This window comes from Malaclemys terrapin, chromosome 24 (assembly GCF_027887155.1).
Source record: "Malaclemys terrapin pileata isolate rMalTer1 chromosome 24, rMalTer1.hap1, whole genome shotgun sequence".
Classification (NCBI taxonomy): domain Eukaryota; kingdom Metazoa; phylum Chordata; order Testudines; family Emydidae; genus Malaclemys; species Malaclemys terrapin.
This window is the reverse complement of record NC_071528.1, coordinates 4,346,352-4,408,075: the sequence shown is the minus strand read 5'-3', so window position 1 is coordinate 4,408,075 and position 61,724 is coordinate 4,346,352. Positions and strand designations below refer to the sequence as shown.

At 54.8% G+C, this 61,724-nt stretch overlaps 2 protein-coding genes across 5 annotated transcripts in view; one reads left to right on the top strand and one right to left on the bottom strand.

The window, feature by feature from the left end:
- Positions 1 to 1,993: 1,993 nt before the first annotated feature.
- Positions 1,994 to 55,254, top strand: TJP3 (tight junction protein 3). 4 transcript variants are annotated; one of them, XM_054013839.1, is made up of 20 exons: positions 1,994 to 2,073; positions 31,523 to 31,579; positions 32,031 to 32,155; positions 32,819 to 32,921; positions 34,876 to 35,374; positions 35,874 to 35,977; positions 42,089 to 42,251; positions 42,889 to 42,979; positions 44,623 to 44,687; positions 45,546 to 45,606; positions 46,044 to 46,200; positions 47,214 to 47,322; positions 48,437 to 48,656; positions 49,738 to 49,934; positions 50,779 to 50,874; positions 51,471 to 51,541; positions 51,903 to 52,214; positions 52,657 to 52,914; positions 53,301 to 53,353; positions 54,682 to 55,254. In XM_054013839.1, the coding sequence occupies exons 2-20, from the start codon at positions 31,532 to 31,534 to the stop codon at positions 54,782 to 54,784; spliced, it is 2,835 nt and encodes a 944-aa protein (XP_053869814.1). In that variant the 5' UTR covers positions 1,994 to 2,073; positions 31,523 to 31,531; the 3' UTR covers positions 54,785 to 55,254. The 4 variants fall into 4 exon arrangements, with proteins under 4 accessions (XP_053869814.1, XP_053869813.1, XP_053869815.1 ...); XM_054013838.1 differs by lacking the exon at positions 1,994 to 2,073 and adding an exon at positions 26,583 to 26,761; XM_054013840.1 differs by lacking the exons at positions 1,994 to 2,073; positions 31,523 to 31,579 and having other exon boundaries at positions 32,115 to 32,199.
- A 993-nt stretch (positions 55,255 to 56,247) lies between these two features.
- APBA3 (amyloid beta precursor protein binding family A member 3) overlaps positions 56,248 to 61,724 on the bottom strand; it is a 15,972-nt gene continuing 10,495 nt past the window's right edge. The window contains exons 9-11 of the mRNA XM_054013893.1: positions 61,563 to 61,682; positions 60,725 to 60,865; positions 56,248 to 57,495 (exon numbers count right to left, since the gene is read on the bottom strand). Of these exons, the coding sequence (XP_053869868.1) occupies positions 57,424 to 57,495; positions 60,725 to 60,865; positions 61,563 to 61,682 (333 nt within the window). The 3' untranslated portion in view covers positions 56,248 to 57,423. The remainder of the gene's footprint in view (positions 57,496 to 60,724; positions 60,866 to 61,562; positions 61,683 to 61,724) is intronic.

Here is a 61,724-nt window from a genome sequence, read left to right as displayed (position 1 = left end):
CGAAGCTGATCGCTGCCGACATTAGGGAAGATTTTTTTTCTCCTTGTTCAGTATTGCGCAATCAGGCTGCTGTCTAAGGTAACTTTTATGCCCTCCTCAATAACATCAAACATTGACCACAGCCCTAGGGTCACACAGCAGGACTTGGACTGTTGACCTGCTTGGGGATGGCAAATGGGCCAAATTCCACACTGGTGCAGGCAGGCACTGCTCTATTGAATTCAGTGAAGAAAAACCAGCAGCCCAACCCCATGGCTTGGTGATCCTGTTCTGCATTGGCCCCAGTAGGGCAATTCTTGTTGTTGTTTGTATGATGGTAGCACCTATGCAGCTAAGGATCAGCTGAGGACGGGGCTCCATTGTGCCAGGCACTGGCCAGCCAGAGTACTAGTGAGTCCCTGCCCTGGAGAGTTTCCAGCCGAAACAGACCAGACCCAAGGAGGGAAGGGGGGTAATAGATGAGCAGAGTGACAGGTGTAAATGTCACTTCGTGCTGCGTGTTTTGTTTAATCCTTCAGATGGACTCTCGTGGGTGCAGGGGGATTTCTAGATGAGGAGACAAGGGAGGGAGCGGGGCCATAGAAGAAGGTAGGGGAGATGAGGGATGGAGCATGCAAGGCAGGTGGGGATTGGAGCTAGCAGTCAGTCAGCACAGGAGAGAATGCCCCACTCTTTGCTCCCTGAGGGTGCTGCAGAAGAGAAAGCCCCGGGGATGGGGGCGGGGGGACTCTCATTGCTCAGTAGAGACCCTTCTGGCTGATTGAGATGCATCTTGCCCACCTTGGCCAGAGGCTTGTGGTACTAATGCAGGTGGGAAAGTGCCCTCGAAACCCCAGAGTCATAGCAGGCTAGGGAGGAAAGAGCTGTTTGATCCCCCTTGCAAAAATGCCATGCCAGTTTCCCAGCTCAAGCACCCAGCCCCTCGCCTGTCCTTGCTAGGGAGATGCTAAGGAAGAAATTCCCCTCCCAGGTGAGCGGGGGAGGGTGAGAAAGAAATGTGCAAGGCTGTTTTAGATCAGCCCCATCCCCTTGCAATACAGAGGCTTAGAATCATAGAAGATTAGGGTTGGAAGGGACCTCAGGAGGTCATCTAGTCCAACCCCCTGCTCAAAGCAGGACCAACCCCAACTAAATCATCCCAGCCAGGGCTTTGTCAAGCAGGGCCTCAAAAACCTCTCAGGATGCAGATTCCACCACCTCCCTAGGGAACCCATTCCAGTGCTTCACCACCCACCTAGTGAAATAGTGTTTCCTAATATCCAACCTAGACCTCCCCCACTGCAACTTGAGACCATTGCTCCTTGTTCTGTCATCTGCCACCACTGAGAACAGCCGAGCTCCATCCTCTTTGGAACCCCCCTTCGGGTAGTTGAAGGCTGCTATCAAATCCCCCCTCATTCTTCTCTTCTGCAGACTAAACAATCCCAGTTCCCTCAGCCTCTCCTCATAAGTCATGTGCCCCAGACCCCTGATCATTTTCGTTGCCCTTCGCTGGACTCGCTCCAATTTGTCCACATCCCTTCTGTGGCGGGGGGACCAAAACTGGACGCAATACTCCAGGTGTGGCCTCACCATTGCCGAATAGAGGGGAATGATCACATCCCTCAATCTGCTGGCAATGTTCCTCCTAATGCAGCCCAATATGCCGTTGGCCTTCTTGGCAACAAGTGCACACTGCTGACTCATATCCAGCTTCTCGTCCACTGTAATCCCCAGGTCCTTTGTCTCTCCTCCTCCCCATTAATTTTTTAGGGTTCCCCAGGTATACAGAGTATTTTCTGGCCTGCTCTGTCTTCCTGTGTGTTAAATGCCAGCATAGCTGCCCACGTCCCATTTCCCAAAGGTTACCTTTTCTTTCGCCCTCTGTTTGCCTTCCAGTTTCTGGCCCACAAAGGGTTAAGCGAGCCGCCCTGAACTGAAAGCGGCTGCTGCATATTTCAAGCAGGCTCTACCTGGGGAGTGGAGAGTTGTCTTCTTCCTGGTAGGGGAGCACCAGGGAGTCGGCTCTATGTGTGGCTGAATCCCAGGGAATCTCTCTGTTGTCGAGGAGCAGACACCTCGCACTCCCCCAAGGTGAGTGTTTAATGTGGTGGGAACTGTGGCTTTGATTGAACTGGGCTGTGGGGGAGGGAGAGGGAATTCCTCGATGCTGGCACAGAGCTGAAAAACGACCTCCTTTTTGAGTTGGAAAAGGACAGTCTTCCCCATTTTGTCAGCACACCTCCCTGGAAGCCAGCGGGGGCCATAGACGTGCCTTTCAGACCCTGCTGGAGTGTTTCTAAGGGACGGGTGTGTCCGAAAGTACCCAGAGCTCCCGTGGAATAGGGGGAGCAATGTTCAAAGATTCCTACTGACTTGGAGAGGTGCTTCCCAAAGCATCAGACTTTAAGCGCTAACCGGAGCGAGGGCAGCAGCTCTAGGACTGGGTTTTGCCATGGGAACCCGGCTCCAATGGCAGTTTTGTAAAGGAAACTCACCTTTCACTCTTGTCAGCACCAAATCCTTAGCTACGGCCAGTGACCTGAACACGGGGCTGAGCCCAGGGCCTGGAAGCTGAGACTGAAATGCTGGGGCGTAGAACTGATTTTATTTCAGATCTGAGCTCTGAAGCGTTAGCCTGACTTCCCCAAAGTCTGATTTCACAGGTTCCTCCTTGGTGTGTCTCAGGGGCCTCCCCTGCCCCGGGCAGTGAAGCAAACAGCTCTTTGCTGTAGCCAAAAAACAGCTTGCTGGGATGTAAACAGTCTCGCTGGTGACCCTGAAGCACCAGAGTGAGGCATAAGTAGGTGAGCTGCAGACAGCAAAGGCGCTTTGGCGAAAAACAAGTTTTAAGAAACTATAGGCGGCTTTATGCAGAGAATAATCCAGGAGTTACTCCGGATTTACACAAGCGTAACTTAGAGCCAAATCTGCGTCTGGGACAGGATACACTCTCGGGGCCAAATCTAGGCTGCAAATAAAACTAAATCACAGGATCTGATTAGACCACTGTTGTCATCGGTAGCACTGATGAGACCTGAGCTGAATTCAGGCCCTGGGGAAAAGTGCCTGTTTGTTCAGCCACATCTCTGCTGGGCAGTAGGAAAGGAAAGGAAAAGCCGGCTATTTGTAGTGCGCCCTGTGCTGTATATACAAACCAGGGGCCGAGCTCCCAGCCTAAGGCCCCAGACCAGATCCTCCCCGCCTCTAGTTTCCCCACAACTGTGTTTGTTTGCACTGTGAGCTGTTAGGGTGGGACTGGGTCTGTGCTCAGTCAGTGCTTAAAGCACAGTGACAAAATACTGGGTGGTGCTGTCCCCTCCCTTCTGTAGTAGCCCTGTGCCTTGGGCTGCAGTGGGAGTCAGGCCCCTAGGTGCTGGGGGGGGCTGCCACACCCCCTGACTTGAAGTGGTTCCATCACATACAGGGTTTACAGATCGGTTCAATGGCTCTCAGCCCCCCCACTGTACAAACTGTTCCGGTGCCCCAGTCAGGCCAGGGCTGTGGTCAGTGTTTTCGAGATGCTGCTTGATTTAGCAGGCTGAGAGGGTGGGGGTGGTTTCTGCAATGAAACCTGCCAAACCAGCTTCTCTGGCTGTTTGCTTGGGTGTCTTCTCTCCCTTAGCATGGGCGCACGCACCACACCTAGTTAGTGTTTAAGTGCCCCAAGGGTGGAGCAAAACTCCATCCACCAGGCCAGGGGCGGCTCTATGTATTTTGCCGCCCCAAGCATGGCAGTCAAGCGGCTTTTGGCAGCGCACCTGCAGGTCCGCTGGTAACACGGATTCAGCGGTATGCCTGCAGGTGATCTGCCGGTCCCGCGGCTTCGGTGTACCCGCCGCCGAATTGCCGCTGAATCCGCGGAACCAGCGGACCTCCCGCAGGCATGCCACCGATGGCTCCCTGACTGCCGCCCTCCACGGCTTGCCGCCTTGGTGCGCTGGTGCCTGGAGCCGTCCCTGCACGAGGCTGAAGCAAACCTGTACAGGCACTTGAATTGCTCCTGATCTTGCTCATCAGAGTGTAAAAGTGGGGGGATGAAGGGGAATTCCGGGGGAGGGGCTGCAGATCCTTTCCCAAGTGGGGATGGGGAGGCCAAGGCTGGACTAGCGGAGGGGGGCTGCAGGTCATTAGGAAGGGGTAGTGGTAATGCTTTGAGGTAAACGTGCACTTACTAGAGCTAGCAATCTGACTGTAGCCTCTTCGGAGTCCCTCCCTTGGACACTCCCATGTGCAGTGACAATAGAGAGCCCTTTCCTGGGGACTGCATGCAGGGTCCCCCTGGGCCTCCCTTCCTCGAAACCACTTGGTTTATCTTTGCACTAGGCCTCTCTGAACTCCCTGTGCTTGGCAGCCAACAAAGGCGAGAGCTAGGGCTAGGGACAATAGAAACTGCTCTTGACCTTGGGCAATGTAGCAGGGTGGAGAATTCTCAGACTGCCTCCCTGATGCCTGTTTTAACGCCCACTGTCCCGCCCTGCGGAGGAGTTTCGGGTCAAAGACTGCAGCCAGTTCAGACCTAGGCTAGGCGCCTGTTGATTGCATCGGCTTCAGCAGGTGTCTAAGCAGCTGGGCTCAGTCACTAAGCAATCTTTCTCTGTGCCACTCCCCACGGCGCGTCTTTCTGGTTCCAGTCCACCTCTAGCCACAGCCAGGGAGGGCCCAGTTCCTCATAAGGCTTGGGGATTCAGGGGACTTGCTGCAGTCCTAGCCCAGGAACGTGCTCTGCAACCTCTCTATGGAGTGGAATCCTGGCCCTACGCTGGGGTTAGAACCGAGGCACGCAGGGCCCAGCCTCACAGGATTTGGCCCTGCCTACGCCTTCCTTTTTGTTTTTAAACACAACAGTCTGCTTCTATGGCTCCTCTCTCTGATGATCCAGTGCTTTGCAAAGCCTCCCCGGGGTGGGGGGAGATACTTGCCCACGGTCATGGGCAGAGACGGAACTAGTGCAGGAGTCCTGGCCCCCAGGCTCCTGCTCTAACCACCAGACAATGCTGCCTTTGTGCCTCCGTCTGTGAAAAGATGAATCTGTCGAGAGTGCAGCTGCCCCTGCCCTTAATGTGTCTCTCTCCTTGGCTTTCCAAGCAGTTGCCACCCCACTGAGAAGGCTCGTGGCTATGTGATGGAGAGATCTGCCTGGCTGGGATTCTAGAGTTTTTAGTCCGAACATTCTGGTGTGTGTGTTTCTTTTGAAGTCGGGCTTCTGTATAAATTGGTACCCAAACTGGCTGCTTCACTGTGCATCTCTCCCAAGGTAGACGTGCCATCGCACACACCGTGATGGCTTGCGCAGCAGGGATCTTGCAGCATGGAAATAAAAGGTCTGCTGAAGAGTAGCAACCACAACAAAAATGCCCCTTGCCCCCTGCCGGTTGCCCTAAGCAATGTGGCCGCACAGAACATCAAACACTAGGGAATGTTCCCACTGACAAAATCAGGGAGAAAACTGGCTTTGTGGCTAATGTGCCGGACTGGGTGATCTGGGTTCTAGCTTTGGCTCTGCCATAAACAGGTTGTGAAACCTGCTCTGTGCCTCAATGTCCTTGTCTGTAAAATGGGGATAAAACAATGGCTTACTTCACAAGGATTTAATGAGACTTCATGTATTCATGTTTGTAAAGTGCTGTGAGAGCTGTGGGATGGAATACACTAATAACAGTGAGGCTACATCACTGCCGGTCCTTATCCCTATTGTACAACTGGGCAAAGTAATAATAATACATTACAGTTGTTTGGGTGAAGAGACTGTGTAGGACTGTAAGTGGGGTCTGAAAAGAAAAGATGTTGAGGTCCCTCCCCAAAGAACATCCTGATGATGTCTGGCTTAGGTATGGGTCTGTCACCTTAGTAGAATAGTCTTTTCATTGTAGTATTCCAGCAACTGTGTTTTGTATCTTGTATGCATACCCAACCTGGGGACAGAGCCTTCAAGTAGCTGGAAATTGAAGCTAGACATATTCAGACTGGAAATAAGGCGAAAACAGATAGATGGTGATTAACCATTGGTACAATTTGCCAAGACTCATGGTGGATTCTCCATTACTGAGAATGTTTAAATCAAGATTGGATATTTTTCTTGCTAGGAATTATTTTGTGGCAATTTGCTGGCCTTTGTTATACAGGAGATCAGACTAGATGATCACAATGGTCCATTCTGGCCTTGGATTCTATGAATCTATGAAAAGTCCTTGAAGCAAACAGGGCATCATGTCTTGATGGCAGAGACTAGAATAGAAATGAAATACTTCTGTGTAGGGCCTGAGGAGAAAATCCCCAGGGCTCCCTAGAAATGAAGTGTCTCTGAGATCCTCCTCACTGCTCCATGTGGTGGTCAGATCATGAAAGTTGGTAAGGACTGTGCAGTGCACGTGAGCTCAGAACAGATGCAGGGACTCCAGATAACATTAAACTATCCATAACAGATACAGACAGGACTGACTCCTGTCGGAATAACTGGAGTCCTTTTTGGCAAAGAACTGGTGGTTCATCCTTTTGTTGACCTCTCTGATTGTGTTTCTCACCTTGGCACCACCTGTGACTGATTGCATGCACATCTCATCCATGGCTCTTCTCCCAGGAACCTGCCTGTGGATTTTCATGCAGGCAATGAGAACCATCTTGTTGGTTTGTTTTTATTTATAATTTTGTATTCAGTTTTCCAAATACAATAAATATACCAAAATACCAGATTAATCATAATACAAAAGTAAAGCCAGTTAGGATAAAAGCGGGGAAGTAATATATCTATCTTCAGAGTCTACATTAATCATAGACCTCTTAAAGAGTCATTCCAAATTGCTTTGAATTTTTCGGGCAAACCCTTTCTGCAGAGTGCCAGTTGTTCATTAGCTGTGAGGTCAGCTGTATCACTGAGCCAGGCATCATATTTGATGGGGACTGACCATTTTTGCAGGATTAACTTTTTAGCAATCAGGAACCATGCTGCCTTGTTACCAGGTAATCTCTGTGTATCAGGAATATATACAAGAATGAAACTTAAGGGGGAGGGCTCCAATTTAGCATCCAATATCAAATTGGTCCTTTGACCCACCTCATACCAGAAATTCTTGATATGGGGCACTCCCAAAATATATGAGCTAATGTAACACCAAGGGAGTTACATTTCCAACAGTGGTCAGCATTTATGAGACCCATTAGCCTATGTGAGGAAACTATATTCGAAAAAGGTGTCTTTTGGTGGATAAGCTGTAGTCTCAGGGCTATAGTTGCTTTTTAAACATTAGATAAAATTGTATTCCACTGGGCCAGAGATACTGTGTATCCAAATTTCTGTCCCAAGCAACTCTCAAATTAGCAATCTTTGGCAGAGTTCTTTGGGCCAGACAATCATAAAAGGATACCACTGGCTGAGAAAATCCAGGACGTTTCCTTCAAAATAATAAACGTTCTGGAGCTCTCAATGCATCCAGTGCATATATATGTACAATTCAATGCTTTAACTGAAGAGATTTCCATGCTACAGAGCAAGGCATGCCAAATTGTTGCTGAAGATCTACAAACGGTTTAAATTTATCATTGTCAGTTAGCTGTGACACAGTCATAATTCCTGTGGCCATCCAATCCCTCCACAGCAAAGTTTTGCTGCTGATTTTAAGGCTACGATTGCTCCAGAGTAGATTACTACATCTCCATGGAAAAATGGGTGGAAGTGGAATGTTTTAGCTAAGTTTGACCAAGCTTGCCTCACAAATGCTATTGTGGGAGCTCTGGAGCCATCAAATCTATACCAACTTGATCCTACAATGCATGAAAGTGCGGGACAGTATACCAATTCTTGTTCAGTCTGAACCCGAGGTGGGGTCTGTGGGGTCAAATCTAACAGCCACAAAGATGCCGGGCTTAACAAAAAGGAGATATGATCATTTTCCAAGTTGGGAAAATGAAATCCTCCCAGAGATGGGGGAGCTGTAATTTGTTCAGAGCCAATCTAGGTTTCTTACCTACACCCCAAAGGAACATTCTGAAAATATTATTGAATTTTCTTAAAATGAGTTTGAGGAGTAGAAATAGGGAGCCCCCCATAGGAGATAACAAAATTCTGCGAAGGACGTTCATTGTCAATATATGAATTTTATCCAACAAACAAACTGAGGGTTAACACACTCTATCTCCTCAAATTATCAGCCACTTGGGCATTAATTGGATCTATATTTATCTTAGGGATGTCTGGAATAATTTTGAGAATTGGTATTCTTAAATATTTCATATAAGATGATTGCCCTTGAAATTCCCAATTTGAGGAAAGGCCTTTGTGGGCATATTTGTTAATGCCTAAGATTTCTGATTTTCCCCCAATTCATTTTATATCCTGAGGAATCCAAACTTATTAATAGTGGTAGGACGGTTAGGAATGGTAACCTCAGGCTTAGACACTAATACAAGAGCATCATCCACAACATAGAGCCTAATTTTGTGCTCTTTTCGGCCCACCTTGATGCCGTGAATAGGGTGATTAGATCGGATGGCAATGGCTAAAGGTTTTAGAGCTAAATCAAACAGAAGAGGAAGACGGGGGTAGTCATGCCTCGGCTCACTCTGTAATGGAAATGGGGTGGAAATAATACCATTGGTAACTACCCTGGCAGTCGGGTTAGCGTATAAAAGATTAATCCGCGCAATACATGAGTCACCAAATCCAAATTTTGCTAACACAGGAAAAAGAGAGTCCCAGACTATGCAGGCAAAGGCCTTTTTGGTGTGTAAAGAAATGACAGCTAAGGGTTTTTAGAATCTCTCAAAGTGGCAATAATATCAATCAGTTGATGCAAATTATCTGAGCCAAGTCTATTATAAAGTAAACTTACCTGATTTATGTGTATAATATGGGATTGGACAAAGTTCTCTCATACAGCAAGAACTTTAGCTAAAATTTTATCATCACAATTGATTAAAGAAATTGGCCTGTAATTACTATATAGTTCAAGGTCTTGCCCAGGTTAGGAATAACAGAAATAACAGCTTCTTTACGAGTAGGTGGGAGGGTTAGCTCATCCTTGGCCTCACTGAACATACTCAATAATCTTGGTCAGGGGTAGGCAACCTATGGCACACCTGCCGAAGGTGGCACGCGAGCCAATTTTCAGTGGCACTCACACTGCTCGGGTCCTGGCCACTGGTCCGGAGGGCTCTGCATTTTAATTTAATTTTAAATGAAGCTTCTTAAACATTTTAAAAACCATATTTACTTTACATACAACAATAGTTTAGTTATATATTATAGACTTAGAGAAAGATCTTCTAAAAACGTTAAAATGTATGACTGGCACGCGAAACCTTAAATCAGAGTGAATAAAGGAAGACTTGGCACAGCACTTCTGAAAGGTTGCCGACCCCTGATCTAGTCAAAAAGAAGAATCCGTTTAAACAGTTCAGAAATATACACTTGGCACCCAGAGTGGATGTCCAGATCAGGTGAGACTTGGAGACCCTCACAGCCCAAACATTACAACTACAAGTATCAGGGGGTAGCCGTGTTAGTCTGTATCTACAAAAACAACAAGGAGTCTGGTGGCATCTTAAAGACTAACAGATTTATTTGGGCATAAGCTTTCGTGGGTAAAAACCTCACTTCTTCGGCTGCATAGAGCTTATTACCACTACAGTAATCACCTATTACCAGGGCTCTGTCTGCAGGGCCGGCTCCAGGGTTTTGGCCGCCCCAAGCAGCCAAACAAACAAACAAACAATAAAAAAAAAAGCTGCGATCGCGATCTGCCGCGGCAATTCGGCGGGAGGTCCTTTGCTCCGAGCAGGAGTGAGGGTCCGTCCACCGAATTGCTGCCAAACAGCTGGACGTGCTGCCCCTCTTCGAAGTGGCCACCCCAGACACCTGCCTGGTAAGCTGGTGCCTGGAGCCAGCCCTGTCTGTCTGTCATGGAGGTCGCAGAACTCACGGATTCCATTACTTTCTGCAACCTCCAGGACTTCTGCAGTGGCCGGTATGGCTGACCCCAGGGCCGCCCAAGCATTTGGCCCCAGGGCCAGCTGCTCAGGTGGCCCTGCAGCCAGCCATACCTGCTGCTGCTTGGATGGCCCCGGGCAGCTGGCTGCAGGGACCACCTGAGCAGTGATCCTGAGGGTGGTGGGAGCAGCTGCAGCACAGTGGCCCCCGGCAGTGGTCCCGGGGGCAGCTGGAAAAGCGGCAGGTGGCCAGCCCCCTGGCAGCAGGTGCCGCTGGTCCTCCCCCCGAGCAGCGTCCCCCACCCCCTTGGGAGCCTCCCAAAGCAGTGGGCTCCCAGCTAAGATTTAGTCAGGGGTATTTATAGTACAAATCATGGACAGGGCACGGGCTGTGAATTTTTTTGTTTATTGCCCGTGACCTGTCCATGACTTGTACTAAAAATACCCATGACTAAATCGTAGCCTTACCTATTACCAATAGAACCTTGGTACACTTAGTCCATAAGGAAGCCCCAGCTAATAAAACAATTAGAGGAGGAGGGATAGCTCAGTGGTTTGAGCATTAGCCTGCCAAACCTAGGGCTATGAGTTCAATCCTTGAGGAGGCAACTTAGGGATCTGGGGCAAAACTGGTCCTACTAGTGAAGGCAGGGGGCTGGACTCAATGACCTTTTGGGGTTCCTTCCAGCTCTATGAGATAGGTATATATCCATTTAGAATATATATATATATATATTTATAATTATTAATCAAAATGATGGATTTTACATTGATGCGCCTTTCCTATGAGTTAAGGCAATAGTAAATTGATGATAACCCTTCAACCCCAATGAGAGAGGGGGAAAAAGGAACTAACATATCACTATGAACTAGCACCCATCAACTTGTTTAGCGCATATTAGTTCTAAGCGAGCAATACATACATTCCATACTGTCTGATCATTCCATAGATGTCTTCTCCTCTTGCAAGGGAGAAGTTTGCAGATTTTTGAGGTATTTTCCTGCCTTCTGCAGGGAATTGATGATACTATCTTCTTGCCATTCTTAATATGGAGCACTGCTGGGAATTTAATAAAATATTTCAAGTCTATCTTCCCGGCCAATAGTTTTGCCTGGTTAAAAGCTGCCCTCATCACAGGCATAATCTTGGAAGAGCAGTATTTTAATTGCTGGTTCTCCCCATAACAGCTCCTTTTTTCCCCTCTGGATTTCTGCAATATAAGCTCCTTGTTGGTGGTAAACATCAGGAACTTCACAATCAATGCTCTAGGCTGACCTTCTGGAGCAGGCTTGAAGGCAAGAGCCTAGTGTGCCTGTTCTGTGTCAAACCAAAAATCTACTGGCAGAACCAACAACTTAGTTAGCAGTTTAAGGAAATGTTCGGAGGGTTTACCTTTCTCTGTTCCCTCAGGGACACCCACAATCTTGCTGTTACGTTGTTTTGAGTGGCTTTCTAGATCCACTAGCTTGGTCTTAATAGTCTTGATATCATGAAAATTCTTCATAACCTGTAACTTGTTCTCCTTGAAATCATCTTCCACTTCAGAAATTCTGTGTTGTCCATCAGCCATTCATCTGGAAGGAGCTTGGAGTGCACTCTGAATCTCAGTCTTGCTGGTTGTAGGGTGGAAACTATAGAGTTAATTTCAATGGTGTCTGCGGCCCCCTGGTGTAGTACAGCCATCAGCTGCATTCCATCAGGCTCAGGCGCCATTTTGTTTGAAGAAGGTGATCAGGCAGATCTCCTGTGGGGTTTTTGTTTGTGTGCTTTCAGATTCAGAGAGGAAAATGCAGAGCTAGAGGGGATCTTGGGGGTTTCAGTAGTCAAGCACAATATTTCTTGGGGTGGGTTGGATGATTGGTTTTAGGGGACAATGTTTAGGGATTCCACGTGGGCTGCTTCCGAGCTCAAGCAACCTGCATCCGCCGAGGTCACATCTCCCTCTGGCGTCCAATGAGAACCATCTTGGATCCATGTCTAAATGAATGGACCATTTCTTGGCAGTTGCTTTTCTGATCTCTGACAATGCTTTTGATCTGGCCCTTCTGTGAGGAATTGTGTTCAGAGGCCTGTCCAGTCCCACCGATTCCCAAGCACTGAAATTGTAGTAGCAGTTCATACCCAGTTCTCCCCTGTACCAATGAGTGCCTCCAGAATCAGATGAACAGAGCTAATCCAGACGCTGCGAGACAGGTAGGGTATCCAGTCATACCAATTTGCTGCACTCTACAATGATTGGCAGCCAATTCCAGGCACATTTCAAGGATCTGGCCCTCAGTGGTCCACACCTGGCTACCTCTGAAACAGTCTCTAGCTGGCTCTGCACTCTACTGCAGCAGCTGTATTCAATGAGCACGCTGCCTGGTGGACACTTTCTTGGGGGCTTTAGCTGTGGAATCAATTCCCACCAGAGATCTGCCTCAAGCCATGTCCTGCCACCTTCAGGGCACACGGTGAAACTCCTCGTTTGTTAGACCTTCTCGGCAAACGAGTGCATCCTCTGCCTTCATATCCTCCGCTGAGGCCACTGCCTGCTGTGTCCTTCCCAGTACAATAGGATCCTGACATCCAACTGGAGCACTGCATTCCACTGTGCCTCATCCATCTTTGCAACATGGGGTAGCAGAGAGGTGACGCACGGGACAGATCAAAGGGAATTCTGGGCCTTTGATCCCATCGTCCCCTATGACACCAGAGCATATCCCTACAATGCATAATGAAAATTTCCCTTCAGGCAGTGTGGAGAACACTGGGACGCCTACCCTCAGTGCACCATGCGTCTAGCAATACAGCATGCTGCTGTGTGGACACAAGCATTGTGACATGCATCAGCACAGTGTGAAGGCACTCCTCTGAAACATGTTTTGTTTTGCTTTGGTAGCACTATGCCACCAAATCTTATTCCGGCCTAGCTGCTGTGTGCAACAAGCCCTTAGGATCACTAATAGGGTTGCCAGGTATCTGGTTTTCAACCAGAACGCCCGGTCGAAAAGAGACCCTGGCGGCTCCGGTCAGCACCACTGACTGGGCAGCTAAAAGTCCAGTCGATGGTGCAGCGGGGCTAAGGCAGGCTCCCTGCCTGCCCTGGCTCCATGCGGCTCCTGGAAGCGGCCGGCATGTCCAGCTCCTAGGTATAGGGGCGGCCAGGGGGCTCCGCGCACTGCTCCCGCCCTAAGCGCCAGCTCCGCAGCTCCCATTGGCCAGAAACTGCAGCCAGTCAGAGCTGCGGGGCGGTGTCTACAGGTGTGGGCAGCACGCGGAGCCCCTGTGCCACTCCGCCTAGGAGCCGGACATGCCAGTTGCTTCTGGGAGCCGCCTGAGGTAAGTGCTGCCCAGCTATAGTCCGTACCTCAACTCCCTGCCACACCCTAACTCCCTCCCAGAGCCCGCACCCCTCACCCCCTCGCACACCACAACCCCCTTCCCCAGGCCTGAACCCCTGCCTGTACCTCAGACCCCCTCCTGGAGCCTGCCCCTCACCCCCTCCCACACCACAACCCCCTTCCCCAGGCCTGAGCCCCTGCCTGTACCTCAGACCCCCTCCTGGAGCCTGCCCCCCAACCCCTTGCCCCAGCCTGGTTAAAGTGAGTGAGGGTGGGGGAGAGCGAGCGACGGTGGGAAGGGAAATGGAGTGAGCGGGAGGCGGTGCCTCAGAGAAGGGGCAGGGCCTCAGGGAAGAGGCGGGGCAAAGGGTGTTCACTTTTGTGCGGTTAGAAAGTTGGCAACCCTAGTCACTAAAGATTCCATGGCCCTCTTTACAGGGGTTGGAGACTAGGCCTGTTGGTTGGACAAATTCCAGTCTCATCCTCCGTTTTTATTGATATGACCGTAGCACCTAGACGCTTTAGCTGTTGTTGAGCCTGTACTGTACTGCCCTGAACAGCTGACAATCCCACCAGATGAGAGAGAGAGAGAGAGCGAAAAAGGAAGTCATGGTCTCCCCATTTTACAGGTGCGGATACCAAGACAGAACAAACTCAGCGAGATCAAGTGACCTGCAACATGCAGGGAGTCTGGCAGAGCAGGGAATTGAACCAGGTCTCTAGAACCTCAGGCCAGAGCCTTAATTACAAGCCTGTTCTCCCTCTTGGAATTTCTGTTATAGGCAGACCCAGTAGTGACGCCTCTGGCTCGGTGGCCCAACACTTTCCATTATAAACCCCTGCTTTAAGCCGCCTATAACTTTGCCAAACTGTACCCACTTGGTCTGAAATTGTCCATGTTTGCTCCCTACCTGTGCAATCTTAATTCAACCCGCTCATGCATAGGCATTATGATCACCTTTCTAATGATTTGATCACTACTTGTCCTACAGGACCTCTGCTTCATTTGCTTTCCGTCCTGGGCACTGATTGAGGTAGAGGGTGGCACAAAAAGAGAAGTTGTTTTGTGTTTAAGGCGCTGGGACTTTAGTAAGGTTGCTAAGACAGTGCCACATGACATTCTCAGAAGCAAACTTGGAAACGTAGTCTTGATGAAATGACTATAAGGTGGGGGCACCACGGGTTGGAAGACCATGCTCAAAGAGTAGTTATCAATGGTTCACTGTCAAACTGGGAAGCTGTATCTAGTGGGGTCCTACAGCACTCTCTCCTGGGTCTAGTACTACTGAATATTTTTATTAATGACTTGGATAATGGAATGGAGAATATGCTTATAAAATTTTTGGGTGACGCCAAGCTAGGGGGTTGCTAACACGTTGGAGTTAGAATTCAAATGACCTTGACAAATTGGAGAATTCATCTGAAATCAACAAAAAGAAAGTCAGTAAAGACAAGTGGAAATGCAAAGTACTTTACTTAAGAGGGAAAAAAGTCAAACGCCCAACTACAAACTGGGGAGTAACTGGCTAGGTGGTCGTACTGCTGAAAAGGATCTAGGGGTTACGGTGGATCAATATGTAATGCAGTTGCAAAACAAGACTTTTCTTTGAGTGATTGCACATGTACATTGCTGCACTCATTCCCTCAATGGTACCCATCAGAGTGGCTTGAGTAGCCCCTGCCTTCACATGCCACTGCGGGCTGGACTAGATGTGGTGGACTTGGCTACCAAGACCATGGCTTCTGTGGCTTCCAGGTACAGGAGGTCTTGGCTGCCATCCTCAGGGCTTCTGCACATGGTCCAACAAACATTACAAGACTTGCACCCCCTTCCCCCCAAAGGTGCTTACTTGCGCCCCCTTCCCCCTTGTTTTTTTGGGAAGCAAATAGAATCCTTCAACCCATGAAGCTTAGAGTCTAGGGTGATTTTATAGTCTTTGGGGTTGTATACTCCTGCCCTGCCCGCAGCAGACCCACCATTACTCTGCTCCTGCTCTTTGTCAGATAGGGACTATAAACGCAAACCACCATCTCCTCCTGCATCTTCATCAGTGCCTGCCCAAGGACCACTCTCACGAGGAGTTCCTCTTCCAGGGGTTCATTCTCTCCTTCAGGTAGGAGCCATAGAGGAGGTAGCTATGTTTCAGAGGGAAGGGGCTCTATTCCCATTATCACCTAACCACAAAAGCAAAAGGAGGTCTCAGATCAGTTTTAGATCTGCACCAGCTCAACAGCTATCTCCAAAAGATAAAGTTCTACATGACCACCCTGGCTTCCATTATCCCTCCCTGGATCCTGGTATGCCGCCCCCAACTCAAGCCACCTATTGTCATGTGGCGAGTTATCAAGGTCACAGCAAGTATCTCAGATTCGTAGAGAAGCACTCTAGTTACCTGTTCACTGCACTGCCTTTCGGCCTGTCAGCAGCTTATTGGGCTTTCACAAAAGGTATGACAGTGGTAGCTGCTTTCCTGAGGAGGCTCCGAGTACAAGTCATGGATGACTGGCTAGTCAAAGACCGATCCAGGGCTCAGGTACTGTCCAATCTCTCTCTCATTCAGTCAACTTTTAAAACCCTGGGTCTGCTGATCAACTTAGAAAAAAATCTCTGGTCCCCGATCCCCTCCCTGCATTTCTGTCATGGAGCTGGATGTCTGGGCGTGATCTGGGTCTGTCTTCTCCGTGGCGTGCCACTTTGGGAAGACTGGTTGCTCTAGGGTTTCGGTGCCCGACTGCAACCTCGTGCACAGGGTGCCCTACTCTAGCCCAGCTATTTTGTTGCCACAAAGCTAGGGGAAAAACAAAAAAAGACTCCCTGACTTTGCAGGCTGAACCCTTTGCGTGCCTGTTCCCCCTCAGGCAGCAAAGGAAAGAAGAAGAAAAAACTCCCGGGCTTTGCAGGCTGCCAAAAGGAAAAATCCCGAGGTCTGTGCTTCTGGTTCAAAATGATCCCACCTCTGCCACCATGTCAGGGCTGATTCCCCACTCTGGCTCTTCGAGTGCAGAAGGTGGGAGCCTGCAAGGATTCTAAAAATTAATACTGGCCACTCCAGGCTTGTATTAAACTCCCAAGGTTACAGCTTCTCTCTGACCTTGGATGGGTAGATGCTGCCACCACCCAAGTGCAGAACCCCTTTGAGAACCCAGGAAGGTCCACTTGGGAATTCCTTCCTGTTGGGTACCCTCAAGCGCGTGCGTGCTCTCTTTCTCTCTCTCTCACACACACACACACACACAGGGAAGAGCTGAGAAAGGGGGGAAAAAAAAAAAAAGGGAAATCAGAATTAAGCATCAAGGATAGCTTTCTTGAGGTTCAGCTTAAAGGTTACAAGCAAAACAAAAGCACCTGGGGTTAGCACAGAGGCGTCCACAAGCCATAACAAAATAAAAGGGATAAACCTAATTGCGTCTTCCTAGACATTTCCTGATCTACTTACATAGCTGGGGTTTTAAATGAGTAGTTTCTAGGCATGATACTGATGATTTTTCATACCTGGCCCAAGCTTCTTACATCATAGCTCTGCCCTGTCCGCCTCTCCCCACGAGAACAACCACAGACAGACAAAAGGAGAGTCTTTTCTCCATTTTAAAAAGTTCTAGCCTTCTCATTGGCTCTTTTGGCCAGGTGTCCACTCACTTCCTTTTACCTATGCATAGCATTGAGACTTTTTAACCCTTTACAGGTAGAGCAATTAGAGAACAGCTACTAAGAGGATTTTATAATTACTGGTTGGCTGGGTGTCCAAAAAAGGGAGCTTTACCCCCCTCCCTAATCACAAAGGCCTGGAAAGGAACCCAGAAATATGGGAACCTGTTCCTCCCTGGGACTTGAACTTAGATTTTTCAAGGCTTATGAGGTCTCTGTTTGAGCCTTTAGCAATCAATGTGCTCCTTACTACAACTATCATTGAAGGTGGCATTTTAGTAGCTCTCGCTTTGGCTAGAAGGGTGGCTGCGCTGCATGCTCTGATGTCTGAACCTCCTTATACTTCGTCCTTAAAGAAACTGTATATCTGCGCACCCCACATCCAAGCTTTTGCTGTAAAGTGGTTATCTACCTTTCCTATTAACCAGTCGGTTTACTTACGTACATTTTGCCTCAAACCACACACCAGTAGAGAGGAGCAATGCCTGCCCAGCCTAGACGTTAGAAGGGCTTTGGCGTTCTATGAACATAGACAGGACTAAATAGTTCCGTTTGTGAGCCCAACTACTCGTGGCCGTCACTGGCAGGATGAGGGGTCTCCCAGTCTCTTTGCAGATAATCTCCTATAGTTATATATGTTATGACCTGGGTGCCATTTCCCTGCTGAGCAAAGAAACTGCGCGTTCGATGAGATCACAAGCGGCCTCAGCAGCATTTCTTGTGCAAATCCCTAACCAGAATATTTGTAGAGCAGCAACCTGGTCTTTAATCCACACCTTCATGTCCCATTATGCCATCACTCAGCACTGTAGAGACAATGGTAAATTTGGGCGAGTTATACTCCAGTCTGTGTGTACATAAACTCCATCCCTCTTCCTACCCCACACTTGTGAGTCACGGAGAGTGGAATGCACATGTGCAATCACTCAGAAACCCCAATTCTGTTACTAACCTTCCGTATCTGTTCTTTGAGATGTGCTGTTGTCACGGACTCAGTGTCATGCCCACTCTCAGTCCTGTGCAGTCCCTGGGGGAACCCCCTTCAGTGCGACAGCCCTTCTCGGGGGTCCACTCTCTCTCGGGGGTTAAGCCCCTCTGCCTCCTGTCTCGTGCCATGGGCCCCCTCAGGGAGTCCACTCGCTCTGGACCCCCGGGGCCTCCACTCCCAGAGGGAATAATGCAACCATGTTCACTAGACCTGAGAGACTCTCAGCATAAAACAGGAGGGTTTATTGAGCATCTGAACACAACACAGGAAACTCTCAGGGCCCTCAGGCCTGGCCTCCCTCAACACAGTACATCTAAGTCTCTCCTACATCCAGTAGGCTCTGCCTGCTCCCCCTCTCCAGTCCCGAGCCCCTGTGCTTTCCAGCTGGGCATCCGATATCACCACCCCCAACAGCTCCTCCCCTGTCCTTGGTCTTCCGTCCCAGGTAAACAGGTCGCTGGGGCCCTCTCTCTTCCGTCCTTTGTTCCCCTCTGGCTGGTCAGGTCACCGAGACCCTCTCTCCTCAGCCCTTTGTCCTCCCACTCATAGGTGCCGACTTCAGCTCCCGCCAGTGGGTGCTCGACCACCCCCAGCCCTGCCCCAACTCCAGCCCTGCCCCGCCTCCTCCCACGCCTGCCTTGCCCCTATTCCAACTCCTTCCCCAAATCCCCGCCCTGGTCCCACCTCCTCCCTCAGCGAGCTGTGTTCCCACTCCTCCCTATCCCTCCCAGCACGCTGCCAAACCGCTGCTTGGCGGTGGCAAGGTGGGAAGCACTGGGAGGTAGGTGGAGGAGCAGGGACATGCATGCTCAGGGGAGGAGGTGGTAGCTGAGGGGGGCTCTGGGTCGGCTGGGTCCTTTATACTGGTGCATGGTGGCATGTGATGGCAGAGAGTGCCTGATGGAAGGAAGGGAGGGAGGGATAGCTCAGTGGTTTGAGCATTGGCCTGCTAAACCCAGGGTTGTGAGTTCAATTCTTCAGGGGGGCATTTAGAGAACTGGGGTAAAAATCTGTCTGGGGATTGGTCCTGCTTTGAGCAGGGGTTTGAACTAGATGATCTCCTGAGGTCCTTTCCAACCCTGATATTCTATGATTGAGCCCCCCTGGCAGGTACCACTGAGGGAAAAAATTCCAATCATGGTATATGGGGTTGTGCACACTCAAGAGTAGAACAGACATGTGCAAAACACATCTCAAAGAGCAAAGTTATAGAAGGGTTAATAACATGTTTATATCATTTTGGGGTGTATTAACAGGAATGTCATAGGTAAGACCCAAGAGGTAACTGTCCCACTCTACTCGGCACTGGTGAGGCTTCAGCAGCAGTATTGTGTCCAGTTCTGGGCACCTCATGTTAGGAAAGATGTGGACAAATCGGGGAGAGTCTAGAGAAGAGCAACCAAAAAGGATAAAAGGTTTAAAAAACCTGATCTCTGAGGAAAAAGTGGGGCTGTTTAGTCTTGAGTAAAGAAGATTGAGGAGGGGAACCTGATAAATCTTCAAATATGTTAAGGGCTGTTGGAGAACAATTGATCACTGTCCTCTTTCTATGTCCACTGAAGGTAGGACAAGAAGTAATGGGCCTAATCTGCAGCTAGGGAGATCTAGGTTACATATTAGGAATTAACTTTCTAACTCTAAGGATAGGTAAGTACTGAAACAGACTGCCAAGGGAGATTGTGGAATCCCCATGACAGGTGGCTTTTAAGAAAAGGTTGAACAAACACCTGTCAGGGGTGGTCTAGGTTTACTTGGTCCTGCCTTGGTGCAGGGGACTGGAGTTGATGGCCTTTTGAGGTCCCTTGCAGTCCTACATTTCTATGATTCTGTGTGACGCAGGGCAAGCCTACCATATTGCACACCAACACCGGTGGGAATTTTAAGGTTGAATGGGTAACCTCGGCTCTGGCACTTCTGAACACTTGTGTGCTTGACTTTGCAACTTTAATGTTCTCTTACCATAGTTGTTTGGGTGTAGTACACATACTACTTCGCTCCCTGCTTCGTAATAGTCTTTTGTGACGTAAAACAGCTGCCACGTTCCACCCAAGAGCTGGCTGCATTTTAGTATAATTCCAACAGTGCCTATCATGTTGGTATGTAAGCCACTTTTGTGTGTGTGTGTGTATCCATTTCCTGTAGATGTGCCGTTTGTGAAGGACACTATGTAAATGTCAAGTGTTACTGCTATTATTGCTATATGGTAATATCAATCTTTTAACTGGCAACCTGCTAGGTACCACAGAAAGTCTGCAAATGGTTGTATTTGTGGATCTAGCAGGGGGGAAATCTTCCCCCATGTTTCCCAAGGCTCCTTAAATACGGTTATCCCTTTCTGACTCGAGAGACTAGACAAAATGTGGGGCCCTTGGGATGTTCCAGCTGGGAGCAGACATTTAACAGTGAGGATAATTAGCCATTGGAAGAATTTACCAAGGGTCGTGGTGGAGTCTTCATCACTGATTATTTTTAAATCAAGATTTGATGTTGTTCTAAAATACCTGGTCTGGGAATTATTTGGGGGACGTTCTCTGGCCTGTATTCTACAGGAGGTCAGACTAGATTAGGGTTACCATATTTCAGCAAGAAAAAAAGAGGACGGGAGGAGCCCCGCCCTAGCCCCGCCCCTGCCCCTCCCACTTCCCGCCCCCCCAGAACCCCCAACCCTCCCCCCGTTCCTTGTCCCCTGACTGCCCCCTCCTGGGACCCCTGCCCCTAACTGCCCCCCAGGACTCCACTCCCTATCTAAGCCTCCCTGCCTCTTGTCCCCTGACTGCCCCAACCCTTATCCACACCCCCACCCCCAGACAGACCCCTGGGACTCCCACGCCCCATCCAACCACTCCCCCCCCCAGAACTCCCAACCCATCTAAACCCCTCTGCTCCCTGTCCCCTGACTGCTCCGATCCATCTCCCCACCCCTGCCACCTGACAGCCCCCCCCCAGAACTCCCAAACACTCCCCCCCTGCTCCTTGTCCCCTGACTGCCCCCTCCTGGGACCCCTGCTCCTAACTGCCCTCCAGAACCCCACCCCCTACCTAAGACTCCCTGTTCCTTGTCCCCTAACTGCCCCCTCCTAAGACCCCCCCCAACTGCCCCCCAGGACCCTACCCCCTACCTGTACCCTGACTGCCCAAAACTTTCTCCACTCCCCCCAAAAAGCCCCCCCCCCGTTTCTTGACTGCCACCTCCAGAACCTTCCTGCCCCCCCTTACCCTGCTGCTCAGAACAGGGTGTTGGGCTCTGTGCAGCCGAGCCGGACACGTGGCTGCGCTCCCCAGCACAACAAAACCCGGTCCCTGGCCCTGCACAACAAAACCCGGTCTGGCCCTGCACAGTGCTGCCGGACTGGGCTGCAAGGGAGCTGCCGGCTCAGAATGCAGGGCGGATCCGGCTCCTCTACAGCTGCTCCAGAGTCCAGCCCGGGACTTCCCTGCAGCCCTCCCAGCCGCTCGCTCTGCTCTGCCGGGGGGAAATCCCGGACATTGTGAGTGCTTTACAAATTCCCCCTGGACGCTATTTTTAGCACAAAAAGGAGGACATGTCCGGGTAAATCCGGACGAATGGTAACCCTAGACTAGATGATCACAATGGTCCCTTGTGGCCTTAACATCTATGAAATTGATGATTGCCTGGTATCTTGTTTATTTACAAGGAATGTACCAAGTCCTGCTTCTCCAACTGCAGGAGGAAGCAAAGGCACAAAGGAGCAGTTTCTTAGCTAACTGCCCTAGGCCTCTCTAGCCAACATCAGAGGCCAAAGCTCTCTCAAAACTTCTCCCAGAGTCACCTTGTGCTTACAGGATCCTGCTTGATTCCTTCAAGCGTGCTTTTGTGCGCGTGCTCTCCCTGGTTCTGTGTTCTGCCTTCCCTCTCGTACACACCCAAACCAGTACTTGGCAAACCCTTCCTCCCAGTCCTGGGGGACTCCTTGCCACAATCCTAGGCCAAGAGCTTAACAAGAGTCAAAGAGAGGCTCAGATATTTTCAACTAGATAATAAAAACACTCACAGTTAAGATAAAAAATGTGTAAGGGATGTAAACCTCCAGCTTCAGGGCGTAAGCCAGCCTCTAGCTGATAGGGGTGCAAGGACCAAGGCCTGGTGGTCAGGCCTACTGGTCAAGAGTCAGGCTTAGTGGTCAGAGCCAAGGGTCACAACAAAGGACAGTGCCAGGGGTCAGGTGTAGGAGCAGGGGCTGGGAGCAGATGGAAGGCAGGAACAGAGGGCTCAGGAGTTGGGTAAGCAGGAGAGGGTCATAGTTGCAGCCAGCCAAGGATTCCTCTAGTTGTTCAGTCGCTGTTATTTCCTGGTTTATATAGAGCTCCTCAGCCAATCAGGGGCACTGGATGTTCCCCCAATCGGGAGCTTTGGGGGCGGGACCCTCTGCTAGCTAGCACTTTGCTGGTTACTCTGGTGAGCTGTTGGGTGGTGGTCATGGTCCGAGTACCCATGGGCATGGATGGAAGATCTGTGATCCCTCACAGGGTGTTAGGGATGAACTTCCCCAAGGGGCCGGGGTTTCTTGCACCTTCCTCTGAAGCCTCCGGTTCTGGCCGCTTTCAGAGACGGGACGCTAGACAAGCAGGCGAATTGGCCATGTTTAAGAGATGGAGCTTAGAGTAATTCTACACAGCAGTGTGAGCCCAGGCTCAAGCTAAACGCACCTTGTGTCCACACTGCAAATGCCCTAACCTAGGGCTCGGAGCCAGGGTCCCAGGAACCTGCAGGGCTGGAGGGCCCACGCCTGTGTTAAGCTGGGTCCTAGGGTCTGAGCCCTATAGCTTTCCTGTGTGCATGCAGCCCCCGCTTGACTCAAGTCCCAGAGTTCCCGGCAGCCAGCGCAGCGGCCACAAGTGCCATTACTGCCTGGCCGAGCACGCTCCCTGCTCCGGCTCCTCCTCGCTGCTGCACAGAGCGTGCCCAGGCAGGGAGCAAAGCTGACAAGTGGGAGGTGGCTCCCAGATGTTGGGGGTCACCCCTCCTCTGGCCATGCTGAGCCAGGAGCCCTGCTGCTCCCGCACCCTGCAGGGCAGCGCTTGGTCCCTGCTCCACTCTGACCCTTATTCCCGGCCCCCCACTGCTGTCCCAGGGGCTGCGTGTGCAGAGGCGCCCAGGCAGCATGTACTGTCAGGGCAGCAAGTGGGAGCCAGCCCCAAAACTTCCCTACAGCCTCCCAGTGCTCCCTTCTCTCTGCCTCCTGGAGTGCGGTAGGAGCAGGGATAAGGGAACGGGGGGCTGGGGGGGGGGGGGCTGGAGCACACTGCAAACTGCACACCAAGCCCTGGAGTCACACTTCACCACTGTGCAGCAGGTTGGGGCGGGGGGGGGGGGGGTCCTCTGAAACCTACATTTTATGTTAAACTTCAAAACAGACACAAATAAATAAAAAAACAACCAAAACCCCTTCGTTGAACAGCCCAGGTTGCAAATGAAGAATTGCAGAGTTTCATTGTAATAGTTTGATGGCCCTGGAGCCTGATATCCTAATTCTCCTCAGAACAGGCCCACATTTTCCTGCCTAGAGTTGGAGAGTCCAGTTCTCAGATTAGATGGCTGTTCACTATAAGTCTTCTCAACCTGCGGAGACAGCCACCAAAGAGTCATTAGGTGGTTTGGGTACTAATGCGCCTCACGGCGCCTGAGTCCCATCCATAGTTAGGAAACAGGGGGCAGTAGAGTTTCCCCCCATGCACCATGTCCTAAGGCTGGAGCAGGGGTGGGCAAACCTTTTGGCCTGAGGGTCACATCTGGGAATAGAAATTGTATGGCAGGCCATGAATGCTCACAAAATTGGGGTTGGGGTGTGGGAGGGGGTGAGGCTCCGGAGTGGGGCCAGAAATGAGGAGTTCAGGGTGTGGGAGGGGGCTCTGGCTGGGGGAGTGGGGCATGGGGGGGGGGGTGAGGGCTTTGGCTGGGGGTGCAGGCTCTGGGGTGGGGTTGGGGATGAGGGATTTGGGGTGAAGGAGAGTGCTCCAGGCTGGGATTGAGGGGTTAGGAGGGCAGGAGGGGGATTAGGGCTGGGGCAGGGGGTTGGGGCAGGGGGAGAGGCTCAGGGGTGCAGGCTCTGGGCTGTGCTTACCTCAAGCTGCTCCTGGAAGCAGCGGCAAGTCCCTTCTCTAGCTCCTACGCAGAGGCGCGGCCAGGCAGCTCTGCATGCTGCCCCGTCTGCAGGCACCGCCCTGCAGCTCCCATTGGCTGCGGTTCCTGGCCAATTGGAGCTGTGGGGGCGGTGCTTAGGGCAGGGGCAGCAAGCAGAGCAGAGTCCCCTGGCTGTCCCTATGTGTAGGAGCTAGAGCAGGGCCATGCCACTGCTTCTGGGAGCCACGTGGAGCAGCCCCTGACCCTGCTCCCCGGCTGGAGCAGGTCTATGCCGCTGCTTCCAGGAGCCGTGTGGAGCAGCCCCTGACTCTGCGCCCCGGCTGGAGCACCAGAGCGGGGCAAGCCCAAGACTCCGCTCCCCAGCGGGAGCTCGAGGGCCAGCTTAAAATGGCTGTTGGGCCAGATCCGGCCCGCAGTTTGCCCACCCCTGGGCTAGAGTGTCAACACTGGTAGAGGGTGGGGGCACTAGGCACTTTGGAATATGTTTTCTTTTACTTGGACCTGTGCACCACAATGTGGATGCCAGAGCACTTGGTTTGACCACAGATTAGACAATCCTTAGCCTAGGATTAAAATGCAGTGTGGACACTCAAGCCCAGGGTTCCCTGACATAGGTGAGCTGACTTGAGTCCCACTACCTCTGGGCTTACGTTGCTGTATAGACATGCAATGAACTCCACCCGGAGCTAATGACTATCACAAACCTCCCCACCTTCTGCACCAAGAGCAGTGTGTGTGTGTGTGTGTGTGTGTGTGTGTGTGTGTGTGTGTGTGTGTGTGTGTGTGTGTGTGTGTGTGTGTGTGTGTGTGTGTGTGTGTGTGTGTGTGTGTGTGTTACCCACAACAAAACACTCCACTGCACACACTTCTGCCCCGGGGAGAGGAGGAGAGAACTAACACATGACAGATGTTAGTCACGTTGCTCAATGCATGACTGGAAGGTGCCCAGATCCTGTGGGGATGAACATGGTATAAGAACCTAAATAGAAGAGAATGGATTAGGCCGGTTCCCTTGTCACTCTGGGCTGGCTGTGGGGCTGTTTGCCATCCTGTGCTCAGTGCCAGGAGTCTCCTATTGCCTTTTCCAAATGTAAATGTTTGTTGCAAAGTTTCAAAAAGATGCAAAGCAAAGAGCAGACTTACTGCAAACAGAGGCAAAAGCCCGAATACCTGCGCTGCCCTCGGCATGCGGCAAACAAGGCGCTGAGTGTAGGATGTCAAACGATGCTGCACACGAGAGAGAGGTGTCCTGCAGCACAGAAAATCACAACCAGCTCCGTTCCTTATGCACCTGGCCATCTTTTGGCCAGCTAAAGCCAGAGCTAAACGAACATCATGGGAGGCTACAGGAGAGGTGAGCTAAACTAGTCACTCCCAAACTGCAGTCTGTAGAGAGGTCCCATGGAACCGGCTTCTCCATGTTTCCAGCCGCTAAAATGCATCAAGAAACCCTAAAATATCCGGAATACTTTCCAAAAGGCTGTCATTTGCCACACAGAAGTGAGGCCACATGCTCACGAATGGCAAGACAGATGGCTCGTGATCATGAATAGGAGGGGAGGTGTCCACCAGCCAAGGTGTTGTCCATGCTGTGAAAGGTGTGAGGATGCAGCGTGGGTTGAGCCACCCGGCCCTCCTCGCCAGAAGGATACTGATGCTTTGTGCTTGGATAGCTCCCTTCAGCTGGGACTTCACAGTAGCGTACTCATGTTAATGAGCATTCATTTGATCCTGGCCGTGCCTCTGGGGGATACTGCAGTACTATGCATAGCATAAGGATTAGGGGTCCCATTTTACAAATGGGGAAACTGAGATGACTTGCCCAAAGCAGTGCGGAGTCAGTGGCTGGAGAAGGAACCCAGGAGTCCTGACTTATGCAGTGAAGGCTGGGCACAGGCTCACCTACGTGAGCTAGCTCGAATTCAGTTAGCTCCAGTAACAAATCAGGAAGTGAGCCCAGTACGGAGCCGGAGCTGGAGCCCGTGCTGGACTTGTACTGCCTGCTCCGGTGCCCAGGCTGTGCTGTCTTCACGACTGCTCCTGGAGTTAGCTGGAGTCAAGCCAGCTGCAGTAGGTGAGCCCAGGCCCAGCTTTCGCTGTGCAGCAAGACCCTCTGGCTTTACCACGGGCTCCCATTACTCTGGGAACCCAGGAGTCCTGGTGCCATTAAATCTCATCTGGCGCAAATCCGTGTAATAGCGACTGGGAACCCTTCTCTTGTGGATACAGCATGAATGTGGTGGTGGGGTGGCAAAAACACTGTGCTTGGCATTCTCCTTCCTCCCAAGAGTGCAGAGAGGCTCCCTGCCCAGGGCAGCTGGAATCTGTGTCAGAGGCCCTTACCTGTGTCATGCCTTCCGTGTTCCCTGCCTGCACCTAACCTCCTGCAGCTCTGTTCTCCTGTAAAACCTGGCCTGGAGGCTTGTGCCAGCTGAGATCGAAGTGCAGGCAGGAGACTGGCTGGGACCCAGGTCAGCTGGCTACCTGCAGAGCACCTGAGTGCACGTCAGCCTGGTCTCTTGGAATAGGTGTGTCAGCAGGAGGCGGGCCGTGGAACAGGGGAGGAGGCGGAGCAGCAGGTGTAAGCCCCCATCTCCCTGGGAGAAGGAAGAGCTGATTGTAAAGTACCTGAACCTTGCAGCTGGCCACAGAATCTCTCGGCCTCTGCACACCTGCTCCGCACAGATCGTCTCCCTTGCTATCGGGAGCTCCTGGATCCTTTCATCCCAGGGCCAGCCCTGCCCATGGGAGCAGCCAGCAGCCTGGGGCTTTGTGGAATATGGCTGTAAGATTTCAGGCAAGTCTCTTTCCCCAGCAGGTGTGTGCGTTCGGTGAAGCAGGTCCTGGGCCAGTAGCTTTGTGAGTGCTGTGCGTGGTAACAGCCGTCGTGAGGCAGGGGAACAATCTGAAGGGAGAAACAGGGTTTATCTTGCTTCAGTTTTGCAGCAGCCTGTTCAAAGGACAGCAATTCTAGGCTAAGAAAACAATCTTCTCCAAGCCAATGGCAGCAGCTTTTGCTCACTCCCAGCCTGGCTCAGATCTGAACCAGCAACTCAAGAGGGAAGGAGATGCAAACATCAGGATGATTCTGAGGAGAGGCTGCCCACAGCCCATCCTGCTCCGGTTAAAGTCAATGGCCAAAAACCCCTTTGACCCCACTGGCCCAGGACTGGCTTTGTGCACGGTGCAGACATGCTCTGCATGGAGCTGCACCGTCCTATCGCGTCTCATGCTGTAACCTGCAGCCATTGGTTTTCAGGCCTATCCGGACTTGGGTGGTGATGTATTTTGCTTTCTTGTCAGATGGTGTTTACTACTTTGATAGGCCAGCTGTTCTGAGAAATCCTGTGCTGGGGGGAATGCTCTGTTTGCTGAACCCAGGGATTCCTCCTGATGCGTGATTTCCCCTGCAGACGGAGGGTTTGGCTAGAGAGGGGCCTGAATCAGATCTCCCTCAGACTTTTGGGGTATTTTAAATATGGCTTGCTCCCTTCGCTAATTGTACCCTGCAATGCAGGGCCTGGTCTGTTCGCTATTGACGGTACTAGCTGTGCAGAGGGAAGCAAGCTGATCCAGGCCTGGAAATCCCTGGTTTGATCAGTCTCTGCAGAGTGTGGATTTCAAACCCTCTCTCCAGTTCCTGGAGTCTCTTGTCCGCCTGGCCTTTTTGTTACACCAGGTTTTGGCTGTTCCCTTCTTTGGGCATCTGCATGTCTTTCCTGGTCAGGATTCCTCCTCTTGGGGTGTGGAATGCCTCTTGTCCTGCCAACAGATACACTTTCCGGGGAGGGATGTTCAGCCCAGCCGACCTGCTTGGGTTGGGGGGTTGTTTGTGAGTGGTTTTCTCGACACTGATAATGGCTTTCGGGCCTGAGCCTCCACTCTTACTCTGGTTCGGTGTTGGTGTCATTCCACTGACGCAGTCCTGGGGCTAGGGTTGCCAATTTTGGTTGAATGTATTCCTGGAGATTTCATCACGTGACATAATCTTTAATTAAAGATTAATCTTTAATTCCTGGTGACTCCAGGCCAATCCTGGAGGGTTGGCAACCCTACCTGGTGGTCACTGAAATGTGCCCAGTCCCAGGTGATGCTGTTGGTGGTTTTTTCACTGAGGGGACAAAGGTGCTGGGAGGGTGGTGCCTGCTGTTCAAAAACTGCTGCTGAGGAGGAGCAGGGACTGGGAGGTCTCTAGATTTCACCCCTTTCTGGGGGTGGCTGGTAATGCTCAAAATCGTGGGGTTGGTGGCGGCTGGAGCTGGCACAATGGGAGAGCATTTTCCACACGGCTCTGCCAATGTACCCCACCCCCGTCCTGACCTGCAGCGCTCCCTGCTTGTCCAGTCCCCAGCCCCCGACAGACAGTCCTACCCTCGGAGGGGTCTGGTCTGGGTTACTTGATCCTTCCCTACCTCTCAGACACCAGGCTGTCCATCAAGATCTGAACTGCACGGTGTTTAGTTCTGGTCGTTTTGAGACTGCAGGTGCCTCATAATGACCTTGGAGCATGGCCTGCTCACTCGAAACCAGGCTGAGAACATGCAGGCTTCTGCTTTTCCCTTTCTTGGATCACAGACCTCACCCTGCTTAATTGTGCATCAGTGCGCTGGGGAGCAGGGGCTAGGGTATGGGACCTGAGTTCTTTCCTGGCTGTGTCACTCCATGTGCTCCGGGATCAGTTACGTCTCTGCTCTGTGCCTCAGTTTCCCCATCTGTAAACGGGTGATATTATTATTATTGAAGTCTATGATTGGAAACTGCTGTATAAGCACTTACTATATGTTGTTAAATGGTAAATTATAGGTTATTAAATGCTGTACCAGTGCTCATTATATGTTGTTGTCCTTTGATAGTCCAACATGCAGTAGGAACTGTCATCGGTCCTTGCAGATTAGCTGACCTGTAGATAAACTTGATTCCCCTCCCTAATTTGCATAGATACTTTAAAGCCATGGACCGGTGTGATGGCTGGTGGGCTGTATCTGGTGTGGTCTGACCCCTGGGCAGGCCAAGGAGGAGGTGAGGCTCATAACATGCAGCGTTTCTAAACTCCGTGGGTTACGGTAACTGCAAGCACAGCATTTGTGGGTCTTTGACTCCTAATCGCTGTCTCTGTGGGAGGCAGGTGTTTAATTTTGGCTAGAAGCCCCTCTGCTTCCCCGTGGACGTGTATTGCAGACGCTTGCACTCGAATCCCTAGAGAGGAAAGGCTGCTGAAGTGACTTACGTGCCGCCCGCCTGGGGCTCTGATGTGGCTGCGTCCACTTGAGCTGGGTTCCTAATTGGGGCAGTTGCGGGGTGTACCGCGTCTTCTCCAGCATTTGGCAGCTGACTGACTCAGAACAAGCTCCTGTCTGTGTCCTGGCCAAGGGCTGAGTTCTCCAGCTCCCCAGAGGTGGTCAGGGTGTGCCCTGCTCTCCGCGCCATGCCAGCCCCACGTGCCTCCTCCAGGGACTCAACTTGCTGGGCTGGAGTGTTTAAGACCCTCTATAGGAACACGAAGGGGAGGCATGAGCAGGGATAGCAAGGAGGGGCACCCACCCTGTGCTCTGCTAGCTAATCCCTAGCATTGCCTCCTCGGAGTGGCACAGCTTAATTCTCAAGTGCCCACGTGAATTGTTTAGCAATAAGTAACCATGCAGCTTCCGCTCTTACCTGTTCTTGGATCACTGGCCTCCTCCCACTGTTCAGCAGGGCCAGGGTATGGGGCTAAGCTCTGTGCCGGGCTCTGTCACTCCACGTGCTCTGGGGTTAGTCACATCTCTGCTCTGCACTTCAGCTTCCCCAGCTGTGAATGGTGATAGTAGTATTAGTAGTAGTGAGCTCTGTGAATGGAAAAGGTGGTATTAGCACTGTCATAAACATACAGTTAAGGGTTAATTCCTCTTTTACCTGTAAAGGGTTAAGTAGCTCCCATAACCTAGCTGACACCTGACCAGAAGGACCAATAAGGGGACAAGATACTTTAAAAATCTGGAAGGGGAAAAAAGTCTTTGGTCTGTGCTGGGTGTGTGCTTTTGCTGGAGGCAGAGAAAGAAGGAGCCAACCCACTCCCATAGGGTTGTGAGTATTTAGAGAAGGAATGGTTAGATTACTTTTATTTTCTATTTGTGAGTTTTGCAAATAAGAGGGAGGGTAAATGTGGGTTCTTTGTGTAACTTTAAAGTTTTGCCCAGAGGGAAACCCTCTGTGTTTTGAATCTGATTGTCTGTGAGATTATCTTTCATTCTAATCTCACAGAGGTACTCCTCTCACCTTTTTTCTTAATTAAAAGTCTTCTTTTAAGAACGTGATTGATTTTTTCATTGTTTTAAGATCCAAGGGTTTGGATCTGTGTTCACCAGGACTAAGTGGTGAGGGATATTCTCAAGCCTTCCCAGGGAAAGGGGTGTAGGGGTTTGGGGAGGATTATTCTCAAGCCTGCCCAGGAAAGGGGGGTTAGGGATTTGGGAGATATTTGGGGGAAGGAAGAGTTCCAAGTGGCTCTCCCTAAATATTTGGTTAACGCTTGGTGGTGGCAGTGTACTGTTAACCTAAGATGGTAAAAATAAGTTTAGGGCTTCTTTCATGCGGGTCCCCACATCTGTACCCTAAAGTTCAGAGTGGGGAGGGAACCTTGACAAGCACTTATTGTTGTCTTTTGATAGGCAAACATCCAGTAGGAACATCCAGAGGGCCAGGCATGTTGGCTGACTTGTAGAAACTAGGTCCTTCTTCCTAATTTGAATAGATCTGTTCAAATCATGGACCCGTGTGTAAGCTAACTGACTGTATCTTGTGCAGCTACTGGCTCTGGGGAGGCAATGCTGATTTTCACAATAAGTAGACACAGTCCTGGTGAAATTGGCTGGTCACGTCCCTCCTTCAGCTTTCTTTCTCCGCTCCCACTGGTCCCTTCTGATGGACAATCCAGATTTGCAGGGCTCTAATCCTGAGTCTGACTCAGCGAGTGTAATCCACAATGCAGACTAAACTGGACCCTTTTAAACAGAACCATTATGGGTATCAGGTTCCAGAAATTAATGACAAAGCTTTCTCCCTAAACGCTCGACAAACACCAAGAAACCTCTCTAATCCTCTGTTGATGTAGACTGGTATAATCCCTGTTCAGTTTGGGGAAACCGAGGCACAGGTTAATGACGTGATTTACAGTGTTTCGGTCCCTTGCTGTAACTATTACACACACTGCTTCCCTGGCTTCATTCGCTCTCATTGCATTCCGATGAGCCTGCTGGTGACCTCTATGTTGAGAGTTGCTGTCTGTTTGTCGTGCACTTACCCCAGTGGCCTGGACAGCCCCTTAATGGGAGATGCTCTCTCTGCAGCTGCAGAGGCAAGTCTATTATTTAAGGGTGGGTTTAGGTGGGAGGAGGATGTTACCTCGTTAGGAAAAAGGCAGCTTGGTTCTTTGCAGCTAGAAGTGATTTCTAGTATGCCCAGATCTCTGGGGGTCTAGAGAAGTGACAGGAGCAAATTGGCCACCCCTCCCCCTTCTCTGGAGACTGGGGCAACAATTGGATTTTGTTAATTGACCGTCCTTTTTCCCCCGGGCTCCCAGGTTACAGCCATGGAGGAGATGGTCATCTGGGAGCAGCACACTGTGACGCTGAGCAAGGTGAGCTTGTGCACTGCGCCGTCTCCGTCCGGGAGGGTGGGCATTGGGGCTTTAATCGTGGGTGGCGACACTGCGGTTCAGCCGAGCCTCCTGAATGGGGCCCTCTGCCTTCTGCTGTGATTGGGCTCCTGGCAGCATGAGCTGCTTCCCAGTGGGGCCCTGCTCCCGCCAGCCTGGCAGCACAAGCCAGCTGGGGTGACCCTAGAAGTGTCTGGCCAGTGCCAAGCAGCCCCCCAGCAGCGTGAGCTTCCTTGTGGTATTGTGCCAGCCGGATCCCGCCGTTCATGGCAGCGATGCGACTGGCCTGCCAGGGAAGCGGCTTACAGCAGTGCCATTAGCGATGCTTAGCTGCCCCTCAGAAATGCCTGCCTGCCCCCGTGCCCATCCTCCTTCCATCTGCAGCCGGTACCTGCTGTGCAGAGCCTGACCTTGTATGTATCTGTCGCACTAGGACCCTCGAAGGGGCTTTGGCATCGCCATCTCAGGAGGCAGGGACCGTCCCAGCGGCTTGGCTGGGGACCCCTCTATCGTGGTCTCAGATGTGGTACCTGGTGGACCAGCAGATGGCAGGCTCCAGTGAGTGGCAGACGGGGCCAGAAGGATTCACTGAGGAAAGCGTTGTGAGCAAAGAGAGGATCCAAACTTCCCCAAGTTCTGGGGTGTCTTGGATCCGGGTCCCCCTCTACTCATGAGAGGAAGCAACACTTCAAACGCTTGGGGAAACTGAGGCACAGAGCAGGGCATGATTGGCTGAAGGTCAGAGTTAGAACCCGGGAGATCCTGGCTCCAGTCATATGCTCAGAACATGCCTCGGAGGGGTTGGGAGGCGGGTCTGCTGGGGTCACTAGTGTGGGAGGAAGGGGAGAGTTAGCAGCTGCTGGGAGGGTCCCTGGTGCACTAGCTCCCTGAGGGGATCTGCCTTCCCAGCTGGTGTCAGGAGGCAGACTCGGGGGTGGAGTTGGGGAAGGAAGAGGCCAATGGGGGTGCAGATTGGAGGACACGGGGACTTTGAACCTGGGAGGGTCTCCTGCCCTTTCTGGGGTGGGACCTGCCTTTGCGGAGCTGCAAATGAACATGCTCCCCATCAGCAGAATTTCCGGGGGCGAAGCGTGGGTCAGACTGTCACTGCGGAGGTGTTTGCCTAGGCTGAGAGGCTGCTCCTAGCCACTCGGGAGCCTTATCGCGCTCTCCCCTGTGCCCTGGCAAGGGATCTCCCTGACCTGAGTCTTTCCTTTCCAGGACGAGAGATCACGTTGTGATGGTGAACGGCCTTTCCATGGAGAACGTGTCCTCCTCCTTTGCCATCCAGACGCTCAAAACCTGTGGCAAGTTAGCCAACATCGTAAGCGTCCTGCCTGGGAGGGGCTGACTTGGCTTGGGTGGGAGGAGAGGTAACAAGGGTCTAACGTAAAGCCTTGATGTGGGGCAAGTTTTCCCGGCCGGATGTTCCACTTGTCTGTCCTTGGGTTAAACGCATCCCTCATGGAACTGGCTGCAACTCCCCAGCACAGTTAATTCCAGTGGATACAGCAGCTGGAGAGTGGCCACTCTCACTCGAGAGGAGCAATTCAAGTTAACTCTGTAGTGCATATGTACCCTGAATAAGTGAGGCCCCATCCACTTACACCAGGGCTGGATTTGGGTTCCCCTTCTACCAAGCATTTCATGGCTAGCAACAGCCCTGGTTCTTCCACCCCATGGCTTGTTTAGATTGGCGTGTCTTGGTCCCTGTTAACCTCGCAAGTTACCCACAGGAATAAACCAGCGTCTTAAAATATTGCAGGGCACTAACTCCTTGCAAACTTTTAAAACTGTGAAAGAGGATAACTCTAGGAATAATTGTAAGCAATCGCAGCTCAAAGCCAAACTTTCAAACTTTCAGGGGCGGTGAGTAGCAGCACCGGAAGTAAAGCTGTATCCGTGTTTTTGTTTAAAGCTGGATTTTCAAATCTCGCTACAAATCTATGTACGTAATCAGATCTGAAAATAGGTACGTCACACGTCAGTCCAGGGCCTGGCCCAGAATTTGTAGTATGAAACTGGGAACCCTGGACCAAATTACCCCAGATATAGGCTGTCCCCCAAAATGACCTATTAAAACTTTAGCTTCTAAACAGAAGTTCCTGGCTCCAAGTCCTGTGCTCACTTCTGTCTCAGGCCAGGGTTGGCAGAGTGGGGGGAGCCCTCGGTAAGATGGACAGCCCTTGTAGATCATGCCCTACTGAATGGGCACTACTAGGCAAAGTGGCTCTGGGACCTTTGTTGTTGCTCTCATGGAGCCGTACTGCTCTGAATGCCTGAGACTCTGCCTCAAAGCGATCTCCTGCTAATGGCCCTTCTCGATCTGCAGCAGCCCAGCATAGAACCAGCAGTGTAGTGTGGAGTCACTGTGGCCAGAGTGCGTCATACATCAGGTGGGCCCTTGGGTGTATTTTAAGGATGACTCGAGAGGCTGTTCCAAGGCATGAGCCAGCGGGGAGGAAGGCACAATGTCAGGAGGGGGTGACGGGCACGGTTGGCTCGTAAGCATGAGCCGAGGAAGGAAGGGGCGCGGGGAGGGTGGAGGTAGGCGGGAGGTCTGCGATATGTCATTGCATTGGTGGGACTGGCCACTCCTCAGTCTGGCTGTTTACTCTCCAAAGAACAGATGGGACCACGTGGCTCTTGACATGTCCTGTCCCCTCCGTGTTTAATCTGAGACGACGCGGCTCCTCCTTTGCTCATCTCCCTCTTATCCGTGCCCGTTGAACCATGGAACAGTCTGGATCCCATTAGTCAGTCACCTCCAACGCACACACGTAGGAGTTCGAGGAAGGGACTCGTGGGGCTGGTCTTCACTTCAGTTTTACCAGTGTAACTGTTTTGGCTCGGGGTGTGACTACTGAACTAGTTACACCAGGCTAAGCCCCAGTGTGGCTGCAGTTACATCAGTATAAAGGCGCCTTGTCCTGGTATAGTTCTTTCCCTTTGCTGTACTGGTACAAAGCACCTTTCGATCAGCATAACTGCGTTCCCGCGAGGGGGCGCTGAACCGGTTTGTCTGTGCCAGGATAGTTAAAGGGCTACAACTTTCTAGTATAGAAACCAGGGGGCTCCTCTCTCCCAGCTCTGTCACTGACTTGCTACGGGGCCTTGGGCAAATAACTTAATGTCTCAATGCCGTGGCTTTCCCCATCTGTAAATTAAGACACTCTCTTCTCCCTCTGTGAAGTGCTCTGAAATCAGTGGTGGCTCTCTTTTGGGAGGGCAGAGTACGTGTCATTTGCCAACCAATTCTTCTTCCTTCCCACCTGCAGACAGTGAAGAGACCAAAGAAAATTCAGCTTCCTGTAACCAAAACCAGCCAGCCACTATCCAGCGACTCCTTGCACTCTCCCAACACCGTCCGATACGATTCTGATGAGGAGTACGGGTACCAGGGAGACGAGTCATCGCCGCGGAGCACCGGGAAAGGATACAGGTACGACAGTCACAACAGGAGCCGGCCTCAGGACGACGCGGATTACAGTAGAGGCTACGACGGAGACTCCTCCAGTGAGAGGAGCTCCGGCCGCTCTCGGGATGACAATCGAAGGCAGGTGTCCAGAAGCAGAAGGCGGAGCCAAGATGGCAGCAACAGGAGACCGAGCCCAGACAGCGGCTCTGAAAGGCAGAGTTACCATAGACAGCACTCCACCAATGGCTATGGGGACACCAATGGGCTTGCGCTAGTGTCTGGGTTCAAGAGGCTGCCGCGCCAGGAGGTTCCAATGAAACCCATCCGCTCGGTTCTGGTGAAGCAGAAAGAGGGCGAAGGTAAGAGGCAGCTTCCCCAGTCTCTCCCCACCAGCCCCCTCCAGTGGGAATGAACCATCCTTCTTCATTGCATAGTCTGGTGGAGGCTGCCCGGCGTGCGGGAGGGGCAGAACAGGATGACTTTGAGGGCTTAGAAATGAAGGGCCTTTAACAGCAGCGAGGCTGAGCAGTCTGGGGGCTCACTGGCTGAGGGGGTGCCTTGGGGGGTGGAATAGGAAGGAATATCTTCACTTCTACGCACTGGGTCTGTGGCCACATTGCACTGAGTTCACTAAATCAATTTAGAAACCGAGCCAGTTACATGGGTGCAATTTGTGTACGCGCACCAGGCCTGAGCGACTGGAGTTTGTGACCTGGCTAACACGACCGCTGGAGCCGTAGGGTTCCCACGGGGTACTGTGGGCTCATAGTGAGGACCTGTCTCCCTGATACCCCAGATCTGGTATTTCTCTAGTTCCATTCCCTGAACCTGACTTGTCTCTCTCTCCCCGGGGCGCAGAATACGGCTTGAAGCTGGGAAGCCAGATCTTTATCAAACACATAACAGAGACAGGCTTGGCTGCCAAGGACAGCTCGCTGCACGAGGGGGACCTCATTTTAAAGGTATGCAGAGGTCTGGAAGGATTGGTGCACTCATCAGGATTGTGCCTGATGCTGGGTTTCGGTGTAGGGTGTGACGCTGTCCCTGGGCCATGTGGTCTGGAGATTCTTGGGAGCTCTCTGCAGTAGGAAGATGAGGCTGTTTTAATAACAGATGTTAAACTATTTCTGCCGGCCCCAGAATGGCTTTGAAATGTCTGCCCTGCCAGTGTAGGCGGGGTAACTGTCTTCAGCATCACTTGAAAGGGGCTGTTTTGACCCCCCCCATCACAACAGGTTCCTTTTCCCGGCAGATGCGACCTTAGAGCTGATGGGAGGCACAGCAGAAACTCCTCTCCAATCTGCTCGTGACTTGGGTGTTGCCGCCACGTGGTTCAATGGACCAATATTAAAAACAAAGTGGTGGTGGGGGGGAAACCAGTAAAAGTTAATCATGCCCCCCAGCCTTAGGAAATAGTGTGAAACATAGACACACAACCCCACAGCTTGAGAACAGAAGACGGGACCTGATCACAGTCTCCAAATATGTTAAAGGCTGTTACAGAGAGGGAGGTGATCAATTGTTCTCCATGTCCACTGAAGGGAGGACAAGAAGTAATGGGCTTAATCTGCAGCAAGGGAGATCTAGGTGAGATATTAGGAAAAACTCTCTAACTCTCAGGGAAGCGAAGCTCTGGAACGGGCTTCCCAGGGGGGCTGTGGAATCCCCGTCCCTGGAGGATTGTAAGACCAGGCTGGACAAACACCTGTCAGGGATGGCCTAGATTTACTTGGTCCTACCTCAGCACAGGGGGCTGGATTTGATGGCCTCTGGAGGTCCTTTCCAGCCCAACATTTCGATGGTTCTATCAACAAGAACGTTCAAACTCTCGCTCTGTTCCCCAAGAAAATCAATTCTACTTGGCCACAGGCCCCAAAGTTCCACTCGGACAGCCTGAAAACTGCCCTCTGTTTGACACCACTGTCCCGTGGGATTAATCGCTGTTGCCTACCATTTGCAGTTTGGAGTCTAGCCTGCTGATTAGGTGTCTTGCCATAGCACCAAGGAGCCTAGTTGTGGCCCAGGCGCTGGGTGCTGGACAAACCCAGAACAGAGAGACAGATCCTGCCCCAAAGAGCTGGCAATCGGAGTAACGTTACTGGGATTTATTTCTGACAGCATGTGGCACATGGAGCTGAGTTTTGGAGCTGTGTGGTTCGTGTTCTGTGAGAGCTGAAGATGAGCAATCGGTGTATAATGATGAGTGATGTAATTGAGCTGTAGATATGAACTTATACTTCTTAGCTGATCAGTTTGGTTTGATTTTGTAGCATATTATGGGACGAGACCTTAATTTCTGACTTTTTATTACTGAGGTCTCCACTTCTAGTAAGTTATTACATGCAAATATTCTGCAATGTCCTGTGCCTTTTTATTTGTAGAAGTTAATAGGTGATTGATGGTTTGCTCGTCAACTCCAACGGTTACATACTTTGTTTTGGCCAATGAATAGGTTTAGCTGGTCAAGGTCATGTGACATAGTGGTGTGGGGGTGGGGCTCTCTGGGCTCTTTCCTAGCCAGGAGATGTGTGTATTCCTCCTCCCTGCCTTGGGAGAATTCAGGCTGCCTGGGTGTGACCATGGAGGCTGGCGGTGTAGGGTTGCATTGCAGAGGAGTGGACAATGTGTGTCTTTGTGAGTAGCTGTGGGTGTGTGAGTGGATGCTGATAAACGGCTTCACACTGAATTTCCCGGTTTTGTGTGAGAAACAGGTCAGATTGCACAGGACAGAGTGGGGTGGGGTGGGTGGGTGGTTTGAGTTTCTATATTTTAATGTTTAAATTACGGCGATTGCGCCCTGTCTCTTCTCCGTCTGAAAGTTTTTCTAAGTAATTTGTTGTTCCATATGATTGTCCAGTTCAGCTCCCACACCCAATATGGGCGGAGCCAACTCCCCCTCCCTCCCCAACTCACTTTGGCACAGGGGGCATACTGTGGGGGTGGGGGAGCACTATCGCCCCCCCCCCAGCAATTCTCGGCTGCTGGAATGCCCCTGGAGGCTATTTGAGACACAAGGTGGGGGAGGGAATCTCTTCTATTGGGCCAACTTCTGTTGGTGGAAGAAACCAGCTTTGGCGCTCACAGAGCTCGGCTCGTCTTCAGGTCTGGGAGGCTGTGGAAGGTGGGGAGAGGAGGAGGAGGCACAACTTAGGGCTCTGCTTGGGCTGGCTTGATCTGCCCCTTGCCAGCCCCAGCGCAGAGATGGGGCAAAACCTCCCCAGGAGGACTGTCCACATTACCTGCCGGCTCCAGGGTCTCCTCTCATCTCTGAGACTCTCCTCCTCAGCGCTCCCAACAGAACCAAGGGAGGCTCACAGCTCTGCTCGGCCCCATTGTAACCGTGGGGTCAGACCTGCCAGGATGGAGCCAGCGGGGAGCTGAGCTATTCCGCCTGCTCTTGTGGCTCATCTTGCCCTTTTGTTCTCCTGATCTTTCTCTCCCAAGCCCTTGCCGCTGCGAGAGCAGCTATTTCCTCACCTCTCTGGTTGCGGGTTTGGCCATTATGGCTTTGTCTAGCCTGGGACTTAACGGGAGGGGGGGTATTGGGTCGCGTTCGTTGGATCACACTAGCTAACACGATCTGTCTGAGCCCAGACAAAGCGTGTGAGTGACACTCGCTCTCGTGAGTGCTTTCCTGCTCCAAACCTCCTGTTCTGATGCTGTGCTCCAAACTCTGTCGTGGCACTTGCTCTGCGCAGACACCTCTGCTGTTTTCACCCCTTTGCTCTGGGCAGCCTTGATTTTGCTCACTGATGTTACCCTGTTTCCCCGAAAATAAGACATCCTCCGAAAATAAGGCCTACTTACAGTTTTGCCTCTCATTGTAATATAAGGCATCCCCCCGATAATAAGGCATCCACCGATAATAAGGCATTTTTCATTTCTGAAAAATAAGACATCCCCTGAAAATAAGACCTAGCGCATCTTTGGGAGCAAAAATTAATATAAGACACTGTCTTATTTTCGGGGAAACAGGGTAGATGTTTTTTTCATCGAAGGCCTCCGCTGGAGTACTGTGTCCAGCTCTGGGCCCCACACCATGGGAAAGCGGGGGGACACTGGAGAAAGTCCAGAAGAGAGCAACAAAAATGGTGAAAGGTCTAGAAAACACAACCTACGAGAAAAGAGTGGGTTTGTGTAATCTGGAGAAGAGACGACTGAGGAGGGACATAAGTCTTCAAGGGTTGCTCTGAAGCAGAGAAGGATAAATTGTTCTCATCCACTGAGGATAGGAGAAGAAGCACTGGGCTTAAATTGCAACAAGGGAGGTTTTGGTTGGACATTAGGAAAAAGCCCCTAACTGTCAGGGTGGTTAAGCACTGGAACAAATTACCTGAGGACGTTGTGAAATCTCCATCACTGGAGGTTTTTAAGAGCAGGTTGGACAAACACCTGTCAGGGATGGTCTAGATAATACTTGGCCCTGCCTCGGCGCAGGGGACTGAACTAGATGACCACTAGATGGGGAGGGATAGCTCAGTGGTTTGAGCATTGGCCTGCTAAACCCAGGGTTGTGAGCTCAATCCTTGAGGGGGCCATTTAGGGATCTGGGGCAAAAATTGGGGATTGGTCCTACTTTGAGTAGGGGGTTGGTCTAGATGACCTCCTGAAGTCCCTTCCAACCCTGATATTCTATGATTCGAGGGCCCTTCCAGGTCTAAGTGTCTGTGGTGACAGCCCCATTTACTAAATGGCATGAATTCCTTGCTGTGTGGTGCATTCTGAGGAGGCTTCACCATGGCCTGGAACCCATAGGGCTCCAAAAGAGACACATCCCCTGTCTGAACAAGTGGAGCAAGCGTTGTGGGTTTAGATGTTTTTGGAGGGTTTCTTTGTTTTGGGGACTAGATCGTCTTTTTACCGACAGAACTGTTTTGGCTGGGTTGGGAGGTAGTTAACAGCACAGCCCCTAGTGTGGACACAGCAGCTAGTCTAGTTTATTGCCACGTGCACCTCAGTGCACTAGGGGCTTGTACCAGCATCACTATGTATCTGTTCCTAACCCACTCTGGTGACCTGGTACAGTGTGCGTGTGTGTACACACCAGCCTGAAAAACTGTCAATTAACAACTACCTCATTTAAACCCCAAATTACCATGGAAAACTTCAAACCTGCCAAATTTCTAATTTCAAATCCTTCAAAAGAGTATTCCAGAGGGATCAGAAGGAGATAGTTAAAAGGAAGGGCCTGGGGCAGCGTTAGCCACAGAGCTGCCATCCGCGCCTGCATCATACTGTCTGGACGAACTGAGTCCTCACACAAACAGGGAACGCGGTGGCCTGCCTGCCCCAGGGTGGAGCTTGGCCCCTGAAAACCTGAACAGAGGTGAGTGCTCATCGGGTACAGTGAAAGACAAGTGCACACAAAGAACCCAATCTACGGGCCTTTCCCCTGGCCAAAGCAACCCTCTGGCCTTGTCTGTGCAAAAACCAGACCCGAAATGACTCCGACTTTGTCTTCACTGCAGACAAGCACAGGTGCTGGCTTCCTCTGGATCCCGTGGGTGCTCTAAACCCCTCCCCCCATCTGACCCCCACCCCCTTCCCTGCCCCCACTCTGCCCCAAGCCCCCACCCCTGCCCCACCTCTTCCTGCCCATTTCCACCCCCTCCCCCATGTGTGCCCCATCCCCACTCTTCCCTCTGTCTCCCAAGCGCCTCCTGCAAACCACGGAACAGCTGAGCGTGGCGGGCAGGAGGTGCTGGGAGGGAGGCGGAGGATGGGAGGCGCTGGCTACACCATGGGCTGGAGCACCCACAGAGTCAGCACCTCTGCAGCCAAGGGGTGTTTAACATGGAGTTACTTAGCTAGCTGCTGAGTGGCGAAAAGGCACAGACAGGTTTTATCTCAGCAGAGCTAGTCGAGGTCAACATTTTACTAACCAGTTTATTTAATGGTCCCTGCCCCCTCCCAGCCAGACTTGTACATAACCTGATCTCTGCAAACGAGGACACCACTGATGCTTTGTGTGTGTGTGGGGGGGGGGGGGGGGGGGATTTATTTTTTTAATGCATAAAAATACAGAAGCTGAAGTGGATTTGTTCAAGAGGCCTTGGCAAGAGGGTCAGAACAGACAACTATAATTAAACTCAATTTGCAAGTGTGTTTCACAGGCTGGGCACATGAGGAGGTGCTGCTTGTCTGGGGAACTTTCTAAACATGGTGCTAGTTTTCTGTTCTCACTTCTGTTCAGAAGCTGGGAATGGGGGATGGGATGGATCACTTGGTGTTTCCCTGTTCTGTTCATTCCCTCTGGGGCACCTGGCATTGGCCACTGTCGGCAGACAGGATACTGGGCTAGGTGGACCTTTTGGTCAGACCCAGTATGGCTGTTCTTATGTACATAGTCAGAAGTCTTTCTATGGTGAGAGATCCTTCCACCCGACCATCAGCAGGTGGTTTGGGGACAGAGGGAGAGCAAGCGTGTGTGTGTGTGTGTGTGTGTGTGTGTGTGTGTGTGCTCACACTCCAACCACATACCTCCTTCCTGGCTCAGCGTCCCATCTATCTAAGAGCTAATGATATTTCCCACCGTGGTTGTGAAGTGTTTTGAAATCTCTGGATGAAAACCCCTCTCTGTAGTAGTGGGGAGTATTGTTGTTAACAGGCCTGCTGTTCCTCACTGTGTTGTGCCTGTATGTGTACACAGCATGATTAAACTCCTTGTTCCAATACCCACGTGGACTCGCTGGGCTTCATACCCGCCTGCATTGTCCAAAGGAATGTCTTTCCCTGATTGCAGCAGGGTAGCTATGGGGACCAGAGCCAGCCTTGGCCCTGCCCGTTAAATCAACAGTCCCACCCCTCCCGTTGGGCGCTCTGATATGAGACACACTGGCTGGCATGTGGGAGTGTGACTGACTCAGCGCTGTACTCCCCAGCGTGGATCCCTAGATTAGCTGGGGAGGGGGGGTGGCAGATCTGGACTTACTCTGGTCTATAGGCTCCGTTTTCACTACCCCCCTGCTCTCGGCTGTGCCCAGCCCCAGGGAAGGCTGCAGCCTCCCCCTGAGCGTGGTACTTGGCAGGCAGCTCTGTAATCCTCCGCCCCCTCTCTCTGCCCCTCTGGCTAGATTAATGGTGTCACCAGCGAGAACATGTCTCTGGCTGACACCCGCAGGCTGATTGAAAGGTCAGAGGGGATGCTGAGGCTGCTCGTGTTCCGGGACAACCGGCAGTTCCTGGTCAACATCCCCCAAGTGAGGGACAGCGACAGTGACAGCTCGTGGCTGGACGGTGAGCGGGGTCACGGGGGCCCGGGGGAGCCTCCAGGTGGAAGGAGCCAGGACACCCGTGTTCTGTGGCTGACTTGGGTACAGGCGGCGTGGCAGTGCTGGGGAGGGGGGAGAACACACCAGGGCAGCAGCGAGTATCTAGTTGCTGTCTGAATTCAAAGGTCACGGTGACCTAATTGCCATGGTGCTCAGGGGGCTGGACTCTGCGGGGTAATTACTGTTTGGGAGTCCTCCGGCGGCACGGCCTGTGTGCTCGGTGCCCACCAGTCCGGCGAGGGCTGGGTTTGTGCCAGTTCTGCTCCTTGAGTAGCTGCAGCCGTGCTGGGCAAGCTGGAGGGAGAAGCCAGGCGCTGCCACTGGGCGTCTAGGGAGGTCATCAGTGGAGCGGCACGTGGCAGACTCGCAGGTGTTCTCGAGCGAACGGCAGGGCCATGGGCTCTGAATACTTGGTCTGTTGCCTCCAAGCCTTCGTTGTCTCACTGCATTGGACAGCAAGAGTCCTCCAGTCCTTCCCCAGCCCCCAATCACTCAGCGGGTCACACGCCTGCCACTGCCATAGAGTTGAGGAGGGAAATGAACCTGTGTCCTGGCATGCCTGGCTCTACTGCGCTGTCTTCTCTCCCCACTTTGTGCTCTAGACATCTCCGACATTGGCTCCGAACTGTCCCACCCGCCCCCAGCACAGAGCCCCCAGCGGGCCCCAGAGGCCTCCAGGACGAACTCGCTATCGTAAGCCACTTGTCTCTTCCTCTCCCCCCCCTCCCCCCCGTCCCCCTTCGAGTCATCAGACCCTCGCTGTCCCACCCCAGGCGGAGGGGCCACTCCTCCTCTTCCCCGGCTGTGTTCCCCAGCAGCCGGCTTGTCCTGAGGCACTGTCAGACCCCTGAGAGACAGCCCCGGTTTGGGGTTGTGGATCAACACGGCTCGGTGGCTGCTCTCTGCCTGTCCCCCTCTCCCGTCTGTAACATGGATAAAGCGTGTGTACGAGTCCTCGCCATGCCCAGGAGCCAGTGCTGAGTGGTGCCATTATGTGGAGCTGGGCCCTGAGTTTAGTTTAAAGGCGACCTCCCCATCTTTGACCTGCACCGCAAACCTCGCCCAGTTTTCCCCACTCCAGCCAGAGCAGCCTACGCGGAGTTCCCAGGGAGTCTGTTCGTTGGGTCCCATAGCGTAACCGTCAGGAGCCTCTGCCTTCACGGCCCCAGAGAACGGCAGCCCGGGGCCATCTGCCCCATGGGGCATTACACTGCTTGGCAGTCGCCGTTCTCTCCCCTGCCAGGACAGCCTGGGGGAGGGCGGCTCTCTAAGGGCTCCTTGGTGGATGTGGGAGGGGCTGGAGCAGGTGCCTGCTGGAGCCTGCTATGGGCGGCTCTGTGTGGGCTCAGAGCGAGGCAGGTGATGATACGTGGGAGGAGAAGGCAGGGGCAGCATGGGCATCTCCCTGCCTGATCCAGCCGGCAGCTGGTCTGTGGCTTGTCAGAGAGGAGCCTGGGTGCTGTGAGCCATCAGAGCTCTCCCCTGCAGGGCCGAGCAGGGCCTGCGCCCCAGAGAACAGCACTTACCGGGGGACGGCTGCCTGCTGGTCAAGAGCCAGACCCTGCTGCATAGACTGCACGTTTCTTGGAGCAGGGAGTGCGTGTGCACGTGCAATGCACAGTGTGTGCGTGTGCACGTGCAATGCACAGTGTGTGCGTGTGCACGTGCAATGCACAGTGTGTGCGTGTGCAGTGTGCTCACAGTGTGCCGTGCCCAGTAGAATCCTAGAATCTCAGGGTTGGAAGGGACCTCAGAAGGTCATCTAGTCCCACCCCCTGCTCAAAGCAGAACCAATCCCCAACTAAATCATCCCAGCCAGGGCTTTGTCAAGCCAGACCTTAAACATCTCCAATGAAGGAGATTCCACCACCCCCCTAGGGAACCCATTCCAGTGCCACAGGGCCCCAACCCCACAAGCACTGCAGGCAGCCCAGCTGCAGCGCACTCCTCCAGCTGGCAGCTCCTCTGAGCGTCTCCAGTCCCTCACCTCTGTTCCCCCCCTCCCGTGCACTTGCTGTGGCGTGAAGGGGAGCTCCAGGAGCAGGGCCAAACCAGGCAGCCCAATGCGTGCGAGTCCCAGGATGTCCCCGTGCCTCCAGCCGAGCTCTCTCAAGCAAGGGGCTGCGGGAAAGGGCTCTCTGAATGGGACCAGAGCCCCCTTCCCTGAGCTCATGGGGCCGCGATGGAGCCAGCGCGGAGCAGGGGGGGTAGGAGGAGCTGAGGCCGACCCTGGCTCCTTCAGACAAAGCTCTCGTTTGTGGTGGTGACGTGCCCTGTCCCACAAACGGAGGAGCAGCAGCCGTCCTGCTTAACTCTCACATCTCTTTTTGCTCTAGGGAGGGGAGACAGCTCAGCAGGGAGCCGGCAGCGACTGTACAGGAGAACGATGCTCCTGTCCCAGGTGAGTCCTGGCTGTTGGGTCTCCTCCGGGCTAGGCAGGGAGCCCCGAGGCTGAGTCCAGCCTGTCCTGCTCTGGAGACTGGGGCTGGGCAGTCTCATCCCCGCCCCGCCCAGCAGGGTAGTGACCGATTGCGTGTTGGGAATGGGCTGATGTGTCCATCTGGTTCCTAGCACTCAGGTGTCTTCATGGCAGGAATCACCAGCATGGGTAGGAGTCGCTGGAAGTCTGGCTGTCCAGCTAAGTGGCGGGGCCAGGACTGAGTGGGGCCCTGGAAACCGATCTCCTCGCTTGTCTGGAGAGGAGGCCTCTCCAGGGCACGGCTGAAGATACGTTGGGGTCCGAGGGGCGAGTGGCAGCTGGGGGGAGGGGGAGCCTACCCTGCCGCTCTCTGTGTTGCCCCTGTTCTGTGGCGAAGCAGAGGCCGTCAGTCTCCAAGGCTGTCGATAGGGGCCGTTCACCAGCACTGACTTCCCATAAGCGAGGCCAGGCTCTGAACAGACATTGTGGGCAGAGCTCCCAGCCAGGCCGGGCAAGCTGCTGTGTTCTGGCAGCAGCCTTGTGTAGTCTCGGGCGCTCTGATGACCCGTGTGCGTCTCTCCCCCTGCAGCGTCCTTTGCTCTCGAGCCCCTGCAGAAGGGCGCGCTGCTCTCTGGCGGTGCTGCCTGCAGCTCTGAGGTCAACAGCATGGACGTCCCCATCTTCATAAGCCATCTCTGGAGCACTGAGCCACACACCACACCCAGGCAGTCAGACTCCCTGTTTCCAACCCCCCTGCCCCAGCAAAGTCCCTCCTGCAGCCCTCAAAGCAGCTTGAGTGTCCAGGGCTGCTCCACCTTACCCCAGCCTCTCCCACTTCAGATCCCCAGGAGCCCGCTGAGGAGAGTGGCCACCTCGCAGCCAGAGCCAGCGAGGAGGATGGGTAAGCTGCTGCCATGTGCTCCCTGGGCTAGCTGGGGAAGGGAGCCGTGTCTAGGCACGGCTATGGCGGAGGTGCACGGGGCTGTGCAGACAGAACAGGGCCCTGCCCAGACGCAGTCCTGAGCGAGCCTGGGGAGAAGCCACACAGCAGAGGGCTGGCAGGGGGAGGGGGCGATGGGAAATAGCTGGGTTTAAGAAGAGCTCTGATACCAAAGAGGAGGGCTCTCGGCGGGGGGTGAGCGCCTGGGGCCGCAATGGAGCCAGTGCGGAGCAGGGCAGGTAGGAGGAGCTGAGGGTGAAGCTCTCGTGTGTGGTGGTGAAGTGCCCGTGAGCCCTCCCATGCTGGCTGGGGACGATGAGCTGCTGGCACCTGTCTGCTCCGATGGCCGCGCTGACTCCGCTGCTCCAAGCTCACGCTGCGGTTCTTCCCGGTTGCAGGTACAGCCCGGACGCCAAGATCGTGCGCTTTGTGAAGGCCAAGAGCATCGGGCTGCGGCTGGCTGGTGGCAATGACGTGGGCATCTTTGTGGCAGGCGTGCAGGAGGGGAGCCCCGCGGCCGGCCAGGGGATCAAAGAGGGGGACCAGGTTCTGCAGGTACCACTGCAAACAAGGGGCAGGGGAGGGAGAGTGTCTGGAATGAAAGTGCTGCTGCATCCCGACCCTCCCTGCGCAAAGGGGGGGTCCTCGTCCAGTGCGGCTCTTACTGTTCTTGGGAAGTAGCTGAGCCCAGGAAGTGCAGGGGAGCCCAAAATCCTGGGATTGTTTCCTGGCTCAGCTCCCTATGGGCTGGGACGTCCTGTGACCATCTCTAGCCTCCCAAACCCCCTGGCTCCCAGCAGCCCTGCACCCCCGCTAAGGGGCCTCGTCCTGGGTGGAGAGTCTCCCACGAATGGAGTGCCAGGAGCCACCCTGCTGGAAGCTAATCCTGGGAGACGACCTTGGAAATGCTTCTCCCAACCTCTAGTCTAGCCCTGCCCCGGCCAGGAGCGTTCGTCTCCTGCTGTGAGCACTTCCAGGGGCTCGCCCAGGAGCGGTCACTCCCTCTGGCCGTCCTGCAGTGCGAAAGTGCCACCCGCTGCATGTCTAGAATACCTGGAGCACGTCCGTGCTCTTCCCCGAGGCATCCGGGCCCCCTGCTCTCCTTGAAGTGTCCCCAGGTTAGTGTGCAGCGACCGCCATCTCAGCTAGCACCCAGGGCTTGAACCGGGGAGCTCCCAGAGCTAAAAACACAAGCCCCTACAACTGGCGCGATGGAGCCTTGGCCCTGTAACGGCTCCTCCTCTGTGGGTTGGCCTAGAGGGTGACCCAGAACACAAATTACATAGGCTCCACCCTCTCCCTCTAGCACCTTCCAGGCAGGGATCTCCAGACACGTCCCTCTGAACCCCCTCGTGCGGTCAGTGTGACCGACAGGGAATCGTAAGCACCAAGGTCACGGAGCTGGGAATCCTCACTCTGGGACTCAGCTCCGGCCACTAGCCCTGCACTTGCCTGGCCCTGCGGTGCCTGAGCGCCGTCCCCGTGCAGGCCCTTCCCCTGGCCGTGTGCTGCTCCCGCCCAGGTATGGACGGGGGACGCCGGCGCTAAGGCCCATTCTTCTCTGGCAGGTGAATGATACCAGCTTCCAGAGCCTGATGCGAGAGGACGCCGTGCAGTACCTGCTGTCCCTGCCGCCGGGTGAGGAGGTCGTTCTGCTGACCCAGGGCAAGCAGGACAGTAAGTGACCAACTGGCCTCCAGTCTGCGGCTGCAGGGTGCTGGGGCTTGAGTGTTAAGGTCCCGCTCCAGGCTCTGGCTGGTCCTTGCCTATGACTGAGCTACCAATGGTCACCCACGTCTGTCCCTTGGGAGCCCGTCGTTATTCTGCCCACATGTGTTTCCTCCCCTTTCCCCTGGGAAGCTGGGCAAGAGACGAGACCAGCCTGGGACTTCCCGAAACTCAGGCTCCCCAGGAGTGCCCATGATCCCAGCTGTGCTGGACGGGCCCAGGCACATCCCCTGTTGCACTGAGCGCAGGTGGGTGGGAGTTAACCCAGCCCTCGACCGCATCCCAGAGAAACCCTCAGGTGCTGCAACACCCGCTCCAAACTCTACACCGCAAGCCACCATGCCGGGGACACTACATCAGTGCCAGCCTCCAGTGCAGATGGGCTGCACCAGCGTCCTATAGGACGGGCACCCGTGTGACACCAGGACAGCCATCTGGACCGAGGGGTGGGGCTGGTGTTGCTACACTCACACCGGTGGGGAGACCCAAAGGGAAGCCGCATGTCCCTATGGCAGATCACTGTCTTGGGTTGAATCCAGGCCTGGGATCTAGTCCAGGCTCTTGGTGCCCGATCTCTCTACGGGGTCCCACTCCCCCATCTAGCCTGTACCTCCCAACCAGAGCTGCCTCCTGCTTCGTCCAGCCACTCACTCTTGTTTCCAACGTGACCTATGTTGGGGTTGCTGCCCTGCACGCTCCTGCTCCCCGACCTTCATTCATGGTGGGAGGCATCCATCCCACTCACTGCTCTGGGCTCTGCCCATCTCCCTGGACGCTGAGCTCACGCTCCCAGAGTTTCCATGGTTGCGAGGGTTCCATCTTCCTTCCAGCTCGGTTGTGTTGCTGATTGCTCCCGGTTTTCATGAGCCACGCTGGGGGACTCTGTTCCCTCTACGCAGACGGTCCCTTGTTCTCCACAGGGGTTTTGAGACCTGGGCAGTAAAAGGTGCTGCACAAATGCAGCCGGCCCATCTCTCCTCCATCTTCCCTGTGTGCTGGCCCCCAAATGCCCCCTCCTCTCATGGCCACCTCGCCCTGACGGGCCCTGTCTTGGCCTTCCCAGTCTACAGGAAGATGCTCAAGTCCAACGTGGGGGACTCGTTCCACATCCGCACGCACTTCGACTTCGAGAAGGACGCTCCCTCTGGGCTGAGCTTCACGCGGGGCGAGGTCTTCCACGTGCTGGACACCATGTACCGCGGCAAGCTGGGCAGCTGGCTGGCCGTGCGCATGGGCAGGGACCTGCAGGAACTGGACAAGGGTATCATCCCCAACAGGAGCAGGTAGGGCAGGCCGGGGGGACCGGGCCCTTGGCACGAGTCTCAGAGCGGGGGCACTGAGCCCTGGGAGCTGGGGCTGAGCTAAGGGCATCGGAGCCACTAAGGGAGTGTGGGGGGACGTCCTCCAGTGTGGATTGCAATAACCTCCCCACTCCCGGCACCTGCAGCCGAGAGCCCATTGAGGGGCCCATGACGCTCCCATGGCGGGCAGTCATCAATCCAGCTTTCTGCCCTGGGCAGCGACAGAGCAGCAGGGCCAGCAGGCAGGGCCTGGGCAGGTGGCTGCTATGGGGCCAAGAACCCACCAGCCCCACATATGCTGTCCTGAGCTGCTCTGCCTCAGAGCCATGCCGGCCACCCACCCTACTGCGGAGGGAGGCCCGTGATCCTCTGGGCAGAGAGAGGAAGCTCTGTCCCTGCATGACTTCCTTGGAGGAAGCATGGTCCAGTGGTAGCCCTGGGAATCTTGGCTCTGCCACAAAGTGGCCATGTGTCTGGAGGCCAGGTCACGTTCCAGCTCTCGGCCTCAGTTTACCCAGCTGTGAAACGGGGACAATGGTTTCTTCCTGGGAGGCAGTAGGGGTTGTTTGCAGGGCAGCCTGATGCCCTAGGATTGACGGGGCTGCGGCACAGCACCCTCCTGCCACGCCTGCAAGGTTAGAAGGGGCAGGACTTGCGCCCTAGCACTGCTGGGCCATTGCTCCTGTTGTGCCGAGGCGGAAATCCAGTGACCCAGGCCGTGTGCCCTGCAAGGAAATGCACCCTGGGTCTCGCTGCACGGGGCTCTGCGGCTTAGAGCGTCTCTCTGCCCCCGGCACGGCTCCTGGGATAACCATACTGAGCGCTCGCAGTGTCTGCTGCTCGCCAGCCCCTCCCATCGGCAAAGGGGGGCACCGAGGGAGGAGGTGAGTTGGTATCGGCCCCTGGAGGGGATCCCTGGTCGCGGTGCTGGAAACGCTCGCCAGCACTGGACCGTGGGGCACACTGGCTGTGCCGAAGCAGGGACAGTGAGGTGGCTGGTTCGGGGGCGCCCCAAGATGCTTTGGGGCTCTCGATGCTGACACTGCCTCCCCCTCTGGTGCAGGGCTGAGCAGTTCGCCAGCTTGGAGTCTGTCCTGAAGGCCACCTCCGTCGCCAGCTCCTCCGGGGCCCGGGCCGAGTTCTGGAAGCTGCGGGGCCTGCGGGGGGCCAAGAAGAACCTACGGAAGAGCCGCGAGGACCTGTCGTCTCTCACCAAGCAGGGCCACTATCCACCCTACGAGAGGGTGGTGCTGCGGGAAGGTGGGCGTGGCCGCCAGCCTGGGGCTGGTCCAGGGGAGCGGTGCTGGGGGCGGGAGCGATTGGCCTGTGCCCTGGCCCAGGAGGCTGGCTGCTGCTGGCCTGTCCATGTGAGGGGGGGCCCTGCACTCCCTGGCGGCCCACTGGGCTGGCCTGTCCCCTGGGAGGCGTTGCCCCAGGCCCTGCCCGTGCAGGGGCAGCTGCTTTGCACGCCTGCTCTCTGCTGAGATGGGGGGTCCCCTGCCTGGAGTGCGCTTGGGGCCTGCTCCTCACCGTGCCTTGCCCTTTGCAATGGCCGGGGCGCAGGGGGTATCTTCGTGGGAACTCCCCCTCGGCCAGACAAACAGGCTGGGAAGCTTCCTCAAAAGCCAAGCTGAGCTGCCTGACTCTGCGCCTAGGGATGAGGCTGCCGATTCTTCCTCCCCCCGGCTAACGAGGGCCGTCGCTCGCCCTGAGGGTGTTCCAGTCAGTCCCGCCGGAGCCGGGCCCCTCCCACAGCCTGAGACCTGGCAGCCTAGGCAGGGATCCCGTGGAAGCAGCAGTGGCACTGGCGGTAGCGGGGAGCACGCTGGGCTGACCCTGCAGGCTGGCTAGGAGGCTGCAGCCGTGGCGAATGCTGAGAAGCTGGACACTCCTACGGCCTGAGGCCTCTGGCGTCTCTGGTCCTGCCGCTCGCAGCCATCCCCTGGGCCCAGCTACGCCCAGCCTGGGGGGCAGAGGGCCCGTCCCCGCCCGTTACAGGTCGCGGTGGCACAGGGGCGGGGGGCCTGCCCGTGGCCTGCAGCGTTTCAGTCAGATCTCATGTCCCACGTGGTGCCCGGCTCGCTGAACTCTCCTCTCCCCGCAGCCAGCTTCAGACGGCCAGTCGTAATCCTGGGGCCCATCTCGGACATCGCCATGGAGAAGCTGAGCACGGAGCTGCCTGACGAGTTTGAAATCGCCCGTAAGCGCAGCCGGGAGCGTCCGACGGGCCCTGTCCTGGGATATTCCGTGGGGATTGCAGGGCTCCTGTGCGTGGCCAGCTTACGGAGCGGGTGCTCTGGGCTAGAGCTGGCGGGACCCACGTGCCCTGCTGAAGTGTTCCCTCAGCCGTGCCTAATGCTGAGAGCCTCCCGCAGTCCAGGGGCCCTTTCAGGGATGTGGCCCTGATCCCAGTTGCTTCCTTATCCTGGGCCTCCACATTTCCCATGCGCAGTCTGTCTGTCTGTCCGTCCCTTCCCCGCCCCCATCTGCCCGCTGCTTTGCATCTTCACCTGCCCAGACCGCTGGCGGCTTCCTCCTGAGCTAGACGGGTCAGGAGCCCTCTCTCTGCCCCCCCCTCCATCCGTGCACACCCCCTGCAATGCCCTGGGGCCCCTCTCTGCCTGCCCCCCATCTGTACACACCCCCTGCAATGCCCTGGGGCCCCTCTCTGCACCCCCCCATCCGTGCACACCCCCTGCAATGCCCTGGGGCCCCTCATGCCATTTCCCACAATCAGTGGGTCCGGCTTAGAGACACTCTCACCGTCTCCCTTGCCATGTTGTGCTTGTTCCCCAGAGAGTGTGGGCCGCGACGGGGAGTCGGCCAAGGTCATCAAACTGGACTCGGTGCGGCAGATCGCTGAGAAGGTGAGGCCCTGCAGGGCAGGGATAGCGAGGGATGCTCAGCCCACGCTGGCTGCCTCCTGACCAGCATGTTACCCCTGTCCACGGGGCGAGAGGTTGGGTGTCTTGCCTGAGGGAGTGTGGGGCCTGCTGTGTCTGCCCGGGAAGTGTGTGTGTGTGTGGGGGGGGAACGAGGCCAGGCAGTGGGGATCCCCCTGCTAAGGGGGCGGGGAGCCCAGAGAGCTGTATTCCAGTGCTCATGGCAGTGGATGGCCCAGCCCCTCCCAGCTGGTGTTCCGGGGCGGGGGAACCCCGCCGTAGATTTCCCTTCCCGCCCCCACGATCCTCCCCCAGCATCCCACCCAGCCCCTCTCCTGCTCCGCAGGACAAGCACGCGCTGCTGGACATCACGCCGTCCGCCGTGGAGCGGCTCAACTACGTGCAGTACTACCCGGTGGTGGTGTTCTGCGAGCCCGACAGCCGGCAGGGCATCAAGGCCATGCGCCAGTGGCTCGCCCCCGACTCCAAGAAGAGCTCCCGCCGCCTCTATGCACAGGCTGTCAAGATGAAGAAGAACTACAGCTACCTCTTCACGGCCACCATCAGCCTCGGCGGAAGCACCGACCCCTGGTACCAGAGCCTCAAGGAGATCATCCACACCCAGCAGGCCCGGCCTATCTGGACAGCGGAGGAGCAGGTACCCATAGAGGCCTTCTCGCTCCTCTAGGCCCCCTGCCTTTCTCAGGTCTCTCCTGTACCCCCTCCTGCCTGGCCTGACTGAAACGGGGCATCCCCTGGGCGTGGCCCAATGCCTGCTGCCAGAGAACTGCCAGGGCGCTGGGATTGAAGTCTGCCTGACTAATTCCCTGTGCTGTCAGACATGGCTCTGATCCCAACTCCCAGGCCAGCCGGGGCAGCCCCTTGGGCACTGGGGGAGTGAGGGGGGATGTGCTCCAGAATTACATGGAGGGGCTCCCATAGCACCCTGCTCCTCTGCAAGGCAGCTGAGGTACAGGGCCAGGGGGAGACCGATACCCAGTGCCGAGGGGCCAGTGCAGATGCCGCCTCGGGCAGCACCTCGAGTCACTGTGGGCCCCATTGGGCCTGTTGCCAGGTGACCCCCGTTCCTCTCCCTGCAGATGGACGCCTCCCCAGAGGAGGGCCTGGACCTGCTGAACCAGCAGCGTGCCGCCAGCACGGGGGACCTGACCTGCGACAGCCGTGCCAACAGCGACTACGAGGACACGGATGGCGAGGGGGGGGCCTACACGGACAACGAGCTGGAGGATGACTATGCCCAGCCAGCCCTGGCCCGGTCCTCAGAGCCAGTAGAGCCCGGCGAGCCCCAGAACCCAGACGAGCGCGTGGCAGTCTCTCTGGCCTACGCCCCCCCGCGGGTGAGCAGGGTGCCAGGCAGTGCAGGGGTCAGACCTGGCTGGTGGCTTCTGGGGAAGGAGACAGGAGGTCTTTGCCCTGGTCGCAGAGGGCATCGCTAACCCCCATCAGAATGGGCACCAAAGGGTCCTGTTATGAGCAGCCTCCACAGCGCCAGGGCAGCTGAATTCCCCTCTTCAAAGCCCAGGGTGCGGTGGGCGGGGGTGCCCGTTCCAGGGGTAGCTGGGGGTGCTCTCCCTGGGGCAGGCCAGCCGGGCCAGTGGGCTTGAGGGCTGGTGCTGCCTCTCTGCCCGTGGAGCCCCTCCCAGGGCAGTGCCTGGGGCTGCAGCGCCCCCATCTGGAGCACTCAGCTCTGCAGCCTCTAACAACTTCCTTCTGATTGCAATAGGATGGAGACCAGCAGCCTCAGGGCCAGTGGAGACAGGATTACAGCAGCATCAGGTACCAGCAGCCAGCGGGCGTGACATGGGCAGTGAGTGGGGTGGGGGGTGAATCACCTGCTCGGAGCAGCCTTCCTGCCAGGACTAGGGTTGCCAACTTTCTACAAGGGGGGGGAGGGCTCCGGCTGGGGGTGCAGGCTCTGGTGTGGGGCCGGGGATGAGGGATTTTTGGTGCAGGAGAGTTGCTCTGGGCTGGGACTGAGGGGTTCGGAGGGTGGGAGGGGGATGAGGGGTTTGGGGTGCAGAAGGGGATATGGGTTGAGGGGTGGGGCTGGGACTGAGGGGTTCAGAGGGCAAGATGGGGATCAGGGCAGGGGGTCAGGGGTGCAGGCTCTGGGTGGCAGCTCCTGGAAGCAGTGGCATGTCCCCTCTCTGACTCCTATGTGGAGGTGCGGCCAGGCGGCTCTGTGCACTGCCCCGTCTGCAGGTGCCGCCCCCGCTGCTCCCACTGGCCATGATTCCCAGCCAATGGGAGCTGCAGCACCAGGGCTTGGGGCGGGGGCAGCGTGTAGAGCCAGAGTGGGGACATGCTGCTGTTTCCAGGCGCCGCCCGGAGACACAGCAGGCAGGGAGCCTGCCTTAGCCCCGTTGTGCTGCCAACCAGACTTTTAACGACCGGGTCAGCGGTGCTGACCGGAGCCGCACTGTCCCTTTTTGACCGGGCATTGTGGTCGAAAACGGGACACCTGGCAGCCCTTGCCAGGACACTGGGTCTGTGGCTGCAGCCTGAAATCCAGTTGTGAGGGGGTTAATGCAAGTCACTGGATTCCTTTCACCTTCCCATCCTCCTGGCCTGCCCTGCAAGGGTCTGTGGGCTCCACACATGCTCAGGGGCAGGGAGGGGAATGTCAGCCAGGGCCCGTTTTGCACCCAAACCAGCCATGGCCTGTGGGCCACTGAGAGCTCTTCAACCCAGAGCCTGGCTGCGCACGCTGCCCCTCCGGTTTGAGCGTCAGCCCACGGCCAAGGAGACCTTCTGCATGGCAGGGCCTCTTGCAGCGAGAGGGGGTTTCACCCCCCTCTTGGTGCCAGGCTGACTCTGTGTCTGAGCCGCAGTCGGCTTCAGCCGAAGCAAAGTGCCCCGGGAGCGGGGGGAGGACTGGCTGGGGGGTGGCTCCTCCTGCCCTGGTTTTGAGGGGATGGCACACTCTTGGGCAGCGGTGCCTGGCTCTGCAGATGAGTCCGCAGGGCCCCGGGAGAGCAGGATGAACTGGGTGCTGGGAGAAATCCTCACCAGGCCCGAGGAGCCTGGGTGGGGGAGTTGTGCAGCTGGCATCCCTTCTCCCGCTCCCCAGCCAGGGCTTGACATGGCCTTTTGCTGCCCTGCAGGGAGTACGAACACAGCGCTCTGAAAAAGAAGTTCACCCAGGCCCGGGCCTACGACTCGGATGAGGATGAAGGCTACGACTGGGGCCCAGCTACGGACCTGTAGCCACAACGGCTTCCAGGATTCCTCGTCCTACACCACCAAGCTGCCTTCTGGGAAGGGCCTGCCACCCTGCATCGTCCCCTTCCCGCCCGGGGCCAGCAAGGGGACCCCTCCGGCCCTTCTCATGCGGGGTCAGCGCCCGCCAGCACGCACCCCTCTCCAGAGCAGGGCTGTTCGGTTTTAATCTTCCTAACCACAAGGCTCCCTGCAGCGTGCTGCTGGCTGGCGAGCAGCCGGCGTGAGCGGTTCTCCTGGGCTTACAGCCGCTGCACACGTCCTAGACTTTAACTCGCCTCCGAGTCTCTGTAGGCAGAGCCCAGGTCTCAGGCCTGTCACAGCTGCCTGCAGTGATGCCAACGTGCCAGCGTCCATGGCACGTGCAGCTCTGCCAGTGTGATTCATCGGGCAGGACTCCCTGGGTGGGGCTATAACTAGCCCGGCCTTTCTTTGTAATAAAGGAATCCTTTTCACTAGCCCCTGCTGGCTCTGTATTGCCCCCCAGGGGGCGCACTGGAGGCGGGCGACTTGTCTCTGTTCCAAGCCTCAGTGCAGGGGCTGGGGAATGAAGCGCAGGGCAGCCGTGAGGAAGCATGCACTGCTGCCCAGCTGCGTGTGCTCTGCAGAGGAGGCAGCAGCGTCTCTGTGCTCCTGCCTGACTGCGCGGGAGCCGAACGGAGCCGAGGCTGCAGGCCCATCTGCCCCCCCCCTGCTCCGCGCACTGAGTGTGGCAGCCGGCTTTCCTCGTCAGCCTGCCCAGCTGGGCGATGGCACCATCTCCACCCTGTTCTTGCACAACTGTGCACATACAGGCCCGACAGCTGGTCCTAAAAGCCCAGCCTGAGATGGTGCATGCCAGGGAGCGGCGCTCACTAAACACAGCGTCTGTCAGAGCCAGACGCCCCCTCAGAGCTCCTAGCTTAGCCATGGAGGACGCAGCAGGGTCCAGCCGCGGCCCTGGCTCCCAGCTCATGCTTGGCCTCAGGCGTGGCCCCAGGGCGCTAGGCCCTTCCTGCTGGGAAGCCCAGGGTGAGCCCTCGAGCCAGTAGCCCCCTCGCTTCCCTTCCATTGGCATCCGCACCACGTGCTGTTCTCCTGGGGTATCGACCACAGCTCCACCCATGGGTTTCACACAGCATGGCAGGCGGCAAGACTGGGGTCCCCCATGAGGAGTGTGGGGGGAGGGGCTGGATACAGAACAGCCTCCTAACGCAATACAGTTCATTAGGCTAGCATCTGGCATGGGGCTGCTGGCGGCCTCATGAACCCGGACCCTAGGGCTCCCTCCATCTGTGTCTGGAGCTAGGGCTGATAGGGACACCGTGAGCAGCTGCTCACCCTCCCACAGGAAGTGGGGAATCAGCTGGCGCTCTCAAGAGCAGGTCCCAGGACCCCGTATGCCTGCAGTGAAGTTCTTCCCGTGCAGGAGGTCGGGTGCCTGGCATTTCACTTACCCAGTCAGTCCTAGACACGCCACAAACAGCCTTTATTCTTACATTAGCCAGCAGTACAGGTTAAAAATCACAGCCCCAGGGTTTCCTACAGCCCAGGGAGCGCCGGGGCTCTGACTTAGTCCAGGAGAGACAAGGGGGGGCGAGAAGACCTGTTACTGGACCAACTTCTCTTGGACAGACGTTGGTCCAACCTCCCCCACTTTGTCTCTCATGCTGGGACCACCACTGCGATTAACTTCGTACACGCAGCCTTCCACAGGGCTAGCCTGACACGCCAGCCCTGCCCATGGGAACGGCCCAGGGCAGAGGCTCCAGCAGCCGGGTGGGGTCGCAGAGAGCCCCTTTCTCCCGTGTTCCCCCACCCAACGCACTGGCTGGCCAGGCCTCTGCTGCCTGCTCCAGCCCGACATTCCCCCACGCCCAGCGCTAGGCCATGCTGCTCCTGCAGCTTCTCTTGACTTTCTGCAGAACGAGGGTGCAGCTGACCCCTCCCCACCTCAGAGGCCAGTTCGCAAGCATGGATCTGGCTCTCATGCCCAGCCCTGATCCCAGGCACTGCGGGAGGGGGGTTACAAACAGCATTAACAAGGCAGGTCTAAGAGGGGCTTTGTCCATCTGGGCAGCACCCTCCCCTCAGCCGGAGCTGGTGTTACACTTGGAATCGTGGGCGGTTTGCTGGGCCCTCTCAGGCCGCTGCCAGGACAAGAGGGAGGGAGCAGCCATGGCTAGGCCAGTCGCCCTTGCTCTGTGTGGCAGACTCAGCTGGGATTCAGCAGACACAAGGCGGGATCTTCCACCTGCAGGCAGCGAGGAGGGGCACAGGGCTCCCTTTGATGCACTTGTGTTCTCCAGGGCCCACCCCATCAAGGCCCCTGATCCGCACTGCACGGCACAACCCGGCGACTCCGGCAGCGGAACAGGTGAGTGAGCCGAGGCCCAGGAGAGGAGCCAAGGAGCTTGGGTCCCCGTCTCTAAGGCCTGGTGCAAAGCCCCCTCGGGTGGTGAGGCCAGGCACAGTACATCCAGAAAAGGCCAAAGGGGTCCCTGCACGAAACAAGAAAAGCGGCGGGATCTGGCCCCCAGCAGGCCCTGAGGGACCTGGAGACGCAGCTGCTGCCCCAGGCCAGGGCCCAAAGCCAGGCAGCTGGAGCATGTGCAGAGCCACAGATGGGTAAATGTGAACTCCGCCCTTCAGAGGAAGATGGGCTGCTCCTGGCCTGTCAGTAACCGGTAGGTGGAGGCCGGCATGGTCTTGATATGGACCTAGAGGGATAGGGAATGAATCATAGAATCATAGAATCATAGAATAGCAGAGTTGGAAGGGACCTCAAGAGGTCATCTAGTCCAACCCCCTGCTCAAAGCAGGACCAATTCCCAGCTAAATCATCCCAGCCAGGGCTTTGTCAAGCCGGGCCTTAAAAACCTCCAAGGAAGGAGACTCCACCACCTCCCTAGGTAATGCATTCCAGTGTTTCACCACCCTCCTAGTGAAATAGTTTTTCCTGATATCCAACCTGGACCTCCCCCACTGCAACTTGAGACCATTGCTCCTTGTTCTGTCATCTGCCACCACTGAGAACAGCCGAGCTCCATCCTCTTTGGAACCCCCCTTCAGGTAGTTGAAGGCTGCTATCAAATCCCCCCTCATTCTTCTCTTCTGGAGACTAAACAATCCCAGTTCTCTCAGCCTCTCCTCATAAGTCATGTGCTCCAGACCCCTAATCATTTTTGTTGCCCTCCGCTGGACTCTTTCCAATTTTTCCACATCCTTCTTGTAGTGTGGGGACCAAAACTGGACACAGTATTCCAGATGAGGCCTCACCAATGTCGAATAAAGGGGAACGATCACGTTCCTCGATCTGCTGGCAATGCCCCTACTTATACAGCCCAAAATGCCGTTAGCCTTCTTGGCAACAAGAGCACACTGTTGACTCATATCCAGCTTCATATCCACTGTGACCCCTAGGTCCTTTTCAGCAGAACTGCTACCTAGCCATTCGGTCCCTAGTCTGTAGCAGTGCATGGGATTCTTCCGTCCTAAGTGCAGGACTCTGCACTTGTCCTTGTTGAACCTCATCAGGTTTTTTTCTGCCCAATCCTCTAATTTGTCTAGGTCCCTCTGTATCCGATCCCTACCCTCTAGTGTATCTACCACGCCTCCTAGTTTAGTGTCATCTGCAAACTTGCTGAGAGTGCAGTCCACACCATCCTCCAGATCATTAATAAAGATATTAAACAAAACCGGCCCCAGGACCGACCCTTGGGGCACTCCACTTGAAACCGGCTGCCAACTAGACATGGAGCCATTGATCACTACCCGTTGAGCCCGATGATCTAGCCAGCTTTCTATCCACCTTACAGTCCATTCATCCAGCCCATACTTCTTTAACTTGGTGGCAAGAATACTGTGGGAGACAGTATCAAAAGCTTTGCTAAAGTCAAGAAATAACACATCCACTGCTTTCCCCTCATCCACAGAGCCAGTTATCTCATCATAGAAGGCAATTAGGTTAGTCAGGCACGACTTCCCCTTCGTGAATCCATGCTGACTGTTCCTGATCACTTTCCTCTCCTCTAAATGTTTCATAATTGATTCCTTGAGGACCTGCTCCATGATTTTTCCAGGGACTGAGGTGAGGCTGACTGGCCTGTAGTTCCCCGGATCCTCCTTCTTCCCTTTTTTAAAGATGGGCACTACATTAGCCTTTTTCCAGTCATCTGGGACCTCCCCCGATCGCCATGAGTTTTCAAAAATAATGGCTAATGGCTCTGCAATCTCACCCGCCAACTCCTTTAGCACCCTCGGATGCAGCGCATCCGGCCCCATGGACTTGTGCACGTCCAGTTTTTCTAAATAGTCCCGAACCACTTCTTTCTCCACAGAGGGTTGGTCACCTTCTCCCCATGCTGTACTGCCCAGTGCAGCAATCTGGGAGCTGACCTTGTGCGTGAAGACAGAGGCAAAAAAATCATTGAGTACATTAGCTTTTTCCACATCCTCGGTCACTAGGTTGCCTCCCTCATTCAGTAAGGGGCCCACACTTTCCTTGATTTTCTTCTTGTTGCTAACATACCTGAAGAAACCCTTCTTGTTACTCTTAACATCTCTTGCTAACTGCAACTCCAAGTGTGATTTGGCCTTCCTGATTTCACTCCTGCACGCCTGAGCAATATTTTTATACTCCTCCCTGGTCATTTGTCCAATCTTCCACTCCTTATAAGCCTCTTTTTTGCGTTTAAGATCAGCAAGGATTTCACTGTTTAGCCAAGCTGGTCGCCTGCCATATTTACTATTCTTTCTACACATCGGGATGGTTTGTTCCTGCAACCTCAATAAGGATTCTTTAAAATACAGCCAGCTCTCCTGGACCCCTGGGAGAATCACCTGGGAGAACTCCATTCCCACTTGGGTCAGAGCCCTGCAGACCTCACTCATCTGCCCCAGCCTCCCTGGGCCTGGGAGAAGGACCCAGGGAAAACGTTTCATGATGAAGCATGGTCTAGAGATACTACGGCACTTTATATGTCCATGTACTGGCTGCAAGAGAGTTACTTCTTTCCCCCCCCCCCCTCTGCTGAAAGGCAGCTGCCTCTGGGGCGGAGCTGAGCCGCTGGTTTTAACAGGGTTAAATAATGCAGGTTAGGGCAGGATGTGGAGTTTCTTGCCCAGGCTAAGGGCGAACTTGAAGGCCTGACAAAAGACCAACAGTTCTTAGCAGAACCCTGAACCTGCTCAGGCCTGCAAGGGAGCTCAGGCCAGCTGGCTGGGATTCCCACGCTAACCTGCCAGCTGCCCCAGGGCTCAGGGACGGGCTCGGGTAAATAGCCATCACTTTGCCACCCCTACTGCAGCCTCCAAAGCCCCCCGGTAGCCTGTCGCTTTGGAGAGAGAGAGAGAGAGAGAGAGAGAGAGCGCTCCTCCGAGACCCAACTGTACACCACTTGGGGCGTTAGTTCAGTGCCAGCGAATCCGAGTCACCATTTCCTACAGCACCTGCAATTCCAGAGGGGGCTGCACTGCCCTGCCCTGCGGGGGAGAAGAGGGCAGCTGGTCCCTCCCTAAGAAAGCGTTTGCAGCCCAGGGCATTGAAGATCGGCCCCTGCTTGAGGCTCCGGGTGCAGGAACAGAAGGGGCAGGGGGAGCAGGAGAACAGCCCCTGCAGCGCAGCAGGCAGCAGAGATGTGCCGCTCAGCAGTGTGACAAGGGAGCTCCTCCCCAGCAGAGATCGCAGCTTGCAAAGCAGGACTGGGAGTTGAGATGAGCACCCAGGAAATTGGGGGCTGGGGAGAGTTGGCCCATGTCAGACCCCCCCTAATCATAGGGCAGAGGTCTCAGGGTGGGAGTCAGCCTTCCTCCCCTCAACAGTGCAGGGGTCTGTCCCACACCAGCCTCCCCAGCTGAGGCAGGGGGCTCAGGGTGGGGTCTGCCCCATGCCAGCCCCCACAATGGGGCAGAGGGCCCTGCTGCACTCCTGGCCTCAGCCTGGCTCACCTCGCTGACGGCCTGCGTGAGGATCTGGATGATCTTCTCGTGCGGCGTGGCCACCACGCTCTGTCCGTTGATCTCGATGATGCGATGGCCCACGCGGATGCCGCCTCTCTCCGCTATCCCCCCTCGCATCAGGCTGCAGATCTGAATGGCAGGGGGCACCGGTGAGAGCAGGCCAGGCCCCGCCCCAGCACGCCATCCTCCACTGCCTCCACAAGCAGAGCAAATCTCGCCTGCCCAGAGAGCCCGTGAAACCCACCTCTGGGCCTACCCCTCCCTGCACACTGCGCTCGCCAGCCATCGCCCCAGTCACAGCGCCCCCTATTGCTCACTCCGCACCACGTTCCCACACCCTTCTGCGCCCTGGCAGGACTGGCCCTGGAGGCAGCAGGGCCGGGCCCCCAGAGACATGGCTCCGAGCAGGAGAGTACCAGGGAGCTGGGACCCAGGACAGGCCGTGGTCACTGGGGTCCTGGCACGGGGAGGTCACCCTGGCAGCTGGTGCTGTTGGGGGAGGGCGAAAGGAGACAGTCTGCGGGCGCTGGGGTAACAGGCCCAGGCCTCGCTGCTCACCCCCCCACTCCCTACACTCGGTGCTGACGATGCCCCACACGGGACCAGCCCCATCGCTGCCCATTCTCTCACTCCCGGGACTTGACGCCCACCAGGGCCACGCGCCTGCAGCTCCTTAGGCAGCTGGAGGTTCTCCCCTAGCTCGAGCGGAGCCGGCCGGCGACCCCGGAGCACAAGGGCCCGAGTTCTCGCCCCAAGTGCAGCGTCTGTGCTGGCCAGAGGGCCCCTGGCCCTCCCCCCACCGCCCTTCAGGGCTCCCGCCACTCACAATGCCGTCCTCCACGCAGAAGCCCAGCGGGTACTTGGAGTCGGGCCGGCGGACGATCGCCGTGGTGACGGGTGGGCAGTGCACGATGCTCAGCGTCACCTCAGTCTGCGATTTCAGGTCCTGCCGGGGGCGGGGGGGGGGCTCATTAGCGCCACAGGGGCT

Excerpts from the sequence above, each read along its gene's own strand:
- TJP3 (XM_054013838.1), top strand. Across the intron at positions 42,252-42,888 it reads TGACAGCTCGTGGCTGGACG|ACATCTCCGACATTGGCTCC; the intron begins GTGAGCGGGGTC and ends TTTGTGCTCTAG. Across the intron at positions 53,354-54,681 it reads CAGGATTACAGCAGCATCAG|GGAGTACGAACACAGCGCTC; the intron begins GTACCAGCAGCC and ends GCTGCCCTGCAG.